Source organism: Ipomoea triloba, chromosome 1, assembly GCF_003576645.1.
Source record: "Ipomoea triloba cultivar NCNSP0323 chromosome 1, ASM357664v1".
Taxonomy (NCBI): Eukaryota; Viridiplantae; Streptophyta; class Magnoliopsida; order Solanales; family Convolvulaceae; genus Ipomoea; species Ipomoea triloba.
The window spans coordinates 5,280,519-5,352,607 of record NC_044916.1 but is presented as its reverse complement, the minus strand read 5'-3'; the positions used below and the strand labels follow the sequence as shown (position 1 = coordinate 5,352,607).

The 72,089-nt window shown below is 33.5% G+C and overlaps 5 protein-coding genes and 3 non-coding genes across 14 annotated transcripts in view; 5 read left to right on the top strand and 3 right to left on the bottom strand.

The window, feature by feature from the left end:
- LOC116025949 overlaps positions 1-4,522 on the top strand; it is a 12,872-nt gene extending 8,350 nt beyond the window's left edge. For all 3 annotated transcript variants that reach the window (XM_031267366.1, XM_031267374.1, XM_031267356.1), the window contains 4 exons: positions 501-581; positions 1,330-1,479; positions 1,854-3,608; positions 4,061-4,522. In XM_031267366.1, the coding sequence (XP_031123226.1) occupies positions 501-581; positions 1,330-1,479; positions 1,854-3,608; positions 4,061-4,183 (2,109 nt within the window). In that variant the 3' untranslated portion in view covers positions 4,184-4,522. The remainder of the gene's footprint in view (positions 1-500; positions 582-1,329; positions 1,480-1,853; positions 3,609-4,060) is intronic.
- A 5,598-nt stretch (positions 4,523-10,120) lies between these two features.
- On the top strand, positions 10,121-14,468 carry LOC115998790 (integrin-linked protein kinase 1-like). Its single transcript, XM_031238451.1, has 12 exons — positions 10,121-10,872; positions 11,554-11,628; positions 11,750-11,845; positions 12,172-12,257; positions 12,333-12,453; positions 12,635-12,714; positions 12,911-12,973; positions 13,077-13,198; positions 13,348-13,433; positions 13,522-13,643; positions 13,784-13,895; positions 14,116-14,468. The coding sequence occupies exons 1-12, from the start codon at positions 10,543-10,545 to the stop codon at positions 14,218-14,220; spliced, it is 1,398 nt and encodes a 465-aa protein (XP_031094311.1). The 5' UTR covers positions 10,121-10,542; the 3' UTR covers positions 14,221-14,468.
- Positions 14,469-16,468: 2,000 nt separating this feature from the next.
- On the top strand, positions 16,469-16,563 carry TRNAY-GUA. Its single transcript has 2 exons — positions 16,469-16,505; positions 16,528-16,563. It is a non-coding gene; the product is annotated as a tRNA-Tyr (tRNA).
- A 4,481-nt stretch (positions 16,564-21,044) lies between these two features.
- TRNAY-GUA lies at positions 21,045-21,139 on the top strand. The gene is made up of 2 exons: positions 21,045-21,081; positions 21,104-21,139. It is a non-coding gene; the product is annotated as a tRNA-Tyr (tRNA).
- A 1,653-nt stretch (positions 21,140-22,792) lies between these two features.
- TRNAY-GUA lies at positions 22,793-22,887 on the top strand. The gene is made up of 2 exons: positions 22,793-22,829; positions 22,852-22,887. It is a non-coding gene; the product is annotated as a tRNA-Tyr (tRNA).
- A 2,080-nt stretch (positions 22,888-24,967) lies between these two features.
- Positions 24,968-31,848, bottom strand: LOC116017202 (GDSL esterase/lipase At1g29670-like). Its single transcript, XM_031257774.1, has 6 exons — positions 31,605-31,848; positions 30,677-30,810; positions 29,393-29,644; positions 26,119-26,368; positions 25,958-26,032; positions 24,968-25,209 (listed from the first exon to the last, which is right to left on the bottom strand). The coding sequence occupies exons 1-6, from the start codon at positions 31,846-31,848 to the stop codon at positions 24,968-24,970; spliced, it is 1,197 nt and encodes a 398-aa protein (XP_031113634.1).
- Positions 31,849-42,661: 10,813 nt separating this feature from the next.
- Positions 42,662-46,883, bottom strand: LOC116021093 (GDSL esterase/lipase At1g29670-like). The gene is made up of 5 exons (XM_031261705.1): positions 46,577-46,883; positions 45,821-45,948; positions 45,060-45,305; positions 44,143-44,389; positions 42,662-43,006 (listed from the first exon to the last, which is right to left on the bottom strand). The coding sequence occupies exons 1-5, from the start codon at positions 46,830-46,832 to the stop codon at positions 42,759-42,761; spliced, it is 1,125 nt and encodes a 374-aa protein (XP_031117565.1). The 5' UTR covers positions 46,833-46,883; the 3' UTR covers positions 42,662-42,758.
- Positions 46,884-58,071: 11,188 nt separating this feature from the next.
- LOC116014849 (cyclin-L1-1) lies at positions 58,072-61,524 on the bottom strand. Of its 5 annotated transcripts, none has more exons than XM_031254808.1 (6): positions 61,394-61,524; positions 59,619-59,802; positions 59,398-59,479; positions 59,140-59,280; positions 58,620-58,789; positions 58,072-58,510 (listed from the first exon to the last, which is right to left on the bottom strand). In XM_031254808.1, exons 2-6 carry the CDS (start codon positions 59,768-59,770, stop codon positions 58,318-58,320), a joined length of 738 nt encoding a protein of 245 aa, XP_031110668.1. In that variant the 5' UTR covers positions 59,771-59,802; positions 61,394-61,524; the 3' UTR covers positions 58,072-58,317. The 5 variants fall into 5 exon arrangements, with proteins under 5 accessions (XP_031110668.1, XP_031110676.1, XP_031110681.1 ...); XM_031254816.1 differs by having other exon boundaries at positions 59,404-59,479; XM_031254821.1 differs by having other exon boundaries at positions 59,398-59,541; positions 59,638-59,802.
- Between the last annotated feature and the right edge of the window lie 10,565 nt (positions 61,525-72,089).

The following is a 72,089-nucleotide window of genomic DNA, read 5'->3' as shown; positions in this document are numbered from 1 at the left end:
GTATTTGTTCTCAACCGCCAGATCGGAGGAGAGACTAGTTAAAAAAGCTACACAATCTAATTGATTTAGCTAGGAGAAGAAAATGCACATAATCTACAATATTCCAATATGCATCTGCTGACAGAAATGATTTGAGATCTTACTTTTGTTAGCTTCCTATACAGTGGATAGCTCAAAAAAAAAAAATCTTTGCAAAATTATTGAGACATTACTGTATCTTATTAAGCTTAGTGGAAGGGTTTGCTGTTTATTTCTGAATTGCAACCATGAAACTGTCACTGGGAAGGCAGATAAATATATCGACATTCATTTAAGTGACACTAAATCTTTTAAGGTAATCAACAGTGTGCCTATCACTTGTGTGTCATGTGTGTGTGTCTTTATAGTTTATATTGGTAGTACTAATTTTATGTGTCAATTCCAACATGCCTTCTTGATACTTTATTTTGCATCCACTAGTTGTTCTGAAACTTTCTTAACTGCCTTCTATTTGCCTCCAGCTCACAGGTGGCGCAGACACTTCTAGAGATGTATTAATAGAAGGAATAAAACAGGTACCTGACAGCAGACTTCTTTACGAGGTATGTTTTTATGGTGTTATGGATGAGTTATTTAGAGAACAGTTCTATTGTATGAAAGGCAAACTAGTGTGCTGGGGTTAAAATTTCAGCTACATGATTATACCTTTTACGGTTATCATAGATTCATAGTTTTAAGGTGGACTCATACTTTAGTATTCTTATTTATTTGGGGTGACAAGGGAAACCCGCAACCACTATTCGAGGATGTGTACTGCGTAAACCCTGCCGTGACCCTAGCCGGCAAAGGATCACAAGAAGGTAAACTAGCCTAGGTTATCCATAGCTGGCTGGCTCAAACCAAGAGGGCTGGGATTCAAACTCGTGACCTTGTGGTTACAAGTTTGTATCCTTAGCCATCTTGGTTGGGGTTACCCCCGTATTCTTATTTGTTTGATTTTTACAATGAAAGTGTCAAACATGATTGAGGCCTTGGTTTTAGGAAATTTTGAGGGCTTGCTTTCATAGTTCGGTTTCTTTTCATTGTTTATGTTTATTGCTGATAGGCAAAGAAAGATCTTTGTTTATTTATTTGGATACATCTGAGGGGGTTGGGAATCAAACTTGTGATCTCTACCTAAAGTCTCCCTTCGACTTATGTCAAAGTTTTGCCAAAGTAGGATCTTTTTAAGGATGTATTCTGTTGAGAGTATGCCATCATAAGAAAAGCTTTTAAAATATAACCATTTCAAAACCTCTTGTTATGGAACCCCGAGGCCTGCAAAACAATTCATGAATTTTACTTTTGCAGGAACTGATTAGACATGCAATGATGCATGGTGGAGCTAAACAACTGAGCATCATAGACTCAATTATAACCACTGCAATCTCTCCATCATTGGATGGACCCCAAGGTTTGGATATAAAAGATAGAGAGTATATATCAACTTTATTTTTGGAGGTTAGAGTTTTCTCTCAAAGTTTGCTTTCTTTTTTGTTTTGCACCAATTGCAGTTTTTGGATGTCTTCGGTTTTCTTTTCTTTTTATGTCTTTACTTTGGAAGGCGAGGAGAGAAAATTTTCTTCATTCTTGGAGTATCATAATAGTATGATTTTCTGGAGGACTATTAACCAATAGCCTGGCCACGAAACCAAATATATATAGAAGAATAAACTTTAGAAACTGATAATATGATGCAGTTACTCATCAATAGTTTTGCTGAAAACACTATTTCAACATTTGACTTATAAATTCTCATACTTGTTCCTTTTTGGGGGGTTGTGTAATTTAGCATTTGGTTTTCCAGAAAATTAACCATCAATCAACTGTTGCAGTTTGTTGATCTTTGCGGAACAGTCCACGATGTAAAGAAGGCATGGAATCTTCACATCAAATTGTTTCCCCAGCTCATAAGGGTCAATCCATTATATAAATACCCCACATCAAAAGAAAGACAAAGCAACTCCCCTGTCCTGCTTAATCTGCCATCTAAAAATCAGAGTTCCGGTGATCTAATCTGGCAGCCAGAGCAGGAGAAGTTACCTTCGCTTCCACTGGTAGATGATAAACAGCCCAGCAATGTATCTGCAGAGCAAATCCCGACACTGGATGATGACGACGTTGCAAATAAAAAGTTGCAGCAACTATCTCCAAAGGTTTCTGTCGACTTTGATGATGAATCAAAAACTGATGCATCGAAACAAATGGAATTAGTTGATGGATTGGATCAGCGACCTAAAGAAGATTGTCCTCAACAAATGGACTGGACGTCTATCTCTGAACGTCAATCCAAAGAAGATGCATCGACATCGAGCCTGCTTGAGCAAGAACAGCCATCGGGACCAAATGTGCCTCCAGAAATCTCTGAGGAAGAAGCTAGGTCAACGAATATTTTATGTCCGCAGGAACTTGAGCTCGAAAAGCAACTGGAATCAGTTTCTTTGGAGAAAATTTCCCCAGATTCTCAACAAGAAGTACCCGAGGGTCAAGTTCTTGTGGCCTCCGATCATCATGGCAGTGAAGAAGTTCCCTCAACTAGCAATTGCAGATCAGCGGAAGGTCACCTTAATGCTGGCCATGGTCGTTCTTTTGTTACCCTAGCTCAGAATGAAGCAGATGAAAATAAATCAGCCGCTGATTCTGCCCAGAGTTGGGATTTCACGGCAGCTAGCCATCAAAATTCTACAGCAACACAGCATCCGAGTTCAAGAGTAACTTCAAGTAGGGCAGAAAATCAATGTGAAACTAAAGACATGGCAACACCTGCTAGAAGCGGAAGTTCAGAATTCACCCATAATCCTGCACTACAGGATCAGCAACTGCATCCACAGCAAGTTGGTTTAGGACCACAGGACTCGACTTTCGAAATCCATCCTATACAGACACAGAATAGTCAAGGTGATCCCGAACTCCCACTAGTTCCAGAGAAGTCTGGTCAAGGAAACATTCAACCTCGGGAAAGTGCTGCTCAGGAGGATATATCAGTTAAACATGGCTTGGAAAACCAACCACAAATGTTTTCCTCACCTGTTTCTTCCGCACAAGGAAATACCGCAGAAAACGCAATGCAAACTAGCCAACAGGTTGGGCACGCACACCATGGCCAAGCGTTTGATCAGATGTGGCAATATCATTCTCAGCAGCAGTACCAACTTCTGCAGCAACAGTATCAGCAGTATCAACAGCAGTTTCTGCAAATGCAGCAGTCCTACCCCCATCAACAACCGTATTTAAATCAACAAACCTATCAGCAGCAAGTGCCGATTTTCCAACAGCAACAACAGCTTCAGTCGCTTCCATATCAACATCAGCAGTTTCAACAACAGATACCGTATCTACAGCAAATGCAGCAACAATATCATCAGCAGCAATATCAACAGATGGTCCAATCAATGCAGCCGTATAATCAATCACCGGCACTTGCTTACCAGTACCAAATGAATCAACAAGGATATGAGCAAGTTTTGCAGCAATACCAACTAAATCAGCAAACATCACATACTTTGCAGCAACAACAAGAACAAGGAGGATATCCCCAGGTTCAGCAACATCAAGAACAGCACCAGCATTTGCAGGAGCAAGTAGATCAGGTGAGCATCAATATCTGCTCAAAATCTTGATCATTTAACGTAACATAGAACAGAAGTCCGCATCAGCACATGCTTGTTGTCTTGAATATATTTATATGATAATTGTTCTCTAGTACCGATTAGGAGTATCCACCTCTAGCTCCAATTTTCCGTAAATCTCAGAAGTCCATGTGCCTTGTTTGGCCCAACAAGAGCTTCTTGATAAAGAGTCCTTTTTAAATGTCTCAAATTGTTTTTTTCTAACCTTTTTGAATAAGTGGGGTTTTGCCTCTCCTTTTAGTGTTTGACACAGATTATGCCTTTTGAAGTATAGATAAGCTCTAAATTAAGTCGGGCCAAACAAGTAATGTATTGTGCATGATAAAAGCTAAAACCTTTTAAGAAATTGGAGATTGTTTATTTCTTGATTGTGTTTATTGTGTGTATTTTGAGACTGACTTGTTATAATGCAGGGCCAACAGATTGTACAACATGGTACCACATCTCTTGAATCCCAACCTGAACGAGTTTCAACGCAATCAAAGACTGCCGAAGAGGGGTCTAGACATCCTAAATCTGCACAGGGCAGCCTCTAGCTCATCGAATCTTATCTTTGCTGTACTTCAGGAACATCATAATCTTGCTGCTTATACAGCTTAAAAGCATGCTTCCTTGATCTATGAGAACGATGCATACTAATGGGGAATGAACTTGTTCTGCTCAGAAATCGGGCAAGTTCACCCTCAAATCACTTGGAAGAAGGAAGTTGGTGAGTTATAAATCTCAATGAAATGAAATTCACTCTTTTGAGTGTATAAATGTTCTCACTGTCTAATCTTAGTAAAAAAACTTCGGTTAATCGACCGGTTAACTGAAAAAAAAACTTCAGTGTGGTTAATTCGGTAATAAAAAGTTTGGTTTGGTTAACGGTTAAAGCTTTAAATTTTTTGGTTAATTTTGTTCAGTTAATTGAATGTACACCTCTAATTGTTGACTTTTAGGCTGTGTGGCAGTGAGGAGGGGCTGGTGGTGGGTAAAATATAACTCTTCCTTCTTTAATCTTAAATTTTATACGAAAAATTTAATCAACATTTGATATTTTATTTTATTTTATTTTTTTTATTTTTTTATTTTTTTTGAAGGTAAATGTAGCTATTCCATTAATTCATAACATAAAACGTTCACGTCAATGATCAATGAAATGGTAAACCATTCCTTACCGTCAGACATAGAAACAACTTTTCTAACTATGCTATAGAAAACTTGAATCGCAGACTGTTTTATAACTATGAAGCTATATTTCTTCAGGGAGCTTAAAGCTTCATCAAAGATCTGGGTCTTCTTCATCATTCTTTTTTGTTCGCCCAGGATAAGATCAACACTTGTCGAAACCAAACTAAACGATTTATGCTAATGAAAATGAAAAGCTCGTGAAAGTAACGAGAGGGAAAAAGCTTGTGAAACTAACGAGAGGAAAACACAAAAATAGAGAAAATAAAAAGTGGGTAAAGTCAAAGTAGGGTTGGGAGTTCAAGACTACCAACACAAACCCGAATACCTACCTACTATTATTTTATTCAAAGGGAGAGTAAACGGAAGAAGAAGATCTGTGGCGGTGGTCGGAGGCGGACGGAGCTGCGACGGTGGTCGGGGCGGAAGAAGAGCGAGAGCAAACATAGAAGGTGACCAAAACCGCTGGCTCAAAGCTCCATCAGAGCTCCGGCCGGAGGCCGGCGGTGGAAGCCGAAGTTGAGCAGCAGAGAAAGGCGTTTGATTTTAGAGAGAAAAGGGAGGCAGCATTAGGGTTTTTCATTTGATATTTTATTTTTAAGATTTGAATTTAAATATGCTCAAGTTAGAATCTTTTTTTTTTTTAAATTCTTTTTAACTTGCAAGTCTTTGGTATCTTAGGTTTATAATAATAACACTAGCCGTATTGCATGGACTAAATCAAGGTTTTACTAAGAGGGTGTTTGGTGCATGGATTTTGGGAATCAAAGTCATTGTTATTGTTTGGTTGGCAGGTTTGTAGAACACTATTATGTGATTTGATTATCTCTTAATTAAAAAAATTCATTCTCTAATAAAATAAAAGTTTCATTTCATTATTCTCCCTCCCAATTGGTAATTTGATTTTTAAGTTTGGATTAATGTTTTTTTTTTTTTGGGTTCATATTGGTGCTTTGGATGTTTTTATATTAGAATAAGGATGTGTTTGATTCGCACATGGGAATCAAAATCGGAATGAGTATCAAATACTTGGTGATGCACTGATGGTAAATGGGTTTTGATAAAAATATTTTGCATGTTTGGTAGTAGGGTGGAATGAGAATGATTATTAATAGTTGGGGACTTGGGGAAATAGGTGAATGAAACCTTTATTTTATTAGGAAATGAGTTTTGCAATTAAGGGGTAATCAAAACCTATAATATTGTTCTAAAAACCTATTAACAAACAATAACAATGACTTTAATACCTACGTAGTATTTCTCATAGTTAAACCTGTTAATCAAACGCACTCTAAATTGTCTTAATTTTTTGTTCTTGTATTTTTAAAACCTTTTTTTCTCTTTTAAAAAAAAAAAACTTTATTTCTATTATAGGATCATACATAACTAAACAACGGTAATCATTCTTTCTAATTCTATTCTACTAATAAACATGTAAAATACTTTCACCAAAACTCATTATATTATTACTGATTTTTGTTCCGATTTTGATGCAAACTAAACACACCCTAAATCTTAGGAGAGCAGCCGCCACGAAACCAGGGAATAATTTACGTTAATTATGTTCTATGATCAAATTAGTGATGTTTTATTTTTTATATCATTCGGCCATATTTGATATTTTCCTCACAAAATTTAGGGAATTTCATAGGCGTTGACTTTGCAATCCTCTCAATCTTATCACAACAATTATCCACATCACAATAAATTTTAAAAATTATTTTAGCATGTTTTTGTTAGGCTAGGAAGAGGTCAATAGTCCCATACTCACTTATTTTTGACTAATTCTTTCTAAAATTTTGTTATCATGATTATACTTATCTTTATGAGCTCAGAAATTTGAACTCGAGCTAAGTTTTTCCCTTCAAATAAGAGTGAAATTTTGTACTCTCATTGCGGTGAAGATGTATGAAATTTATATTTTGCCAAAGACATACATCGGGAATTATTCCTTCTAAACTACAACTGTTAAATTTGTATTTTAATTTTCTTCAAAATTGAAAAAAAAAAACTTATTCATTAAAAAATATAATAAACACCTTCCAACCAGTGACGTTTCGGTTATGAAATTCTATTTAATCGGCTGGCCACTTGACAAGATTTCATTTGACATTTTTAGTACAATTTTGAAGTGTTGAAAATTTTGATGTATTTTGACCTTTTATTATTATTATTATTATTATAATAAATGTATGAGGTAATTGTACATTTGGTGTACTTTGACAGTTTGATTTGTCAGATTCAGATGTAAAATAATGAACGGGCAGCAAAAGTTGGAAAATTCAGAATCTGAGCCAACAACAACAATAGGGCATTCATATGGATCAGAGCTGTATATTTTCCTTCTTAATTTAAGCTGATCAATTATAAATAACTTAAATTAATTTATTTTTAGTCCTTATTATCTGCTAGAATCACGAGACATATTTTATCTATAATGTATATTAAATAGACACTATTTTGGCCTTTTCAAAAAAAAAAGAAAAAAAAAGGATATTCATCATGTGCAAAAAGTCGTCTATCTCCTTCAATATATATCTGTGCCAATGAGATGAATCTTGTGAGAACCTTTCCTGGCTGCGGCTGAGTTGTAAGTTAGCTTTGCTTTCATTAAATATTCAAATATCCAAATTATTTAATTGGTACTTTACTGTTTTACCCTACTAATGCTTATCCCCATTTGTTGATAGCAACTTGTGCCAATAAATATCCATTGCCATTTTGGTCAATTCCTCTTTCCCACATCATCAAATTCCTTAAAAATTTTGCATTCTTAAATTACTTGTGATTATTAAAATCTATTCATACTTTCCTAGCCAATAATTATATAAAAAGTGTTCCACATTTATATAGAATTTATTAATTGTGGTGCAAATTGGTTAGCAATGTATTATAATCTATAATCACGTACTTTACCTAATTTATAAACTTTTGAAAGTCTCAAAGGAGATTAGACCAATAATATATATATATATATATATATATATATATATATATATAATAGAGTTAGATCATATGAGATCACTTGTTTAGGTAAGATCGTGAGATCAGATCTTGTGCATCCATCTAATAATTTAATGATTTAGATTGATTGATTTAAGATGCTAAGTTGAAGTGTGTGCGAACGGTAATAAAATGTGTGCGAATGGTGATTAAGTGTGTGCAGACCGGTGATTAAATGTGTACAAACGGTGATTGATGTACATTGATCTCAAAATTTTTTAATGTTCTATATTGATTAAGATTTCAAGTTGAAGTGTGTGCGAATGTTGATTAAATATGTGCGAACGAAGTGTGTGTGTGTCAATCAATCTAGACCATTAAAAAAAAAGGTGTGTTTGGTTAGTGGCGGATCCGCCAATTTTTGACAGATCCGCTGTTTTCGGCGTTTTGACCAAAAACTATGTTGATCTGCTCCAAACCGCCAATTTGCAACACGCTGCAAATAGCATCGTGTTGCATTGGCGTTTTGGGGAAATCCCCAAATTTCGCCAAAACGCCCTTTACATAAAAAAAAATATATATATAAATTAAACCATGGGGCAAGCTCCAAAATTGGAGCCTGCCACCGTTAAAATGAAATTGGAGCCTTGAGGCTCCTTTCCCCACTTATCCCATCGACGTGGGATAAGTGGGGATTTAGGGGAGCCGCTGTGCGCGGCTCCCCTTTCCTTTTTAATTTTTAATTTTTTAATTTAAAAACATTATTATTATGATTAAATTATTATTAAATATATGTATATCCTTTTGGTCATTTTACATGTTAACCGCTAATCTAAACAGTTAAATTTACCAAACATTTTTTTACAAACCGCTAATACATTTCGCTAGTAGTTACGTTGTACATGGTAATGGCAATTTATGGGTAATTAGCAGGTGGTAAATAGCTAATAAAGGGATAATAATTGAATAATAATTGTGTAATAAATTGTAAGTTATGGAAGGATAGTTAAGGAATCGACGGGTCACGTCCCAAATGCTGACTGCAGAGTTCGAGGTCCAATTGCCTATTGGGTGGTACTGACTGAGTTCCCATGTTGGGTATCTATCAAAGGGCAAACAAGTAAATTCATATATAGGATTTTCTCCTTTTTTTCATCCAATGAATCCCCACCACATGTACACTAAATTTGAAAACATTACTAAATTTTTTTTTTAAATTGTAAAAATTGTAAACCCTAAAACTTGTATATCACTATATGGAAAAGGAATTTGACTTCAGAAACAAAAAATGACAAGTAAAAAATTGCTTAGGATTGATTATTACACATGATTATAAATTCAAATATGTTACTTTTGCTTATGGTCTGGATTCCTCTTCAATAACAATAAACAAGCATTTAGGGTTTCATTTATGTAATTAGGGAAAAAACTTATTAATTCTTGTGGGTTCAACTTATATCTGATGATTCGTTTAGAGGGATATGGAGGAAATTTTGTGAAATTACTTGTGCTTTGACAATTTGTGTAATATAACATTTTTCAACTAATATGATGCATTTCCGTGAATAAATTTACAGGAGCTGGAACCCGGGTTCTCCCGAAATTCCTCCCCACAAAGAGAGCTCACTTGTCACTTGAGCTACCCCACTGGGTTTAAATTTACCATTTCATTAGTTAATTGAAGTCATCATTTTCTCAGAATAAAACTTTATTAGCTACCAGGGAGTCGGGGACAACCCAACCAAAGACTCCAAGTAGAATTGAAGCATCTTATTATTAACTTTATTGATTTGAACCAATTAGAATAATCTCAATAGTTGTAAATTTTGTGATTTTTTTTTTTTTTGCAGGTCATGTAAAAGAGAGAAGCAAGTGAGAAGAGAGATAGGAAAAAAGGAAACAATAAATTCTGACAGAAAAAAAAAACTAAAGGCATTATGCGCCTTTGCACCTTCTGTGCGCCCAGATTGCTGCACAAGCACAACAATCTGTACAAGTTTTTCCCTTTAGAAATGGGACCCCACCTAAAAATCATATTTACAAGAAAAAAATTCTAACCAAAATCTCCATTTTCCATTAGATAAAAATCAATTCCTAGTTTTTTCTTCTTCTTGAATTGAGTAAAAATCAATATTATAATTACTTTTTGACAAAATAAGAATGTGAGCTATTAACTATATTGAAGTTGGTCAGACAAAGAAGTAACGACTTATTGATCTTTTTAATTTGAATTATGACCAAAATAAAATTTAGCTATATGTGAATTTATTACTTACCAAAAAAACAAGAAAGAAAACATATATCTGTTATAAATGCAATGATGCTCACATTTTCTTGGAAATGAAAGATTCGTGGGTACAAAGCTATAGGCTTTTAGCTTCATTGCGTCGTCACCGTGTGCTGTTCTACTGGTCCACTTTCCTCATACCCGCGATTACACGCTCCTTCGTTCCCTAGAAGGTTGGCAATTGTCAACGTTGGGTTTTAAAAGCTCCCAAAACTCAATACCTTTCCTAAAACCCTTCTATATATGCACATAACATTCATAAAGACTATTTCAAGAGATCCACAGCTAGATTAAGTTCTCTGTGTGTATAAATCTTCGTTCTTGATTCTACCCTTTTGTGAATTTCTTTAGAGTAGAAGAAAACACAGATCAGAACTCCGCAGTATTCAAGATCCGAAGTTGGGTACTTGGGTTGACTCTCAACAATTTTTCAATAGTTTACAGATTTCAAAATCTTGAAAGTTTGGGGTTGTGGCCCTATTGCATTTTCTTGAGATGGAGCAGAAGACTCCGGTGAGGTTCACACTGGGGAAGCAGTCATCCCTTGCACCAGAGAGGATTGTGGATGAGTGGTTAGATGGGAAGGAGGATGGTGAGGATGGGGTTTTGGATATTGATCCAAGGGTGAGGTTGATGTACTCGGCAAATGAGGGTGATTTGGAGGGGATTAAGGAGATTTTGGAGTCTGGGATTGATGTGAACTCTCCTGATATAGATTTCAGGACTGCCCTCCATGTGGCTGCTTGCCAGGGATTCACTGATGTTGCCCAGCTGTTGCTAGATAATGGTGCTAAAGTTGATCCCAAGGACCGGTGGGGTAGCACGGTATAATTCTTGGAACTACTCTGTGGTGTTGGTCTAATTTTTTTTTTCTTACTGTTGATTATGTGGAGTAGTTTTGATTTTTGAGCTGTTCTTTATTGTTTATATCAATGCAAGTTTCATGTTGTATGCCACTGCTGTATTGTCTCCATCAATGCTTAGGAGGGGTAGTGCTTAGTCTAGGAGACAACCAGCTTTCTCAGGTTTATACAAGTAAAAACAGATTTTCACCAAATTCACACCTAATGACCAGTCAAGAGTCCCACATTGATAAAATATGAGTTTATAAGACCATGGTTAGACTAGCTAATTGATCGGAATTAATCTTTTAGTATGGTTTGGCTCACTTTCATTATAGCCTAGTTGAGTGACCTTGACCCAATCTTAGCTTTTGTTTCAGGGTAGGACCCGGTTGTCCTCCTTGAACCAATCTTAGATTATAACATGACCTAAGGGTTTGGTTGTTTCTGCCCGTGCGGACAGCTCAGTTGGTTCCTAGGTTGGGCAAAGATTAGGTGTTTCTCCTATAATTATTATAGGAATAGCTTGAAGTATGTGTTTTATGGAGCTTCCGTTTTACTTGTCTCTTTACTATGAAAGAATCTCCTAATCTGTGCTGCTGCTTGTACCCTAGTAGGTGGAGTTGATGTAATTTTTCACCTCATTCTAATTTTGCTTGAACAGCCTCTGGCAGATGCAATACATTATAAAAACCATGACATGATTAAGCTACTGGAGAAACATGGTGCAAGGCCTCCGGTGAGATTACTTTTCTGTTTTTACCAATCAGTGCATTTGGATAATGCATTTGATCATAAGAATGGTTCAACCTGTTGTTACTTTTCTTTTGGGATCTTCTTGAACTGATATTTTCATGCAGGTCGCTCCCACACAAGTAAAAAATGCTCGTCAAGTTCCAGAATATGAGATTCGTCCAGATGAGCTCGACTTCTCAAATAGTATTGAGTTGTCCAAGGTACTACTGCAAACAGATGTAATTTTACCGTTATTTCTTATATTCTGTCTCGGATTTTTGTACCGGATTTGCATATCATAATTTGTTTGTTGATATATTGGAAATGATTTTGTTGTAGTAGTACGATAAGATCATAAATCTATTTCCAGTATGATTCCTATTGTGTGCCCATATAATGAAGTTGTCTCTGTTTTTAGGTGACACAAACTTGTTTAATCTCAATGCAATTGTAAATTTGGAATCACAAAATGTGCGTGTGTTTGTATTTATCTCTACAGCATAAAGTTCTCATTTATTAATGCTAAACAGAATTGATGATGTTGTAGGGAACATTTCACATAGCCTCGTGGCGGGGAACACAAGTTGCCGTCAAAAAGTTTGGAGAGGAAGTGATTACTGATGAGGAGAAAGTGTAAGTCACATTTCGGGGTTTTTCCACCTTCCTGCTATTGGTTAGATTTATATGTTCCGACTTTGATTAATGCAGGAAGGCATTTATAGACGAGCTTACACTTCTCCAGAAAATTAGACATCCAAATGTGGTTCAGTTTCTTGGCGCTGTAACCCAGAGCAGTCCAATGATGATAGTGATGGAATATTTACCAAAGGTATTCACTATTCTCGGCTAGCTTTTGACGCTACCCGAGAGAGCGTTAGAAAAAAAATCATTTCTTAATTGTCATTTCAAAGGGCATTTTCTCTTGGATTGTTTGGCTTAAACTGTAATTTGAACTAATGTTCTTGATATTTGTTTCCCAAACTAAATCAGTTTTAATTTTTTTTTTTCAGGGTGATTTGCGTACCTATCTGGATACTAATGGGCCACTTAAGCCTACAAAAGCTCTTAGATTTGCAATGGACATTGCAAGGTTCGTTATGACTCTGCTATTATCAAATACCAATCTGTGATTATGTATATACATATATAGAAGATTCTCATTTTTATTTTTATTAGATAAGTAAAAGAGGATTCTATTTTATGTATGTTTGAGGGTGGACGAGCATTAGCTATGTTATTCCAGTCTCGTAAATAATATCTTTAATGAGTTATTTTTGGTCTTCCAGGGGGATGAACTATTTGCATGAAAACAAACCCGAGGCAATCATTCATCGTGATCTAGAGCCCTCGTATGGTTTTCCATAATAATTCTGTCCTTGAATTCCAATCTCAAATTTATGTGGTTAGTTTCTAAGTATGTTGTTGTTTGCTTATGTTTGTGCTACATAACAGAAATGTTTTGCGGGATGATACTGGGCATCTGAAAGTCGCCGACTTTGGAGTTAGCAAGCTAGTGAAAGTTACAAACAGGGTTATTAGAGAGGATAGGCCCCTCGCATGTGATGAGACTTCTTGTGAGTGCTATTAGCTTTTCGAGACTTTTTTGTTTAACGCCTTCATTTTTATGACAACGTTGGCGATGTTGAATTGGTTCCGTCTTTCAATTCCAGAATGCCCGTCTTCTGAATTCTTCTCTAACCATTTCCCCGGTTTAAATGACTAGGTCGATATGTAGCTCCGGAGGTTTTCAAAAACGAAGAGTATGATACCAAAGTGGACGTTTTTTCCTTTGCTTTAATCTTACAAGAGGTGAACTTTTGTAATATACTTTGACGAGTTCAGCTTTATATAATAATAACTACGCGGGATGAACTTTTGCCATATTGCTGTGCTTTAGATGATCGAAGGCTGTCCTCCTTTCCGCGCAAAGAAAGACAATGAAGTGCCTAAATCATATGCTGCAAAACAGCGCCCGCCTTTTAAAGCATCTGCAAAGTTTTATGCCCACGGGCTTAAAGAGTGAGTGTGGCATTGTTTTCTTTCGCTTGATATTATATGCTGCTGCCTATATTCAAACCGAACGCTATGGTCATTGTATCACTATCCTCGAGAGGAAAGTTTTAAACTTCGTCACTTGACGCTTATCTGTGACTTTTCAGGTTAATCGAGGAATGTTGGAACGAGAAGCCATCCCAACGCCCTACGTTCAAGCAAATAATACCCAGGCTGGAGTCCATATACAACAAATTTGTCCAGAAGAGGCACTGGAAGGTATCCCCGTGTTCATTCCCGCAATATTGCTATTGCCATAACTCCTCTTTTTGCGCATATCTGCATCCTATGAAATGAGATTAACCGAATTGATTGGTCGGGTGCCACTCGAGAACCCCCGACCTCATACTTAAATGACTAAAATCCTTTCCTCTTGAGTCAACACCTTTCGGTTTGCCATAATGAGTGAATACTTATATTCCTATATATGTATACACAGGTGAGGCCATTGAAATGCTTTCATAACTTTGAGGCTATGTGGAGGAAAGACGGTTCAAGCGTAGGTAGCAGAACTCGATCATCTCGTTCTGGTCGTGGCATTTAGCTCTTAATGGATATTCGATTTTCTTGACTTAAGTGTGTATCAAGCCTTTGTTTTTCATTTTTTTTTTTTCACATTCTTACCCTTGGAATTGTAACTCCTAATATGTCATGTATTTTTATGTAGAATAACCATGTATTCTAACTGTAATGTAGCAAACTATTGGGTTGTTTGCCTACTTGTATAATAAATGTAGATTTTGTTGTATACTTGGGATTTTATGGAGTGCTTACATTTTGTATACCTTCTAATTATTTGTTCTTAAATTTGTCTCTTTCTAGCTTGTATCAATTTTTTAATATTAAATTATATATTTTGTAATAGTCCTATAAGAGCATCCATATGAATGAACTTTTTGGGGGTTTTGGAACAGTATATAGTGAGTTGGAGGAGAGAGAAGGCAAGAGAGAGAATAAATTGCCCTACAAGTGTGGGTTTTGAAACACGCAAAACTGTGCATGTTTCGTGCACAGCAACGCCATTGCACACGCTAGCCTTATCAAGTTTTTTGTTTTTGTTTTTGTTTTGTTTTGTTTTGTTTTTTTTTGTTTTTTTCAAGGTTGAAAAATATGTTAGGCGCCCGATTTCTTTTTATTTTTTATTAGGCCATTAAAGGGAAGTGTGGTGGACGTGGAATCGTGGATCTCGCTAATATTACGAAAAATTAATGAAATCTCAAAAATTAATGGAATCGTGGCCAAAGCTCACAGATCTTAGAAATCAGATCTGAAATAATGAAATCTCAAAGGCCAAAGCTTCATCGCTATCCATCTCAAAGCTCAAGACAGGTGACCTCCAAGGCCCCAACCTCGTTAGCGGCGGCTTCGTAGTAGTTCGACTGGTGGCGGTGGTGGTGGCTGTGGTTACCTCAAACAGAGGCGGTGGCGACCCATCCGACGTCTCTCTCGTCGCATGTAGTACAAAGATTTCTTTCGACGCAGTACATCGCCTCTCGATGTCTTCGTCTCTCTCGTCTCTGCTTTGCTTTTTTTTTTTTTTTTTTTTTTGGCGAAAAAGGGGGGGAAGGGGGGGGGGGGGGGCTGAGACGGGACTACTGAGCGCGATTTTTGCAACCTTGTTTTTTTGTTTTGTTTTGTTTTTTTTTTAAACCTGTTTTGTGGGTATGAATGTCAGCTGCAATTACTTTTTGTTTTCTTTTTCTTCCTTTTTTCCCTCATCTCTCCCTCCTATTTGTAACATAAAAAACTATATGAATTGATTGCTTTTATTACTAACTTAAAATTTTGATTATTTGATTATAATGACATTTTTGTTCTGCCTATTTATAGGGAATATTCTCTGATTTTGACTTCCCTACAAGTGTGGGGTTTTTTTTTTTTTTTTTTTCGAATACAACTAACTCTATTACAATGCAGTACTTTCTCAGCCTATTTTTTTTTTTTCGAATACAACTAACTCTATTACAATGCAGTACTTTCTCAACCTATTGAAGCACATGAGTCAGTATTGCCTCCACTGAGGCTCAAACCCACCACCTCCCTTATAAAGGGAAGTGTTTGATGCCACTGGACTACAAGTGTGGGTTTTTGAAACAGTGCAAATTGAAAAACACACGCAAAATTGTGCGCGTTTCGTGCAAAACAACGCCCAGCCGGGCGCGTGCCAGCATTATCAATTTTTTTTTGAATACTATTAATTCTGTTAATTTCAATGGCTTTGCAGATAGGGTCAAATGCCGGTGAGCACAAGGAATTTGCTCATTTCGGACATAATGAGCACGCTAAAAAAAATGCTTTCCATTAATTTCAATGGCTTAGCAGATAAGGTCAAATGCCAGTGAACACAAAGGATTTGCTCATTTTGGACATAATCTTCACATTGCCGCTGTCGAATTTCGAACCCTAATTTCTTCTCCCAAATACTGTCTGCTGAACTTCGACACCTTAATTCCTTCTCCCAAATACTATCCTACTGAACCAGTGAACTAAACCCGTGCGAACAATTTCAACAAAGTCTCAATTGATGAACAACATGAAAAATATATTAATTTTCCTCACTACAAATATAATACGGAGTAATTTGTTGCCGTGCCGACTCTCCTCTTCACCAATAAATAATCAATTTTCAGTTTTCACTCTCCACAAAAACACCTTTACATTTATTTGGAATCTTCATCTTCTAATATGTTCTCCAGGTTGGCTATTAGTAATTTAGCATTTTTCAACTGGTGTTCAAATTTGACGTGCTATGAAATACTATAATATAATTTTATATTGATAATTGGCATCATCCGACCTTAGCTCAGTTGGTAGAGCGGAGGACTGTAGTTGGTTGCTTACCGAACAGGTGATCCTGAGGTCGCTGGTTCGAATCCGGCAGGTCCGATTTTGATTACTGGGATGCAAAGAACCAAACGCCCTTTTCTTCTATCTCACTTTCTCACCCTGGGAATATACAAAAAAAAAAAAAAAAAAAAAAAAAAAAAAAAAGAGTTGGCCCTATCCCACTTTCTCTCACCCTTGGAATATACAAAGAAAAAAAGAGAGTGGTCATTTAACTCTCTATCCCACTTTCTCTCACCCTTGGAATATACAAAGAAAAAAAGAGAGTGGTCATTTAACTCTTATTAGACGAATATTTGATTTTCTTGACTTGAGTGTGTATTACATTATTTTTTATTTATGTTGATGATATAAACATTGTTGGGACACACAACGATCTTGTGGAAGCATGTTCATGCTTACATTTGAAATTCAAAATGAATGATTTAGAGAAATCAAGTTTTGTCTTGACCGACAGATCGAGCATCTCCTGACTGGTTATACAAATAAACTTTTGAAGAAATTTTAATTTATATGGACGAATCACATCACTTAGTAGTCCGATGGTGTTTCAGTCCCTTGAAGTGAACAAAGACCCATTTTTGCCTAAAGGGAATGGTTAGGATGTGCTAAGACCTAAAGTCCCATACTTAAATGTTATTGGTGCTTTACTCTATTAGACTAACTGCACTAGACCAGATATTGTTTTTGTAGTAAATTTACTTGCTAGATTTAGTGTCTCCCCAACTCGAAGACATTGGAAGGGGATAAAGCGTATCCTTAGATATTTCCAACGTACAAAAGACTTCAGTCTTTATTTTGAAAGTAACAAGGACACCTCATTGATCGGTTACTCATATGCTTGCTATATGCCCGATCTCCATAAGCCATAATGTCAAACCACAGATTCACAGCTGGTTATATTTTCCTTTGTGGATGTACAACTATATCTTCGAGGCCCGTTAAACAGATCTTAGTTGCTACCTCATCTAATCACTAAGAAATCATTGCTTTATATGAAACCTCACAAGAATGTGTATGGTTGAGGTTATTGATACATCATATCCAAAGCTCGTGTGGTATAACGAGCGGAGTTGACGCTCCCATTGTCTTGTATGAGGACAATGCTGCATGTGTTGCACAAATGAGTAGTGAGTATGTTAAGGGCAATATAATCTTACAAAACACATTGCGCCTAAGTTCGTTAACCCACATGAACTCCAAAAGAGCGCTACTGACCATCTGGCAGATTTGTTCACTAAATTCATGCCTACGTCAACTTTTGAAAAATATGTTAACAAAATTGGAATGCATAGGCTTGGAAGCTAAGGTTATTGTCTTCACGGGGAGTAACAATGTCTAGGCACTCTTGAATATACATACCTGAAAATCTTGAAGATCATGCCCTGAAAGCTTATAGTTGTATTCTTTTAATTTCCTTAGCTAAATTTTCTCCAATTGAGTTTATCTTAAGCTAAGGCTTTTAACGAGATAACCAGTATAACACATGGTTTTACATATGATGTAGCAAAAATGACTGATGATGAGTATACAGGTGTGAAATATCGTCCTTAGGGGATTGTGGGTTATGGCACGTAATATGCAATCACAAGCAATTAGGCATTAGTATAAGGAAATCAATAAGAAGCTAAGAAAAGCATAATGAGGTTGAGGCTACGGTAACTAAATAAAATAACACAAACACATATTAACAAGAGATAAACACGAAATAAAGAGCTAGGACTCAAGCAAGAGAGCATTATCATCTAGATGATTTAACAACCTATGGGATTATAGAAAACAAATAACCAATGAATCAAGCGAGAATGTAAGTAGGAATCATAGTCTATAAGTCACTCACGTGAGCAAATTAACAAGGATTAGAACAAGGAATTGCCCCACTTTCTTGGTAAATCAACTCTAAGTTCTTCAAGCACAATTAGCATCTTCGACCCCCAATTTATCTTATTTTCATAGAAGTAAATTGGGTTTATGCAAGGGGTGGCTCGAATTCATCACCCAACTCTCGTTGAGGCAAGAAATCCTCCAAATACATGCCAATGAATGTGTACATCAATCATAAGCAAGATATAACACAAAACTTTCACAAACACATGAACCCTAAGTTGGAGTTCTTCTCCTTTTTGCAATAATCACAAATTAAGCATCAAGATAGATAATACAACCATAACTCAAGTCCAAAAACTAACTACTCATGATTAAATAGCATAAAGAACACAAAAGCACAAGTAATAAACATAAATCTTGCAAAAGAAAGAGATAAGGAAAAAAAAGCTTCTCTATTGAAATGGATAGTAGAATTTTGAAATTCAAGTGTTGAGTCATTCATTACAAGCTTCAAATATGTTTAGTAACCTAAATCTAAGCCCAATCTAACTTAAAAATATGAAAGGAAGTGAAAGAAAATGACTAGGGTTCGAATGAGGTTGAAAATCGAGTTAAAAATGCTCAAAATGAGCTTAAATATGAACAGAGCGGGGGTGGCATGGCCATAGGCGCGATTGTGCCAAAATAGGCCCAAAAATGCAGTGCACACTCCTCGGGTTGGCACGGCCGTGCCCCCGGCTGTGTACCTCCAGCAAGCTGAATCATGTGTAGCTACTTTGGTTTCTACGCTATTTTTCACCTTCAAAATCATTTCATTGGCCTTTATGATCTTCAACAAAGTTGTAGCCCTTCAAGTTGGGTTTTCAATGGCTCAAGAATAACTTTATTTTAACATTCCTAGACTAAGATACGATCGAAATACCAAACAATGGTCGAAATGAGTGAAAATTGTGATGTCTTGATCTTTTGCTCCTCTTTTGTTTTGGTTTGCCCAAATGACTAAGACCATTGAAAACACCACTCTTAGCCTCTCTTGGAAGTGTTGCATCCATCTCCATAGCTACATATTTGGCCTTCATTTGACTCTAATGCCCACCAAAATGCATGAAAATACTCATCTTTGCTTCCTAAGCTTTCTAACTCATTCTCCTTGCAAAATAACACAAATAAGCACTAATCCTTATGAAAATTGGAATGATTAGCAAACAAATGATCTAATACAAGGGGAAAATGTAGACAAATAAACACTTATAAACATACAACGTGTACTATTTTCTTCGACTAGATTTTTCTTACAGACTTTTCTAGTGAGGTTTTTTAACGAGGCATAAGTATGAGTTGATAATGTCCAAGGGGGAATGTTGTAAATACTTATTTTGTGGCCATTATCCCACTACCCCTTTCTAGCGTTAGTTATATGCAGTTACAGTTTGATGTATAAATATTGACAGTTATCAATAAAAATGTGGTTCTGAGTTTTACCTCGTCTTTACTTTCTCCATATTCTCTCTGTATTCTTTTGCTTTACATAACTATTGTGATCACTGCGTTACCATCCGAAAGTCAAAGCAAAATATGCCGAACTTAAACAATTATAATGCAATTTTTATTTTGCCTATAAATTTAATTTGTTTCATTTTCATTTCTATGTCAAAATGTCGTTAGGTTCAATAATAACTGTTGTACAAAATCAAAAATTCTAAAAGCTACTCAAAATCGTTTTTTCTATCAGTCTTTTGAGAAAATAAATTATTTTTTCAAAAATACCATCAATAATTAAAAAAAAAAAGAGACTATACAGACATGTTTAGGAGTCCTGCCTTTCAGTCCGATTACTCTCATTGTTTTTTCACGGTACTAGGCAACAGGGTACTTGAGCCTGTCGACGGGTACTAGTACACTCATAGTCTCATATCCTTAAAAAGATCATTTTACATTCTATTAGTTAAGCTAATTTACCAAATACCTTTTTATAACCAGCTAATGCTATCAATTGGTCAAATCCGTGCTAACACAATCTGCTAACAACTATCAGCTAAGTCAATTTGCTATCAACTATCAATTAACAACTATTTGCTAAACACTCACTTAGTACTATATATTGTAACAATGTATAGTTTGTTGTTGTTGTTGTTGTTGTTGTTGTTATTGTGTGTATCATTGTAATTTTTATTTTTTTTTTGCTAAAGAAATAATGAATTGTATTAGAAAGAAAAAGATAAATTCTGTAGAAACCATCCAACTGGCCTAAAGGTAGAAAAATAAGATAACAAAATTACCAGCCATCAAATCAATAGAAAACATTTACACTTACTAACAAGCCAAAGACCTTGTGGTCTAGTGGTACCCGGTGTTCGGATTTACACTCCCACATGGATAATGGGAGTGGGTTCAAGCCTTAGTGGAGGGAATTGTTGACTCTTTGTGCTTCAGTAGGTTGAGAAAATAGTTATGAATAGTTACTACATTGTAACAGAGTCAGTAGTTCTTAATTATTGCCCCGCCGACTCTCCTCTTCACCAATAAATCATCAATTTTCAGTCTCCACAAGAACACCTTATATTATTTGGGATCTTCACCTTCTACTATGTTGTCCATGTTGGATATTACGGAGTAGTAATTTAGCATTTTGCAACAGGTGTTCAATTTTAACGTGTTACAAAAATAGTATAATCGTATATCGAAAGTAGACACCATCCGACCTTAGCTCAGTTGGTAGAGCGGAGGACTGTAGTTTGTTGGTTACTGAACAGGTGATCCTTAGGTCGCTGGTTCGAATCCGGCAGGTCGGATTTTGATTTTTAAGCATGCAAAGTGCGAAGGGTGTGTTTGGTTCGCACATGAAAATTTTCTTATATCTCACTTTCTCACCCTGGAATATACGTAGGGTGTGTTTGGTTCGCACATAAAAATTTTAGTAGTAGAGTGAAATGAGAATAATTATTAATAATTAATTAGGGAAGAAATGAGGAAGTGAAATGAAATAAGTGTTTGAGTTTTCAATTAATGGGATATTTCAAACCCATAGTAGTATTCTAAAAACATGTCAACCAAACAATAAAGATTACTTTGATATCCATACTTTATACCATAACCCTTTAACTAAACACACCCGTAAGTCGGTACTATGGTGCATGCTACTTTTTTTTCTTTGGGACAAAAGATAGATTATTTTATTCCAGTTAAGTCGATAAAAACAAAAGGATACGAACTGGACGGACATCGTTCCAACCTTGAGAGCCAGACTAAGGGTCAGGTACTCTAGTTAGTGTGTGGACGATCTGGTTCGTTGACCAGACGCATACAATCGAATCAAAGGTGGCTATAAGACTATTACAAGTGTAAAATGATTCCTAAAGGGGAGCGATTGACCGTAGAATTATTCAGTTGATGTACCAACTCTTGACAATCCCATAATTAGGCTGAGAACATGCAATAATGATGCAAATATGCCATGTATGTTTCTTTTTTTTTTTTTTTTTTGTGAGAATAATGCCATGTATGTTGTATGTAGTTTTGTTAGGCAAATCTAGCCGAAAAGTTAACTAAAAGAAATTCTAAAATAAATTTTACCGAACAAAATTATAGAAGAATCACATGTTTTCTAATTGTAATATAGAAAATTATTGGGCTGATTGTCTGGTTGTATATTTTATATAAAATATTGTATCAAATTTTTTATAATAAATGTTGTATTATGTGTCCACCTATATAACAAGTGTTATATAATCCTACGTATTTATTAATTATTTATAAATTGATTGATTTTTATTATTAACTTAAAAAGTTTATTTCACTTTTGATTATTTGACACATTTTCATTTTGTCTTTTGAATTTAATTTGTTTCACTTTTAAGATTTTTTTTAAATTTAAGAATATTTTTAGTTTATTTCAAGATAATATATATATTTTTATTAAAATTGAGAACTAAAAATAGAATTGCAAATAAAGTCGAGAATTAAATGTTAAAATGACACTATAATTGAAAGAAATTCTAACTTGAATACATCCATATGAAATAATACAACATTTAGTATACCTAACATTGCACAAATTAAAACAATGGCCTCATTTAGGCTATTTAATCCCATTTTGTAACAATATATAGTCATTTTGGTTAAATGTTGTTATGTTTGACTAGCTGTTGGCTATTGCTCTTTGTGCCCCATTTTACTTGTTCTATTAATATTAATTAGTTAAACCAATTCTTTTTTTTTTCTTTATTATTTTTTGTGTTCAATAATACTTTTAATGTAGTTTCTAAATATATAAATTTTATATACTAATGCTAAACTTAATTTTACAAATTTTTTTAGTTAAACCTCGTTAACTGAACTAGATATATAAAAAAATGTGATGGAGGGAGTAGTAATTTAGTATATGCTGATTTGTTTTCGAATTTAAATTTATTTAATATAACTTACAATGAGAGAAATTAACAATTCCGACCTTAGCTCAGTTGGTAGAGCGGAGGACTGTAGTGGGTACGAAAGCTTGTAGATGATCCTTAGGTCGCTGGTTCGAATCCGGCAGGTCGGATTTTCCTTCTTCAAATTTTTTGCCGTTTTCCCTTTTTGTTCATATCTATGCTTTGTTTATCATACTATTTTGGGGATTACTGTTTTAGGTATGCTTAAAAACTATACTTTTATTGTATTTGTAAATAAAATTAATTCCATTTTTGATTGTAGATTCATAAGTTTCATTCCATTTATATTTTTTATTTTATTTTTTCAGAGAAATCTCTATTGGTTCTAGTATTATTGTGATATGATCATTTTTTGTCTTCCATCAACATATTTGTTTAAATGACGTTAAACATTAGAGAATTTCAGTCTATTTAGTCTACCATATTCTCTACTCTTCTTTGTTGTAATGAGTTAATTATATTTCTTTTTTGGTTTTAAATTTATATGTGTTATTTAACTTTTAGTCATTCTTTCATAAATCACTAAAATTCCCTAGACACACACCTTGTGGCAACCTTCTCAATTTCATATATTTTCTTCATTATGTTAGGGCATAATGGTTAAAATGATTATGCATTGAAGACTACTACAATAACACACACACCAATTTTTAATTCAATACACACACACACACATATTACAGAGTCAAACATGCATTATAAAAGCTAAGATTGCATAATAGTGTGCTCACATAACCATATTAATTACATATTCAACTTTTGGCAGCTTAATTTAATTGAAGAAGTGCTACATTTCTAGTTTTCATGCTATGCATTTTGTACAAAAATTGAAACAAAATGGCTGCCACCACCAAATCGCATGCAATCCATTTGTAATTGGAACTTATTAGCACCTCTAGTTTGTTTTTGAAACTTCATTTCCATGACCTCCAAGCTAATTAAGTTTTGGATTTCAATTTTTTTTTTCCAGTTATATTGTGTACGTCAATGTTTGAATCTTCGTGTCATTCTTGTCTATATGTTTCAATAACCGTCGAATGACTATCGCAACATGGTTAGACACATCCATATCAATTCATCTAAAGACTTCACAACTCTCATTTCTCTAAAAAAAAATAAATTCAAATTTTAATCTTTCAATTCTATTTATAAAATACCACTTAATTACAATTTTAAGAAAAATAATAAATTTACTCCATAACATGGGCAAACTTGGTATATTTTACCCGGATTTATGTATAACTCCATGAGGTAATAGGTCACCACATTTATATTGAAAACTATCTCAAAATTTGGTTGAAAATGAAGTACCAAAACTAAGAGATGACATTCTATAAATAATTGCTAAATTAGTTCATAAGTATGGAGAAAAATAATTATGTACTTGGACATATAAAATACAAAAACTTACCTTATGTACTTGGTGAAGTGTAAATGCTTTTGAAGTTGAAGAACCTTGAAATATGCATGCTGAAAATGGAAAATAATGTTGCATGAAGTGAAAAATAATGCTTCTAGAATCAATTATTAACCAAGAATTCAAATACCAAAACACAAATGAAAAAGAGAAATTATCTGGAACTTAGAGAGCCACAAATTAATTTTAACAAATCTCACAAGAAAAATTCATACAATATTTAGAGATTTATGGAATTAGAAATTTGGGGTTAATGATTTGATCATCATTCGAACACGAAGATTGAAGATTGAAGTTGCGATTGCAAAAGGATGAAGAAGACAGAGAGGAGTTGATGAGCACCTATAAATCTAGGGATTTTGAGCGGTTTAGGAAAGAAAAACTAAAAGTGGAATGACACTTGTATAAATCTAGATCAAAAAAAAATTAAAGAAGGAATTAACTCATTAGTACAGAGGAGAGCTAAGAAAATGGTAGACTGAATATACCAAAATACCCTCATGTTTAACGCCATTTAAACATATTTGTTGACAGATGACAAAAATGATCATGCCACAATAATGCTAAGACATACCAATGGAGATGCTTTGAAAAAAATGATTAAGAGTGAAATGACACCTATAAATCTCGGACAAAAAATAAAATGAACTAACTCTTGGTAAATATTTATAGAATTACATAACATCAAACATTGATTGAATACAAAAATAAAAGGATGAACCTATATGAAGTCTCATTTGTGCTCACACACACACATATATAATATACAATTGTCACATCTTTTGTACATTAAGCTGAATCAAGGACCTAATATCCATAGGGTATGCATCAGTTACAAGAGAAGAAGTGTATGATCTTCTGGCTATGGCCATACTTGAAATCTGAGAAGGATGATAATTGTCCCAGAACATGTATGCCCCTCTATTGCTGCATGGCTCTACATTTGGCTCACATTGCCCCTTCAATACTACTGTTGTTGAAACTTTGCAGCATGGCTTGTCTACAATGCTTATACCTGCAATCAAATGTTAGCAGCTCCTATCAATAACCATTGATAATGTTATAGTCTAGTGGTAATGAAAAATGCCAATTTTCGCTCATGTCTTTCCTAATGCATAATCTTCTGATGTGACAATAAAACTCCAAAATATAATGATTAGTACGCACTGCTGCCATACTATAAGGTAATGAAAAATGCCAATTTTCGCTCATGTCCTTCCTAATGCATATCTTCTGATGTAACAATAAAACTCTTTACATTTATTACTACTTATGAATTGGCCAACCCCAATGCAATAATTATACGTACCCATGGACTCGCGTCTACCTTGTAAGGTGGACCCGTTACAATTTATATACTGAATGTTCACAATTATATTCAAATTGTTAATATGGAAATTGTTAACATTCAATATATAAATAATTGTGAACATTTAATATGTAAATTGTGTGTTTTGGACCCAAATTTACCTGGATCCACGGAATAATTTGCCCATTTTATTTTACTTGATAAACTAGAACATGTCACAAAAAGCGCAAGTCTACTTTTAAAATGGTGACCAATTAATGTGGGATTGTGAGTTTAGCATCTAATTAAGTGATACATATACCACATATATCCCCATCATAATATTCATCCCTTTAAGTGTGGTAATATATGATTAGTTTTTTTTTTTTGTATTCAATTATTAAGTGTGGATCCAGGTAAATTGCCAAAGATCTTGTGGTCTAGTTGCACTCGGTGTCCCGATTTATACTTCTACATGGATGACGGGAGTGGGTTCGAGCCTCAGTAAAGGCAACAGTTGAATCTTTGTGCTTCATTGTCACATCAAAAGCTGAACATTATTAGGAGAAAATTAAAAATTCGACTTATTAAACCGGTTTGTTTGAGTTGTTATAAGAATGAAAAGTTTGGACATACCCAAGGCTGGGAGATCTTGATGAGAAATGCTGGTCATGTTCAAAAAAATGAATTTTGCACCGGATAGGTTTCTATTGAGCTTATGTATCAGAATTTTGAGCTTATTGTCAAACTTCTCAACCGCATCATTCACTGAATCAGCACATGATATTGATGATCCATTTTCGTCATGCTTTATCATTCCAGGAATGCACCCTAATTTTCCAATCCCAAACACTGCTACTTTCCTTGCTCCCAAACCGTACAAAGTCTAGTTAACCCCAAAAAAAAAAAAAAAATCTTTTAGAGCATGTTACATTTAATATATATATATATATATGTCAAAAATGCTATGGTATTGGAAGCAACCCCAATCAAGTCGGTTAAATGGTTGACTTAGTAATCACAAGGTTATAAGTTCGACTCATGACGGAAGCGGCCTATTGGCCGGCCTCTTTGGTCTCAGCCGGTATTAATCACCATTGTTGTCTTCCTCTTACATTCGCAACAGATAGCACACTACTTACACTACTGGGCTCACTTCATTCTCAATTAGCGGTAGAATTTACACAATGCACACTTTCAAATAGTGATACTAGTGACTGGGCCTTTTCCTTATCACTAAGGTGATGAGACAGGTAGTCGGTGGCTTAAGACTCTTGAGCTTTTGGAAGGAATGTATATCTTTTGGAAGGAATGTATATAAGTAGTGATGCATATGTATGTATACATTATGTGCACAAGTTGTGTTAGAATAACTCAAAAAACTTATGGGTAACACTTGTGTGAGATTGTTTCAAGGGTTTCAATCCGTGAGACAGATTGGATATTTGATTAATGGGTTGAATCTTTGATCTTATTAATGAAATATCCAACCTGTCTCACGAATGGACTCACACAAGTTTTTGGTAAAAATTATTGGCTTTATGAAATTAAACTTGACTTGGGTCCATATTCACAATTTTAGAACTCTATGTTCACAATTTTATAACTCTATGTTCATAATTTTAGAACTTTATGTTCACAATTTTAGAACTCTATGTTCACAATTACAGAACTCTATATTCAACAATATAACACAATTTTTGAATCTATACAACAAAATTGTGAATAAAGAGTTCAAAAATTGTGAATATTGAGTAATGTAATTTTGTATATTGAGATCTAAAATTGTGAATATAGAATTCTAAAATTGTGAACATACAGTTCTACAATTGTGAACATAGAGTTCTAAAATTGTGAATATGGACCCAGGTCCACCTTGCAAGATTGGGTTGGTTGGTCCAAACTCATCCGTTTGACACTTTTACATATGAGACGATCATGACTATAAAAAATGGAAATCTGGTCAAATAGGTTCTCGAACCTTAACTGAAAAGCCAATTGATGCTCTAAACTTTTTAAAGGTGTAATTATTCTATCAATAATTTATTTTGAGGTAATGAATCTCAAAAATCGTTTAATGACCTGCTATCACAGGTCATTAAGGTTTCGACAACCCACCAACGTAATTTCGACAAAATTTTAGACAATAAAATGACCGACAAACGTTCGTTGACCACCGAGAACGAAACCAAAGTCACCTTCTCCTTCTCTACGGAGAAGGCGACCTAGATGGTTGCCTTCTTTGCTTGAGAAGGCTACCACTGGGTCGCTTTCTCGCCGGAGAAGGCGGCCACTGTGGTTGCCTTATTCAGCGAGAAGGTGACCTAGATGGTTGCCTTCTGCTACCACTGGGTTGTCCTTTCACGAGAGAAGGCGACCATGACAAGCAACTATCTTGGTCGCCTTCTCTAGAAGAAGGCAACCACAATGGTCACCTTTTGCTGGGGAAGCCTAAAATCGTTTAATGACCTGCTATCACAGGTCATTAAGGTTTCGACAACCCACCAACGTAATTCGACAAATTTTAGACAAAAACCGACAAACGTTCGTTGACCACCGAGAACGAAACCAAAGTCACCTTCTCCTTCTCTACGGAGAAGGCGACCTAGATGGTTGCCTTCTTTGCTTGAGAAGGCTACCACTGGGTCGCTTTCTCGCCGGAGAAGGCGGCCACTGTGGTTGCCTTATTCAGCGAGAAGGTGACCTAGATGGTTGCCTTCTGCTACCACTGGGTTGTCCTTTCACGAGAGAAGGCGACCATGACAAGCAACTATCTTGGTCGCCTTCTCTAGAAGAAGGCAACCACAATGGTCACCTTTTGCTGGGGAAGCCTTCTCATAGTCGCCTTCTCTGGTGATAAGGCAACCCAGTGGTAGCAGAAGGTAACCATCTAGGTCTCCTTCTCCTTCTGTGTTTGAGAAGGCTACCAATGGGTCTCTTTCTCGCCGGAGAAGGCGACCACTGTGGTTGCCTTTTTCGGCGAGAAGGCGACCTAGATAGTTGCCTTCTGCTACATTGGGTTGCCTTCTCACTAGAGAAAGGCAACCATCTTGGTCGCCTTCTCCAGCAGAAGGCGATCACAATGGTCACCATTGGTTGGAGAAGGCAACCACAATAGTCACCTTCTCCGGCGTGAAGCCGACCCAGATGGTCGCTTTCTCAAACAGAGAAGGCGATTATTGCAGTCGTCTTCTCAAGTCGGAGAAGGCGACCTTGGTCCCGTTCTAGGTGATCGGCGATCGTTTGTCGGTCATTTTGTTGCTTGAAAGTTCTTCAGAATCTTGCTGGCAGGTTGCCAAAACCCTAAGGACTTGTGATAGCATGTCATTAACCAGTTTTTGAGTTTCATTGCATCAAAATAAATTGTTGATGGATGTAATTACACCTTTAAAAAGTTTAAGGGGCTAATTTACTTTTCAGCTAAAGTTCAATGATCTATTTATACTTTTCCCTAAAAAATAACTGTAATTTTTAAAGACTGTCATGACCATCTTCATTAGAAGTCATGCTTAACCATGATTAGGCCGGGGCGAGCATTAGTCGGTTATGGTCAATAATCGACCGATAACCGAATAACTGATAGTTATTTTAAAATATTCATAACCGACCAAAACTAATCGATAATATAAATGTCAATTTTTTCGGTTTGTTTGGCTCTTGGTTATTGATTTTGTCAGTTTTTTTTTCGCAATTATGCTCACCCCAAACCAAGATGGATTAGAATACCTTAGCCACATCAAAGCGTTTGAATAAAGTTTTATTTTATTTTTCTTTGATAGTTTTTCCTATAAGTTAATATAAATCAAATTTTGGCAACAAATTCCAAATGCATCTGTACGTAGTCTTCCAATAATAATCATTATGAAATGAAGTAATTAACATAGATATGGAAAAATCAAACAATACCAACCCTTAGATGCTTAGCGTATTGCTTGATAAGAATAGACGCAAATCGTTGTGGAGTGTACAAAGGTTGACGAATTGCTGGGAATTTCGCAGCCCCAAGAAACTCGTGCAAGTAATCATTGCTTCCCAATCCAACACTGTACAGACATTTCCTAAGATGGGTTCTAGCCAGGCTCAAATTCTGCACATGAAGTCCGATTCTTGACACTGTCGCATTATGAAACCGTAGCTGTCTCTCAAAACTGTGCCGATCGCCCTGCACAACAACCAAAACATATATAATAATCAGACTTCATGGAGCAACCCCGTCTAAATTGGTCATGATATTAATTTGGTAATCATAAAGTTACAAATTCGAGTATTAGTTAGGAAAGTCAAAGTGGGTTTGAAGCCCGCAGATTAACCCCTAAACTGCCTTACGGGGGGGCTGGTTAGGGCATGGTCGGAATGCAGGCTTGGACCGTGTGGGTTGGCGGGCTAAGTAGGTTAGCCTGCGGACCAACTTGCGACCATGCGGTCACTCACCATTATTAATGATCAAATGAGAACCATCCTTCTAGGAGAACTTGCCAACCAGCATGGAATGCACACAAACTATTATATTCCAGAGTAGATTGTGTGCATTGTGCACTGAAATATTAGATTGTGTGCATTTATGTAGACGATTGCATACATTCATCTACAATTTCGTAGGTTCACACACACACACACACACACACATATATATATATAAAATCTTAAATCATATGAGAACTACTCCCTAGCTGAGAACTTGTGCACAAATCCAAGCCATTACTCTACAAGATTTGATGGATAAGAAATCAAGTAAAAATTGAGCGGGGTCATTTTTATAAATATAACAAAGCTTTGTTTATATATATGTGTGTGTGAGAGAGAGAGAGTTCAAATGCGGCAATGTCTTAACGTGCGGTTAGTGCGCCTCACCATTAGTTATGCAAAAAAGCATCAATAGTACAGTGTTAGAAACACACAACAAAGAAATGCACCATTAGGTATGGTGAGTTATGGTGCATTTTTTTGTTGTGTATTTCCTAACACTATTGGTACTCTTTTGCACACTTGCCTCACGTTAAGAATGATGGCACTCGAACTTTTTTTATATATATAAATATAAATTCAATATAAATATATATATATATCATTAAACACTAAACATAGAACAATCTAATATTATTTAGGTTAAATTATTAGAATATAAAATAACATCGTTTCTGGGTGCATGAAATCTACTAGAGATATGCACGGTTACGTATACCTACAAGTTTACCAGATATTTTCCAGTTCGTTCCAGGACTCCGCCCGCACCAGACGCATAATTCACACCTTTCATGATCTCCTCCTCCGACGTCGTCGCCGCTGCCGCAAATGGTGGTCTAGAGTTGGTGAAGCCAAGTAATTCAACTGCATGGAAGAAAAACAAGTTTTTTTTATTAGAACAGTCTGGATGGCCAAGCACCTTGTGCGCAATTAGCACCTCTGTGGTCTTGTTGAGAAAAGGTCACAGGATTGAACCCTGATGGTGGAGTATTAACTCTATTACCTTACAATAGAGTCGACAATACTCAACCAAAAAAAAAAAAAAACAGTGTGTTTTAGATTCCCATATATAATTGACCGGGTCAATAACAATAAGAAAATGTGATATTGCTGGAATAACATGTAACTTTTTTAAAAAATAAATAACATATATACATCAATTTCTTAAGAAAATCGTCAATATACATAATTTTTATTTCATAAATAAAGAAGTATATACCATAGTTTTGTAAGAAACCAACTTATTTTAATTACTAAGTCACTCCTATATACCAGTATACTACACTTCAAAAAAATTAATATATATTGTTAAAAATAATTGGCTTAGTATCTAGTACTTGTGGTAGAGCTTTATTTAAAAAAAATATTTTCAACTAAGGGTAGTTGGAAATCTAGCTAGCTACCCATTTCGTGATCACTTTTAGATAATACCTATAGGTATTTTTCTATATCACCTATTCCGGTGAAATTCTAGGTTTTCAACAACTTTTGTGTGGTTGAAAATCTTATGTTTTTCGATAGTATATATCAATCCTCCCAAAAAACTAGGCAGATGATCAATAGACAAGAGGGTGTTGCATGGCACGAGGATCATGCGTGCTCCACCCACTCAGCCATACTTTTTTTAAATATATAGGCGAATGAGATTAAGAGATGACCTAAGAAGTCTGCAATATTCCGACCATTGGTGAATCTACCCGTTGGACCATCAGGAAAATCAATTCCATAAGGGGGATAGTTTGCCTTTGCTTTAGTGGAAAGGTTATTGTTGTTGCCATTATCTACTAAAGAATCACCAAAGATGAAGTAACAAGGGACTTGAGGTTCTCCCTCAGCTAAGCTAGAAAACATTATTAGCATTACAATGGTGAAGGCAAGCCATATGTGAAGCCCAGAAGCCATTAATGGAAGATGGGGGAGGTAAGAAGATGTATGGGGTTGAGACATTGCAAAAGATACGAGATTCAAGTATTTTGTGTATATATAGATGGAGATTATAGTTGGGTATATTCTTGTGATTATAAAGACGTTGTAATAGACATTCAATTTGGACCATGTATTTACGAGTTCTACTCTTTGGCTTGCCTTCAATTTTGTCCCTCAGTCTAAGGGGTTGGTGTTTATTATGAAGTGAAAAGATTATTTTGTTTTTGTATAAAGTGCGGTTGAAGTGTTGAAAATGCTTTGGTTAAATTAGGCTACATAGATATTGGACACGTCCCTCACGTACATGTATGTAATAATAGTTGGACTGCATATTTATATTTATATATATTGTATGCTCAACAGTATTGATAATATTACTTATTATTTTATTAAGCCATTAATAAAGATAGATATAACTATTGGTAAATGACTAAAAAGGGAGATGTAATACTTCTTAACAATCTTCTTTTTTTTTTTTTTTTTTTTTTTTTTTTTTTTTTTTTGGGGGATCAGAAGGAAGTGTGACAATGCAACTATATAGAAAACCTCAAAGCTTCTTCTACGCACATCTTCATTGGCCCATTGACATGTACATCAATTACTATATCATGGACCAGGGTTTATATTGCATTATGAATTCTTATGCAAAAATTTTGTACCTTCAATTAACTCATTTTGTACCTACAATTAACGATTTTTGTTCATGTAAATAAATAACTTGATAATTATATTGCTGATACATAATATGATAGCTACAAATTAAATACGTAAACTCTCAACTGCATGTACATGATGGGTCACCTACATATATAAAATCTGATCTGAAGATTAATTTTGAACCAAGATCTACATTCAAGGTAGACCTTGGTCCATGGTATAATTTGTCCATGTACACCCATTCAATCATCATCGAAGTAGCGTTAGACCCCATATTGAGCACGATCAAGAACCCAAATTAAGGAAGACGTAACACTTTTTTTTAATCGCTTCTCTTTTAAAAACATTCACAACTTTATTCAACTCATGATAGATATGTCTAACATGAATCTTACATTGATGCCCTGCGTATGCTTGCATTCCTCCACCAAATTAAGCATCAAATCTCGAGACATCTTACCAATCATAAGCCACTTCACCACTGCTTGAGGGCTTGGCACTTTCAACGTGACCTACTAAATTTTTTAAAAATAATTTTCCTCATTTTGAGCAGTTGATCTAGATAAGATCAATGAATCTCACCTCATTTTTCACCCCGCACTGCAACTACTATATGATTGCACCGCAAGGTTCCCCAGGCATGTCTAGAAGCTGTTGTGGTGCAATCATGTAGTACTTACAGTATAATCCGTCAGTAGTTCGTAAGTTAAGTCTGGTTCACATTTGAACGATTGTCTACACACACAGACACAATCAATTCCATAATCAGGTGATATCTATGTCTCAGAACCTGCGGATAAATCCAAACCATTGATCTAGTAAATTTAACGGTTGAAAATAAATAAAACTTTGTAATATTTATGAAAATGACTCGTTCATTTTAAAATTTTGTAATATTTATAAAAATTACCCCGCTCATTTTTTATTTAATTTTCGTTCATCAGATCTTACAAATCAATGGTTTGAATTTGTCTAGAAGTTCTAACTTGAGAAATGGTTCTCACATGGTTTGGATTTGTCCCGTTATTCTATACCCCATTATTAATTAAGTTCATCAGTAGAAAAAACCAGGTTGGGTGTACGCATCATTTTCCATTTAAATGGACTGAAATATCGCGATTTTGAAATCAAAGTCTTAGCATCAATCATTATATGGTGAATTATGATCTACTATACATATCGTGGATCCTATTCAAATTATGTACTTATGGTTACCATGTATCTTTATTTAATGGATTATGTACTTGTTACTAACATATAGTGCACTTGCAAATAAAATATTATGTACATAGGTACATAATATATTAATTAGATGTACATAATATGTCAACTGTAAACACATATATAATCTAGACAAGTTTTCAAAATGTAAGATATGTCCTGGTCCACGATATAATTTGCGGTCTTCACATAAGGACATAGAAGGCAATTTATATAGTGGAGCAGTGATTAAAATGACATCTTGTGTTATAAATTTATGTACCTTAAGGACATTGTAGACCCTGGATCAAAATGACGTCGTTTAGATCTTTAAATTTTAACGGACTCTCATTTTCACATTACTCGTGTTTATACACAGTTAATAATATATTCAAGGTATATAATTCACTCGATCTTAAGCATGGTTACAGTAAGCGCTAGTCAGGTGGTAGACTAGCGCTTAGATAGCGCCTAAGCAGTCTAGGCGGCGCCTAGCTGGTGCCTAAGCGACGACCTATAAAAACAAAAAAATAGTGCATGTGTGTGGGTGTATGTCATATATATATATATATATATATATATATATATATATATATATATATATATTTATATATATATATATATATATTACTTCTCTTATTTATATAAATAAATAAATTTAAATATATATAAATATAATACAAAATTAACAAGGTCAACTTGCCCGAGTTAACTCGGCCTGTCGGCCGCCAACTCGGCCCAGTCGGCTAAGTTAGGCGCTAGGCGGCCGCCTAGGGAGCAATTCGTCTCGACCTAAGCGGGCGATTTTTGCAACAGTGCTCTTAAGGTACATAATTACCTAACATAAGATTCAAAAACTGACAATGCAAGACACATACACATGTTATATATTTAATTTTTCAAATCTAATTTATATAGATAATTATGTTCTATAGGCATAGAATTTCACAGCACACTACATAAATTCATAACATAAGACAGAACATGTAATGTGAATTTTGAACAACAAATGTTCATCGTCAAGATTAAAATTCAAAATTACGTCATTTAGGACCAAAGTCCACAGTGTAGTGTAGACCCTGTTTCACGGTATAACGATTGGACATATTACACCACTTGATATTTTGGTGGATGGCAGGTAGTAGTCATAGCACATCACTTTAATTAAATTGGGCCCCCTATCTAAGCTACCATTTTGCTATACTACCCAGAAATTTGAATATGATGTCTAACAAATAACAAAAACGTTGTTGATAGTGACAATCTGGTGCAAAAGAAACTTGCACTCAAAAATCTTCCAATTCAGGTATGTTAATTATTGGAGTCCCACCACAAGCTGGTTAGTTTTTTGGCCGTTTGTTGCTCGGCTTGTTCGGCTAGAGTTGTGTTCTAACTAGGTGTACATTGAAACTCTTTTAATTTATAGTGTACACATAAGAAAACTTCATTCTCTATTTCACACAAATTCAATTGAGAATTTTTAGATTAACAAAAAATAGTAATTGGATCATAATTTTAATTACATATTCAGCTAAGCTACCAATATTATGAAATAGATGGGGTATTCTAAGAACATCCTTATCAATGGGGTTATTTCACGGTTATTGAGGAATTTTTGTAAGTGTGATTAGGAAAGAGAAAATGAGAGGGGAGAAAAAAAATAATAAATAAATCTAATTTAAAATTTAAAAAAAAAACTAAAAAAACTATAAAAAAAATGTCCGTCAGGCGCAACAAGCAAATCTATTTTTGTGTACAGATTACTATACCAATATCTTGGTTATTGTAGATGCTTCATTTCTTTCTCTTTCCTTGAGTCTCTCTTCCAACGTCATGGCAGTGGTTGTACTAATATCTTCATATTATTCACTGATATGGATGGCCTAATACTTACATGGGTCCTAATGTATTATTGTGAAAATGGCTATGACTACCTTCATCACCCACTAAGACAAAGGTGGACAATATGTCAATATATAATGGTAGCATTCTTCACAAAGGTCTTGATATAACCATCTTCGTTTACTTTTTGAATAATCATGGTATCGCAATTGTCAAACATACATTAAATTAATATAATGATTGTTATTGTGTTGTAAAGTGAGTACTATTACTTTTCAACTCTGCAATAATTACTACATTAATGATTGTTATTGTGTTGTAAAGTGAGTACTATTACTTTTTCCATGTTATTATATGGTACATTTTTATTAGAATAGACTAAGAGAGTCATAAAATGTTGTGGAGCTTAGCAGATAGTGACATAACGTGCGGTAGGGGGTGTTAATTAATGTGTTATAAAACAACGAAGTTAATTAAATCTTCAGATACAAAAACACATTGGCGTGGAGCGAGCATATCAATATATCATGTCGGCCACATGCACATTCTATTCACCTACGTACTACACTACATGTCTGCATCACACATATCAAACTTCGACCAGACAATCTCACAGATCCTTATCCGTGAAATGTGTTGAGTTAAGATGAAATGTAATCTTTATACTATCAAATGTAATACTTTTGAAGTAAAATGTAATATTTTTACATTTTGATGTAAAAGTATTACATTTTTTTATTTTTTTTTATAAGTGCAACATTACTTATAAGAAAAAGTATAATACTTTTGATAAAAAAAGTACTTCATCTGTCACATTTTATCTGCGATTGGTCAAATCAACTCTTTCTTTTTCGTTTATTTTTTTTAGTATTTGTTACTTATTTTTAAAATTAATTTTTTGTGTTTAATAGTATTTTTAGTNAAGCTTCTTCTACGCACATCTTCATTGGCCCATTGACATGTACATCAATTACTATATCATGGACCAGGGTTTATATTGCATTATGAATTCTTATGCAAAAATTTTGTACCTTCAATTAACTCATTTTGTACCTACAATTAACGATTTTTGTTCATGTAAATAAATAACTTGATAATTATATTGCTGATACATAATATGATAGCTACAAATTAAATACGTAAACTCTCAACTGCATGTACATGATGGGTCACCTACATATATAAAATCTGATCTGAAGATTAATTTTGAACCAAGATCTACATTCAAGGTAGACCTTGGTCCATGGTATAATTTGTCCATGTACACCCATTCAATCATCATCGAAGTAGCGTTAGACCCCATATTGAGCACGATCAAGAACCCAAATTAAGGAAGACGTAACACTTTTTTTTAATCGCTTCTCTTTTAAAAACATTCACAACTTTATTCAACTCATGATAGATATGTCTAACATGAATCTTACATTGATGCCCTGCGTATGCTTGCATTCCTCCACCAAATTAAGCATCAAATCTCGAGACATCTTACCAATCATAAGCCACTTCACCACTGCTTGAGGGCTTGGCACTTTCAACGTGACCTACTAAATTTTTTAAAAATAATTTTCCTCATTTTGAGCAGTTGATCTAGATAAGATCAATGAATCTCACCTCATTTTTCACCCCGCACTGCAACTACTATATGATTGCACCGCAAGGTTCCCCAGGCATGTCTAGAAGCTGTTGTGGTGCAATCATGTAGTACTTACAGTATAATCCGTCAGTAGTTCGTAAGTTAAGTCTGGTTCACATTTGAACGATTGTCTACACACACAGACACAATCAATTCCATAATCAGGTGATATCTATGTCTCAGAACCTGCGGATAAATCCAAACCATTGATCTAGTAAATTTAACGGTTGAAAATAAATAAAACTTTGTAATATTTATGAAAATGACTCGTTCATTTTAAAATTTTGTAATATTTATAAAAATTACCCCGCTCATTTTTTATTTAATTTTCGTTCATCAGATCTTACAAATCAATGGTTTGAATTTGTCTAGAAGTTCTAACTTGAGAAATGGTTCTCACATGGTTTGGATTTGTCCCGTTATTCTATACCCCATTATTAATTAAGTTCATCAGTAGAAAAAACCAGGTTGGGTGTACGCATCATTTTCCATTTAAATGGACTGAAATATCGCGATTTTGAAATCAAAGTCTTAGCATCAATCATTATATGGTGAATTATGATCTACTATACATATCGTGGATCCTATTCAAATTATGTACTTATGGTTACCATGTATCTTTATTTAATGGATTATGTACTTGTTACTAACATATAGTGCACTTGCAAATAAAATATTATGTACATAGGTACATAATATATTAATTAGATGTACATAATATGTCAACTGTAAACACATATATAATCTAGACAAGTTTTCAAAATGTAAGATATGTCCTGGTCCACGATATAATTTGCGGTCTTCACATAAGGACATAGAAGGCAATTTATATAGTGGAGCAGTGATTAAAATGACATCTTGTGTTATAAATTTATGTACCTTAAGGACATTGTAGACCCTGGATCAAAATGACGTCGTTTAGATCTTTAAATTTTAACGGACTCTCATTTTCACATTACTCGTGTTTATACACAGTTAATAATATATTCAAGGTATATAATTCACTCGATCTTAAGCATGGTTACAGTAAGCGCTAGTCAGGTGGTAGACTAGCGCTTAGATAGCGCCTAAGCAGTCTAGGCGGCGCCTAGCTGGTGCCTAAGCGACGACCTATAAAAACAAAAAAATAGTGCATGTGTGTGGGTGTATGTCATATATATATATATATATATATATATATATATATATATATATATATATATTACTTCTCTTATATATATAAATAAATATATATATATATATATCTTACTTCTCTTACTTATATAAATAAATAAATATATATATATATATATCTTACTTCTCTTACTTATATAAATAAATAAATATATATATATATATATCTTACTTCTCTTACTTATATAAATAAATAAATATATATATATATATATCTTACTTCTCTTACTTATATAAATAAATAAATATATATATATATATATATATATATATATATATATATATATATATATATTTATATATATATATATATATATTACTTCTCTTATTTATATAAATAAATAAATTTAAATATATATAAATATAATACAAAATTAACAAGGTCAACTTGCCCGAGTTAACTCGGCCTGTCGGCCGCCAACTCGGCCCAGTCGGCTAAGTTAGGCGCTAGGCGGCCGCCTAGGGAGCAATTCGTCTCGACCTAAGCGGGCGATTTTTGCAACAGTGCTCTTAAGGTACATAATTACCTAACATAAGATTCAAAAACTGACAATGCAAGACACATACACATGTTATATATTTAATTTTTCAAATCTAATTTATATAGATAATTATGTTCTATAGGCATAGAATTTCACAGCACACTACATAAATTCATAACATAAGACAGAACATGTAATGTGAATTTTGAACAACAAATGTTCATCGTCAAGATTAAAATTCAAAATTACGTCATTTAGGACCAAAGTCCACAGTGTAGTGTAGACCCTGTTTCACGGTATAACGATTGGACATATTACACCACTTGATATTTTGGTGGATGGCAGGTAGTAGTCATAGCACATCACTTTAATTAAATTGGGCCCCCTATCTAAGCTACCATTTTGCTATACTACCCAGAAATTTGAATATGATGTCTAACAAATAACAAAAACGTTGTTGATAGTGACAATCTGGTGCAAAAGAAACTTGCACTCAAAAATCTTCCAATTCAGGTATGTTAATTATTGGAGTCCCACCACAAGCTGGTTAGTTTTTTGGCCGTTTGTTGCTCGGCTTGTTCGGCTAGAGTTGTGTTCTAACTAGGTGTACATTGAAACTCTTTTAATTTATAGTGTACACATAAGAAAACTTCATTCTCTATTTCACACAAATTCAATTGAGAATTTTTAGATTAACAAAAAATAGTAATTGGATCATAATTTTAATTACATATTCAGCTAAGCTACCAATATTATGAAATAGATGGGGTATTCTAAGAACATCCTTATCAATGGGGTTATTTCACGGTTATTGAGGAATTTTTGTAAGTGTGATTAGGAAAGAGAAAATGAGAGGGGAGAAAAAAAATAATAAATAAATCTAATTTAAAATTTAAAAAAAAAACTAAAAAAACTATAAAAAAAATGTCCGTCAGGCGCAACAAGCAAATCTATTTTTGTGTACAGATTACTATACCAATATCTTGGTTATTGTAGATGCTTCATTTCTTTCTCTTTCCTTGAGTCTCTCTTCCAACGTCATGGCAGTGGTTGTACTAATATCTTCATATTATTCACTGATATGGATGGCCTAATACTTACATGGGTCCTAATGTATTATTGTGAAAATGGCTATGACTACCTTCATCACCCACTAAGACAAAGGTGGACAATATGTCAATATATAATGGTAGCATTCTTCACAAAGGTCTTGATATAACCATCTTCGTTTACTTTTTGAATAATCATGGTATCGCAATTGTCAAACATACATTAAATTAATATAATGATTGTTATTGTGTTGTAAAGTGAGTACTATTACTTTTCAACTCTGCAATAATTACTACATTAATGATTGTTATTGTGTTGTAAAGTGAGTACTATTACTTTTTCCATGTTATTATATGGTACATTTTTATTAGAATAGACTAAGAGAGTCATAAAATGTTGTGGAGCTTAGCAGATAGTGACATAACGTGCGGTAGGGGGTGTTAATTAATGTGTTATAAAACAACGAAGTTAATTAAATCTTCAGATACAAAAACACATTGGCGTGGAGCGAGCATATCAATATATCATGTCGGCCACATGCACATTCTATTCACCTACGTACTACACTACATGTCTGCATCACACATATCAAACTTCGACCAGACAATCTCACAGATCCTTATCCGTGAAATGTGTTGAGTTAAGATGAAATGTAATCTTTATACTATCAAATGTAATACTTTTGAAGTAAAATGTAATATTTTTACATTTTGATGTAAAAGTATTACATTTTTTTATTTTTTTTTATAAGTGCAACATTACTTATAAGAAAAAGTATAATACTTTTGATAAAAAAAGTACTTCATCTGTCACATTTTATCTGCGATTGGTCAAATCAACTCTTTCTTTTTCGTTTATTTTTTTTAGTATTTGTTACTTATTTTTAAAATTAATTTTTTGTGTTTAATAGTATTTTTAGTATAGTTTATATATATATATATATATATATATATATATATATATATATATATATAAACTATACTAAAAATACTATTAAACACAAAAAATTAATTTTAAAAATAAGTAACAAATACTAAAAAAAATAAACGAAAAAGAAAGAGTTGATTTGACCAATCGCAGATAAAATGTGACAGATGAAGTACTTTTTTTATCAAAAGTATTATACTTTTTCTTATAAGTAATGTTGCACTTATAAAAAAAAATAAAAAAATGTAATACTTTTACATCAAAATGTAAAAATATTACATTTTACTTCAAAAGTATTACATTTGATAGTATAAAGATTACATTTCATCTTAACTCAACACATTTCACGGATAAGGATCTGTGAGATTGTCTGGTCGAAGTTTGATATGTGTGATGCAGACATGTAGTGTAGTACGTAGGTGAATAGAATGTGCATGTGGCCGACATGATATATTGATATGCTCGCTCCACGCCAATGTGTTTTTGTATCTGAAGATTTAATTAACTTCGTTGTTTTATAACACATTAATTAACACCCCCTACCGCACGTTATGTCACTATCTGCTAAGCTCCACAACATTTTATGACTCTCTTAGTCTATTCTAATAAAAATGTACCATATAATAACATGGAAAAAGTAATAGTACTCACTTTACAACACAATAACAATCATTAATGTAGTAATTATTGCAGAGTTGAAAAGTAATAGTACTCACTTTACAACACAATAACAATCATTATATTAATTTAATGTATGTTTGACAATTGCGATACCATGATTATTCAAAAAGTAAACGAAGATGGTTATATCAAGACCTTTGTGAAGAATGCTACCATTATATATTGACATATTGTCCACCTTTGTCTTAGTGGGTGATGAAGGTAGTCATAGCCATTTTCACAATAATACATTAGGACCCATGTAAGTATTAGGCCATCCATATCAGTGAATAATATGAAGATATTAGTACAACCACTGCCATGACGTTGGAAGAGAGACTCAAGGAAAGAGAAAGAAATGAAGCATCTACAATAACCAAGATATTGGTATAGTAATCTGTACACAAAAATAGATTTGCTTGTTGCGCCTGACGGACATTTTTTTTATAGTTTTTTTAGTTTTTTTTTTANCACAAAAAATTAATTTCAGGTGCAGCCGTGCTCTCCCGTGCGGTCGTGCAGTCACACACCACTCAATGTTACGAAATACACCACTCAATGTTAAGAAACACACTACAATGAAACACAGTGAAACACACCACAATGTTAAGAAACACACCACACAGTGCATATTTGTGTGGTGTGTTTCTTAACATTGAGTGGTGTATTTCATAACATTGAGTGGTGTATTTCGTAACATTGAGTGGTGTGAACCGCACGGCCACACGGGAGAGCGCGGTCGCACCTGATCATGACTCTCTCTCTCTCTCTCTCTCTCTCTCTATATATATATATATATATATATATATATATATATAGTATATTAATACTAAACTTAATATTATGAAAAATTGAATAAAAAATGATTTCAGTCAAGCTTCGTTAATCGAATCAAACACATAAAATAGGACGAATAGAATAATACTTTTACACTAAAATATAAAAGTATTATATTTGTCCTTAAAAGTATTATAAGTAACAAACATTTTATTCCTGATTTAATATTACATTTGCATATTGGCATTATCCGATCCGACCCGTCTTACAGATAAGGATCCGTAAGACGGTTTCACACAAGTGTGACCCTCTCTCTATTACGGAGTATTATTTGTCAATTAAATTTTTTTTTTAATGGCTAGTACACCACAAAAATCACTAAAATACATACCGAACATGAAGGATTATTTGTCATTATTTTAAATACCCACTGCAAGGATTTGCGATGAAGAAATAAAAATGGCCGGGTGGCTGTAATAATTCCGTCATATATCTGATTTTCCTTGCAGATTAAGTTGAACCAAGGAGCTAATATCCATGGGATAGGCATCAGTGGGAAGGGTAGCGGTGTATGATCTTGTGGCCGTGCCCAAATTTCCAATATCTGTGAGATGAAAATTATCCCAAAACATGTATGCATTTCTATTGCTACATGGCACTTGCCCTGGCTCGCACTGCCCCTTTGCTTTCGTTGTTGAAACTTGGCAACATGCTTGGTTTATGTTGTTGATGCCTGTCATGCATTACAAAACCAAATCATAATGTAATTGGGTCAAATCGACTCTAAAACGTTGAAACAAATTAAAATTAAAAAATCCTTACAAATTTATAAACAAATATATTTAATTCATAGTTTCACACTACAAAATAGTTATTACATAAATATACAAATGATTAAAAAAAAAAACTACACTAATAATATGATTTATGAATTATAAGAAAAATTAAAGCGCACACATATATAATTCAGTTACCAGACACTCAAATTAACAAATAATAAAAAAAGTTAAAAATTATTGACCATTAATCTAATTTAATATTTAATTTAATTTAAAATAATTAATTAGAATTTGTCAATTTGTGTGATTATCAGTCTTTTTTCACCAAATTGTGCACACTTTTAATTTTGTATGGAGCCCACCAGAGTTGTTGGAACAACATTATATTAAATGTGCAGTGCCTCTAGGCAACCATAATAATAATACTACTGTACTAGGTTTGTTTGACCTCTGCGAAATTTTTTATTTTCCTTAATATTGTCGAACCAATACATTAAGCTCGTGCAGGTAATTTCTAAGAAATTTTTAAAGTTGCATGAAAAGTATTCTAGTAATAATGTTGTTTGTCCTATAATATATAAATAATGACAAATGTTCACACATTAAATTGCACACAAAAGTATAATTAGGTTATCCAACTCTAAAAAAAGTGTAATAAAATTCATTAATTATCTAAAATTATACAATTTAATTAAATTTGACATATTATCCAGGTCATTACTATTGTGACTGTTATCCTATTGAAAATTATTATTTTTTTAAAGTTTATTTTAATAATTATAAATAAAATAAAATAAAAAAAACTCACCCCTTCCATTTTTATCTCTGGTCTAGAGACGTAATAATTTTTAATAAGACGATTGTCACATTAAATTTAGTCGGATTGCATAATTTTAGATGATTAATGGATCTAATTGCACTTTTATTAAGTGAATGACCCAATTGCACTTTTGAATGTAGTTTTCACTAATTTGGTTGCTAATTTAAATCTTTATCCTCTAAATAATACATTGTAAATGTATAATTTAACTATTAGTTTAAACTTTTAATTGAAACCAAAGAAATTTGAGGTAAGTGCATATATACGTACCGATGACTGATGGATCTCCCAGGGCAAGGCTAGTCATGTTTATAAGGATGAATTTTGCGCCTGATAAGTTGGCATTCAGATCGTCTATGAGTGGTTTCATCCTGTCGTTGAACTTCTGAACCACAGTATTGACTGAGTCAACGCAGGAGAGCGATCCGTTGCCATGCGTCTCCATCTCCTCCGGAATGCATCCTAACACTCCTGCCCCAAACACGGCTACTTTCCTAGCTCCCAGTGCATACAATGTCTAATCAAACATGTCAAAAAAAAAGAAAAAAAAAAGCTTAAAAATGACCACAAACAAATGAGTAATTGTTATAATTACGTCAAAACCTATAGCTACTAGTGAAGACGTAACTTTATTTTCTTATACCACTACACATTTTTGAGACCCTAACTGCTGGTCTTGGTCTTGCTAGATTTGACATTTACCAGTCTTGGCCCAACAATTCTCCCATCCCAGCACCAATCAGCCTTAAATATTATTCATGGGACTAGAACCTAAACATGTGAGGTGGCTAGTAGCGGAAACGTAACTTTATTTCCTTATACCGCCACACATTTTCAAGAGGATGTTGGACTTGACCTTTCAAGTCTTTTACCGGCCTCCACCCAACAATAACATTATTGTATTGTACTGTGGATCTTTAAAATGTATAGAAATACCATTTTCGTCTCTAAACCCCTTATTTTAGAGCGCTTAGCTTAGAAAAATCCATAATCACTACTCAATGATGTAAATTGGATAAACCCCGTCTTATAGTTGTCCATAGCTGATTAACTGAAACTACGATGGCTAACAAGCTACTTGGTAATTGATTTGATGAACTTATAACTTTGTGGTTATCAAGTCAACAACTTGATCAACTGTTAGGTAGATGAATTCCGTCATGGATGAAGAAGAAGAAGATACTAACCCTTAGCTGCACAGAGTATTTTTTGACAAGAAGTTCTGCAAATTGGTCTGGAGTGTATAAACTGCTTGAAGTGTAATTCTGAGGCATGAGGTAATTGTTTATGTAGTCATTGTTACCCATTCCAACACTGTAAAAGCACTTGTTTAGATAGTCTCGAGCAGAGCGGATACTCTTCAGATACAGTGCGATTCTTGCCACTGTCGCGCCATGGTTCACCAGTTGTTTGTTCATACTGATAACTTCCCCCTGGAGATGAAAAGGAAAATATGATAAGTTTTCAAAACTCACAATTATTCATGCAAATTAAACATGGTTTTGAGTAATAGAAAAATCCAAAACTATCAATATGAAGGCGTGGATTGGGTAAATTCTGGTTTGGTACTCTAAAATTATAATAAGGTGTTTGATTGGAAGGAATGAATTAGGAAGAAAGGAACTGTAATTCGATGTTAAAATAATAAGGTGGAATAAAGTGGAATTCAAATTACATTGTTCCATGGGGAGGAATAGAATTATTGGGAATGATGAGGGAAGGAGTGGCATAAAGATTAAAATATCGTCGTTTAATACTAATAATAATAATCAAGGGTAAAAAAGTCTTTTTCTCCACTTTTCCATTTCCTTTCCCATTAAATTGCAATTCAACAAAATGAGGGAATTTCCTTGTAACTACATCAAACCAAATAACCCATAAAAGGTAAATCAAATTGTGTAATAACTGATTGGTTCAAACTAAGAATGTCAAGTAAATATGATTTTACCATATGGGTTCCTGACTCTTCAAGGATTCCACCGGCACCAGATGCATAATTCACACCCTTAAGCATTCCCGCCGTCGTGGTTGCGGCGGCCAACGGCGGAATGGAGTTGTTGAAGCCAAGGAATTCCGCTGCAACGAATTAATAAATAACTTTTAATGATGACTTTTCCAATTGATTAAGACATGCATAACAGTATACAAATAATGGAGATATTTATTAGTTGCTAAATCAGCTTGTATCTCCAAATGTGTGGATACTACGGATTGCTATAAAATACATACTTTAATTTAGTATTAATGTCAGACATATGTAAAAGATCATAATAAAATATAATAATATGTGCAGACTGATACTTAGTTTACATTTTTTGAATGAACACATCTTTTAATTTATTTTACGTGTGAGCGGAGTACTATGCATGCACTATTAAAATGTATTTGTTTGGTGTACCAAAGTGACAGACAGTTGCCCGTCACTTGCATTACATGTAGTTAAAAAAAAGGGAACAAAAGCTCTTGGGGTATGATTTGGTGGATAGAAGACTGAATTTGAGAAAATATCCAGTGAGTACCCCTAATCGAATCCCGCAAGGGATGGGACATCAGGGTCGGGGTGCAAATGTGTAATTACTCAGAATTCTACACCACCAAACCACATCCCGCAATTTGTTTCCACTCATAAGTCTCCAAGACAGGAGACGTGAAGGATCCTTAGATTCGGCGGGGTTCAAACGTAAAAGAGGGAAGAGATGATGACCTAAGTAGTCTGCCAAATTCTTGCCATTGCTGAATCTGCCAGTAGGGCCATCAGGAAAATCAATTCCATAAGGAAGATAGTTTGCCTTTGCTTCAGTGGCAAGGTTATTGTTGTTGCCATTGTCAACTAAAGAGTCACCAAAGATGAAGTAACAAGGGACTTGGGGCTGTTCCCCCTCTGCTAGCTGAGGCTTTAAGCTCAACAACATTACCAGTAAAGTTGCAATGGCAAACCACACCTTAACCCTAGAAGCCATTAATATAATGGAGGTGTATGTAGCTGAAAATAAAGCTTATAAGAGTGAACCAAAGAGGGGAATGAAAGATGAAATTGAAAAGAAAAAAGCCAAATGTATATATAGAGGGCGATTGCAGAAAGGATAGTACAGTCCACATGGATTACAGTCTTTTTTTCTCAAATAGTTGAAAGGTCAATGAGTCAATCTCCTTTAATTTGCCATGAATTTTATATATATATATATATATATATATATATATATATATATATATATATATATATGATGTAGTAGCACTGAATTTCACACGGAGTACAGTTAAAGTTGAAACATCACTGTTAGTTGGCACTATAAGGCGATTTGATATTTGGATCACGACTCATCTCCAATCAGTTTTAATTAATTATTATTTGGTTCCAAAGGGCGATCGAATGGATAAAGTATAATTTTTGTATCACAAGTTCATGAATTAACATCCATTGTTTGGTTTTTTTTTTTTCATTATTACGTACAAGAACAGTGTTTACTAATTCCATATCATGGGATAGAGGCGCATCATTGCTCTTGTCATAACAAATATATATATATATATATATAGAGAGAGAGAGAGGGGTTGTGTATCTATGAATTTGATAGTGTCTTTCTAATGTTTTTTATGTCTCTTGTTTGTTTTGAAGACTATATTATTAAACAAAAGTAAAATTTATTTAATGCATTTCTTCGAATAATAGATTTGAGCTTCATTAGTTATGGAAAATAAAAATTATAGTTTGGGTTGGGAAAGTTGTACTTTTAACTTATTTAAATATAAATGTATTTTTAAATTGTCAATTTGAGTCTCTACCAAATAGTACATGTTAAATATAATCGAAAGATGGCTCTATTTATTGTTGGTTGGAGACTTGGATTGTATTTTACGTATATATATATATAATGAGACTATCTCTTTTGGTGTGTTCTTTGAGACCCTTCATAAATGCACATACATAAACTATTACATAGATGCACGCAAATTAGATTGTGTGCAATTCGTCCAGCATAAATGCACACAAGATCTGACGGGACTCACGGGAATAGATGGATGAACTTGAATATTATATATACTAATCACGGGCACGTGTTTTGCGCGAAATCTATACCCAATGATAAATTAATATGTTCTAGTTTTTAAATATAATATATAAAATTTTAATTTTCAACATGATACATTATAATTACAAAATGATAATGACAAATTATACATTAATAGTATATTATTGATAACAAAATGTCATATACATTGCATTAGAAAGAAAAAAGGGGAAAAGAAGGGAAACGAAGAAGAAATGTCTGAGTTTGGTTTTGGAGAGAGAAAAACAAACAAATAAATAAAATAAATAAATAAGGAAAATGGTAATAGCCATGGGGTTGTCCTAAAAACAGGACAACAAGATAAAATAAAAGTGAGCTATAGAATGGCAAAGTTGTAATTCCATTAAAAATTGAGGAAATTTGAAAAAAAAAATAAATCTAAATGTTAGATCAAAATATTTAAATTGTAGGATTTGAGATCAAAGGTAAATAAGAGGTGCCTGTTTTAGGGTATATATATATACTACTTATCACAAGCGCGTTGCGCGATTAAATCAATGCACAATGCGTATAAATGTTCTTAATTGGTTAAAGTAGTCATATAATAATGAGAAAGAAAAAATGCTAAACTAATAATTATCAAAGAAATAGTCTCGATACTTATATATTTTAATAAAACATAACGAAATTGTAAATAGCTAAGTTACAGCTAAAGTAAGTAGAAACAAATAAATCACTTAATTACACGGGAGCAAATGGTGTGTCTTCATTGTCACTTGTTTGGACACCGGTCCGACTATTTAAAATCCATGTTTAATTGTATTTGTGATCAAGTACTTTATAGTTCGTCCGGACAGGTTTGACAATGACATTTGAGATGATGTACCATTTGTTGGTTTGTCAAGTGATATCATACATTCCAATGTCATTATCAAACACTATTGATTGAACCCGAGTTCCTTGCATTTAGATGCAGCATTTATAATGATGTTGGTGGTGAATGAAAGCATCTTCATAATAATAATAATACTAATAATGATAAAAATAAAATAACAATAATAATAATAATAGGAGAAATTTTTTACTATTTAATTACAGTTTCATCCTCAAGGACTATGAGCATATACTTTTTCTCAAGCGTTTCAATAGCATTTTTGGTTCGTTTTTTTTAATGACATGAACTGTACAACTCCAACCAACAGTTTGTATGTTAATATCAATTAACTCTACTGCATTTGTCATGACTAATATCCTTGTGCCATGGGAAATATGTTCATAAAGGATGTTATAAAATAATATAATGGGAACCACAACATAAATTCAAAAACCATAGATTAAGGGGTATAGATTACGGAGTTAGGAGTAACTAAAATGTGTAGATTATAGAGGAATATAATGAGAACCATAACTTTACATACAAGGATGCAAGTATAGATGAACAGATTATACAATAGATATATTTACATAACGATATTGAAGTTATACTAATTAATGAGTATGCCATCATTGATTTAAAAAAAAATTGTAATCATTATGAGTACAAAATTCAAATAATAGAATTAGCATGATAATATTTTGACAATCATACCTATAGAATGTCAAGTAGATGATGTGTTGCAGAATATGTTAGGTTTAGTTTTGAGTGAATACCAGTGAGAAGGTGATGGGTTTATATACTGTTGTTTTGGGTAGAATAATTATTTAGTTTGGAATCTATACAAAATTGTATTATAGAATCCTATTAATACTTCAATATTCTAATTTTAAGTTAGGAATCTATACAGAATTGTATTATAGAATATTGCCAATTTGTTTGAAAACTGAAATAAAGAAACAAATTGCCTAAAGAATTTAATGTTAAACTTCCGTTATATTTAACGGAAAGACGAATTTGGTAAAATTATAAAGGATTAGGATATATTAGGGGTGTGTTTGGTTCGCACATGGGAATCGGAATCGGAATGGGTATCAAATAATTGGTAATGGTAATGGATTTTGGTGAAAGTATTTAGCATGTTTGGTAGTTGGGTGAAATGGGAATGATTATTAATAGTTGAGGAAGAAATGAGGAATGGAGAGGAATCCCTTATATAATAAGGGTATGGGTTTTCTCATTAATGGGGTATTCCAAACCCATAGTAGCATTCACAAAACCTATCAATCAAACACAAACAATCACTTTCATACCCATTCCTTATGCCTAAACCCACCAACCAAACACACCCTAGGAATTTAATTAGAGGTTACACAATAAGAAGAACACAAAGTACAATTTGTTATAGCAGACTATTACACCAACATTTTTTTAGTTCCAGTTAGGGGTCTAATATTATTGGCTCTTATTATAAGTGTAGATAAAGGTGAGTAAGTTTATAATTTAAGGTGCGTATGTTTAAAGTTTAAGGTGCATCACTTTCTAGTTTAAGGTGCATTAGTTTAACTCTGTGCGTAAATTTATAACTTAAGTGTGTAAGTTTGTAACTTATGGTACGTATATTTAAAGCTTAAGTTGCGTAGGTTTATAGCTTAAGGTGTGTAAGTTTATGGCTTAAAGCCAATTTAAGGTACTTATGTTTAAAGTTTAAGATACATAAATTTATAGCTTAAGGTGCATATGTTTAAAGCTAAATGTGCATCACTTTCTAAGCTAGTTTAATGTGTATGTTTAAAACTAATGCGTTTGGTTCGCACATGGAAATCGGAATCGGAATGGGTATCAAATACTTGGTAATAGTAATGGGTTTTGGTAAAAGTATTTAGCATGTTTGGTAGTTGGGTGGAATGGGAATGGTTATTAATAGTTGGGGAAGAAAGGAGGAAGTGAGATGAAACCCTTATTTAATAAGGGTATGTGTTTTCTCATTAATGGGGTATTCCAAACCCATAGTAGCATTCACAAAACCTATCAACCAAACACAAGCAATCACTTTTATACCCATTCCTTATGCATAAACCCACCAACCAAACACACCCTAAATGTGTGTCACTTTCTAGTTTAATGTTGATAAGAGTATATTTGGTCATATTTTTACCCCATATTTAAATCCATTTCTACCACTAAATATTAATATTATGTTCTTAATAATATTGAATTTCTTCATTGTGATAAATAATTATTATTTGACCAAAGATGATGAAGATTTGATAATTGAGCATAATATTAATATTTTGTAGTGGCATTTATAATCTTGTTTTGTATGTGTATATTTAATTGCACCAAGTAGGTGGAAGACATGATTTGGTGGAATGATGTGATGAGTGGGAAGCAAAAGACAAATGAAAGAAGGCAAAAAGAGGCATAAAACATGGAGCGAAAAGCAAAAAGAGAAAGTGGAAGACCCTGCTGAAATTCTGGAGGAGGACAATAGGCGTCTGTCTGCGTCCTGAAACAGACGCCTATTGTCCATTTTCACACTGCCCGGATTTTTGGACTTTCGCCGCGGCGAAAATCGTTGACCATGCGCGAGAATTCTGCAGTCCAAATTCCAATTTTGCCCCTGCCTTTACCCAACTATAAATACCCCTCATTTCTCCATTCTTCAATATCCAATTTTCAGATTAGATTAGTCCCTTCCCCTCTTCTCTTTTCCTTTTCTTCTCCTTAAAAATGTAGACCTCCAAGTGAGGCTTGTTTAGTAGTGTAGGAGTAGATTAGGATTTATTTTGTAATAAGAAGAGGGATGATACAAGGTTATGAGCTTCAACCGATGGATCGAGGGGAATTTCTTCCCTTTCTTTCCTTAATTTACCTTGAGCTAACCTTGTATCAAGATGCTTGTTCTTAAATTTATTTATATTTGGATTATGGATTGTGTTTATGTCTAGATTGTTGTTCGTTCTTCAATTATTATGAATTGTTAGTTTAGCTTCTATGAGTTGTTGTGTGCAAGACTTGTTATTGAAAGTGTGTGATTAATGGATCCAATTACATGCTTGTTTGTTGTTGTGTCACGGTGAGAATCGGGCATGGCTAGAACACTCTTGACACACCTATTGATTTATACAATGCGAGAGCTTGATAAATTATAGGGGGATTTCTCGGCTAATCTTCGGTTCCTTCACCGCAAGAGCAGGTTGGAATTTAGAAGTTAGCCAAAACGGTTCCTTCACGGGTGACAGCGTGTTGGAATCTAGAGGTTAGTTTAGGCTACCTCCTCACAACTTGTAGGATTAACTTGAGTTTGGGCATGTTGATTTGCTTAGGATCTTTAAGACGAGCCTCGCTTGTAGACTACGAGAGTAGATAACTTGCGGTTTGGCACATTCGGGTAGATCACGAGAGTGGCACCGAGGACTTTAGTGCATTTCCTCCATTCACAAGGGATAAAACTTCTTTTCTACATTTGTTTGACTCATGATGGGCATTGACCCGATCCATATCCTTACCTATGTTGCATCTTATATATCTCTCTTCATTTGTTACTTTTATTTTTGTTATTTACTTTTGTTGTCTTAATCCCGTTATTATCGAACTAGCTTCACAAGAATCAATCCGAGTTAGTGCTTGACCAACCATTCCCTGTGGATCGATAACCCCGGAATACTCCGGGTATTTGCGTGTACCTAAAAGCTACAACCAAATGTGCATGAGTTTAACTCTTAGGGGCCGTTTGGTTCACGGAATGTCACATTACCTTAGGAAATGTTAGATTGCTGGGAATGTTAGATTACTGGGAATGTTAGATTCATGTGTTTGGTTAAAACTGAATGTAATATAAACTTGTTTGGTTTATTGGTTATCTTTTATGTATACATTTTTTTTTAATTTAATACTTTTAACATATTTATTACATGATTAAAAATATTAACTAATTAAAATCTTGAACATGAGAAATAAAATTATTTTATAAGCTAACATGGTGTAATAAAAATAAAATAAAATATATAATTACAAAAATAATTAAATATAATATATATATATAATAAACTAACATAAAAATATATTATATATTATAATAATTATAATTAAAATGGTACAATTTGTAAATATCCAAGGTTATCTTACATAACCTAAAAAGGGTAAGGGAATCATCACATTCCCTTCAAAATCCTATGTGGAGGGTAAGTTGCATTACTTAGGGAATGTTATATTCCCTCGTGAAGATGAACCAAATATAGGAATGTTAACTTTGGAATGTCACATACCCTTGGTTATATTGTATAACTTGAACCAAACACCCCGTTAAGGTGTTAATGTTTAAAGCTTAAGGTGCATAAGTTTGAATTTTAAGGTGGGTCAATTCGAAACACTTGATCATTTGCATCCATGTTACTAAAGAATTTTTTTTTTTTTTTAATTTTCATTCAGTTTGAACCGTTGATCTAGATTAGATCAACGACTTAAATCTCACTCCATTTTTCACACCGGAGATGTTTCACATTTTTCACAAAGGAGATGTTTCGCATGGTACACAAATTTTCAACCACCCATTAAAGGTAGTCAATATTTTCCACCAATGATGATGGGAAGACAGAAAATTCACAAAATTTCCCCCCTATCTTTTAGATTATTGAAAATTGGCGTCAAGATCAAACGTTTGTCATCCAAAAGTTATAGCTAGTAATGTTAGCGCGATGCCAACATGCCTACAATGAGATTCGAACCAATAACCTACTTTCATACGAATTGTCATGATCAAATAATTATTGCTACAAAAGGTATAGCTAATAGTGAAGTTACAACATCATTTATTTATTTCTTTTAATACTTACATAACAGTCAAAACTCCGTTCTAGTTGCAGGATGCTAAACTCGACTTTCCAATGATTGCAATTCATCCCTTTGAGTATTGTTTAATGTTATGTAATTTCATCAGTATGAGTAATAGGTCTTTTTGGCAGTGCATGCAACACTTCCATTCAGGTATATTATTGTTATAACATTAGATACAAGTTATAATAATTAAGGTATTTGTTATTTGGTGCATACAACACTTCCATAATTCCATTGAGGCGTTAAGATGCTACTTAAGATAAGACTTTAATTAGAGTAAGAAGTTTTTTTTCTTTTTGAGTACTATTGACTCTATTACAATGTACTATCTGTTCATAGCTACTTTTTTAACCAAATGAAGCACAATGCAAAGAACCAATATCGCCACCACTGAGGCTCGAACCCACCCTCTCCCATGTGGAGTGCAACCGGGTGCCATTAGACTAAGAAGTTTGGGAATGACATACGTACAACTACCATATTGATGGCATGCGGTTATTTAAAGGTCCCTCTATCCTCTCACTACTTACTTTAATTCCTCGTACACCATCTAGAGAAAGTTGAGCAGAAGTGATAGAAAACTCACAAGTAATATTCTGCCACAGTCCCATGACTACACAACCTACATTCGCGTGCAAAAAGCTATGGCTAGAGGTTAGTATGATTTTATCATGTATTTATGTGTCTACGTGATTTATATATATGTTTACAGAAGTGGTTTTCAATTCATATATTAATTTGGTGCCAATGAAATGGCTAACTCACAACTAAGTAATAATAAATAAATTTAATTACCAATCACATGAAAACACCACAATTTGTAGGGAAAATACAAGAGAAGTTTGTATCATTGATCATTTTTAAAATATCCATACGCAAGAATTTGATTGAATATGAAACGTCAAGGATTAATGATCATATCATTACATTGAGTGCAATGTAAGGGATAACAATCAAATAATTATTAGTGACAGGTTTATCCCGTGCACACCTTCAAAAATAATTAAATAGAATATCAAACTTTTACGTAAGAAAAAAAAAATTTAAACTGTTAATTCATATTTTATTTGGCAGCACTATAACGTCAATATAAGAGATTTAAAAAATAATATAATTCATTTTCATTATTTTACTTTTTATAATTAAATAAAAACAAAGAAATTTGTTGATTATAAGCATATTATAATATAACATCTAAAACACATCAACAACATATATAACAGATTTCAGCCGCACAAATACTGAAACACATGAACTCTTATCTTCTCGGAGATTGTTGAGTCGTTAGAGTTTGTTTGGAAGTTATTTTTACATTTGTATATCTTATCAATAGGTTGTTCATTAATTATATTCTAAGGCATGGTCCATATACACACCATGCTAGATCATGTCACATTGCCTCAACCCAGTAGCTTTGGTCAGTATTAGTGGCAATAATGCAAAGTAAAAGGACAAGAAATTATTTATTTTTACCGAGCAGCATATATAATATATAATAAACATAAATGTACAATCCAACTATCAGTTTAGACTTTTAGTTGAAATGAAGCTAATGCTTCAATTTAGTTGAGATCTCACTTAACTGAACCCAAATATACTTTAAACCGACTAGAATCCAAAATAGATCTCACTGAAAATTATATTACAAAATGATTGATCAATTTAAATGTTAACGTTAGCGATTTTTCCGAACACATGGCTGATGTGGAAAGCCAGCCAGGCTGGCTGTACGCAACAATATTTTTTAGCATGCATTAGGTTATGTTGAGCAACGAATTTCACGTGGATTGAAAACTAAAGTCTTCGCATAAGGACATACAAGACTACCAATCATTATTACGTGGACCATAGTTCATACAGTTGTGTATATATAGTAGATTATACTATCATATATGTATATACAGTGCACAAATAAAATATTTTAGTGTATTAAAATATATATTATATTCAGAAAAAATACATTATTTAAGTACTGAAAGTACATTGTTTTATATAATATGCATTCAGTACACAAATAATATAATACACTTTAAGTATATTAAAAATATATTTTTTGTTATGGCCCACGTAACATTGATCCACACAATAATTTGCCAAGTTGTACAACACCACTTGATATTTTGATGGATTGCAAGTAGGCATAGCACATCACTTTAATTAAATTGGGGCCCCAACCTAAGCTACCATTTTGCTCTAGTACGCACAGATTTACACACCAAAAACATGATTTTTACACATGGAAAGTTGTGAGTTTGGTTTTTATTAATACTATTTTAAGATTTCTTCAATTTATACCATCGAATAGTGACTTCAAATTTTTCTAATAGCACTAACATTGTTGATAGTCACAACTGGCAAGTTGGTATTAAAGAAATTTGATAATTATCGGAGCATTTTTTTTTTTTTTGTGTCTTCAGTTGCTTGGTTGTTGTCGGTCTGATCGGCTGGAGGTTTGTTTTGTTGGAAAATTTATAAAGAAAATAATATTCATAATTTATATGTAATTTAACATTTGTGTGATTTTTTAGAGTTGTAGAGTGTGTAAATATTCTTATGTAAAGTTAGATAATAGATAAGAATCTATAACTGTGAGGTAATTATTTTATCATGATTGAGCTTGTGAAATTATGAGTGGATTGGTTTCTTTGAATAAGTCGTTGGACGATTTATTGCGAGAATATTGGAGTAAAGGAATGCTAATGATGTATGGATGTACAATTTTTTTAAGTTAATGCACAACAGAAAATAGACTTAAAAGCACACTTCAGCACAAATTGTAGTTTGTGAAGATGTTAATTAAGAAAAAATATGAGTTGTGCAAGAAATTAAAATGTGTAAAGTAAAGAGTTTTATAATGATTCGAAAATTGTGTAAACTTATAACTATTCTAAAATCTTACTGTGTCGAAAAATCATCTGATCTTGTGTTTTTACTCACAATCTACCCCTACTAACTCGGAAAAATCACAAGGTCAATGCGAGGATGTTTGTTTGTCCAATATATGTATACTATGGTACAAATCCATACTTAACTCACTGTTTCCCTACCACCGACAATACCCAGGCCAGAATCACTGATGAAGTGATAAATTGAGCTCCTTAAGGAGTCTGGCCTTTTGGCGTTTTAAATGTCTCATTTACTTGGGAAAACGTAGGTAGGTATGCTATGATAATATTACTGTCACATCTGTATTATTGTTATTATGTATATTTGAACTTCTATACTGATTATTCTTTAACAATTTCAAAGCAACCCAGAAAATGAAATATAAAATTTGTATTTATACTTATTCCATAGAATTTAAATTTCAGTACTTACAAATTATTTTCCGTGGCCCGGCCAAAATGATTGTTATTGCAGTTCTTAGGGAGTTTTTTTTAAATAATGTTTAGCAATTATGTGAAGTTGTGAATGTTGGGAGGTGGCTTAGATTGGAATGTCCAGAGTACTTCTATTGAAACATGACCCTAATTGTCATATAAGATGATGCATTTAATTAATTCGTGGATCCGAATTAATAAATTTGATAATTAAGAACAATGATAAATGAATATAAAAATGGGTAATGTAATTGGAAAACAAGGGACGTGGGTCCCGGAGAACAAATGTTATATTGATTCGTAGTTGCAAAGCTATTACAAAGGGAGTGTAATGCTATTATAATGATTATGTAGACAAGAGTAGATGAAGATGTAGATGTCCTAATGAGACAATTACAAGGGTTTATACACTAGGCAACTCCCCTAACCGCCCCCTAAATAGGCGGGAGCGGTTATAAAAATATTTGACCGTGCCCGCTCTCGCGACCGGGCCCTCGATCTATCTGGCCGAGACCCTGGCCGAGGTGACCCGGGTCAAGCACGAGGCTTGGCCCCAGGTCCCCCGGTCTACCCGAGTCCTCCTTGCTCCGCTTCTTCGGGTCGGTTTGCTCTACTTCCAATATATATATCCATCGCATAAGAAAATAAAATTTCACATTTGCTATTAGTTATAATTTTTGACGTAGTGGTAAACATTTGATCCTAGTAATTCGTATCAAAACAAGTCATGAATAAAGTAGCGCTTACTAAGTATACATTTTAACGTACACTAGTACAAAAATAACCATAAAAATCTAACAATTTGCATCTTACCTTTCATTATTATTATTATTATTACTATATATTACTACTACAACATAAGGGCATTTTAGTCATTCTGTCGCTTCTTACCTTTCAATTCCCTGTACTCCTATTCCTACATACCAAATACTGTAATTTCAATTCCTACATTATTCATTGAATTACAATTCTACCGAATTACAATTCTTTTCCCCCCTAATTCCCTCCTCCCAACCAAACGCCCTATAAATGAAGGAAAATGTATATTGGTTCTTGACTCTTGGCCTCAGTATATAAATTGCACCTCAATTAATACCTGCATGAGTTGGCGTTTATGCATTGCTATTATTATTTCTCATTTAAGCCTAAGATCTGGTTGGAGACAGGCAAATCAAAACCCTTGATAAGAATGCATTGAGCTTTCACACAATTGCTGTTTCTGGACCCACCATGTTTAGCTATGTCATTAACAATGCTGTCTAAATTCTAAAACTGGGCAGTATACCAAAATGGTTCAGGCTCTAAAAGAGATTCGACAAAATTAAGTTTGATCCTCTATGAATATACATGCTAAAAGTAGTGCTTTTCTCAATATACAGATGAATAATCCGGTGTAATACAATTATTTATTTGGAAGATTGTAAAGTTGGGCCAGAACTCGGCAAACCTCGTCAATCCCAGCCTTATCTGCATCAAATGCTTTCCACCATGGAGGATTCTCAGGCAAGGGTATATGAAATCTCCGGGCTGCAGCATACACAACTCCACAAGCCACAACTTCACTCTTAAATCTAAGACAGAGAGTTGTGCGTAAACTGCACAATAAATGGGGAAATGTCAGCAGAATGGAAGAAAGAAACATTCACATGAAAAAGAGCATGTGTACTATGTAAGAGCTGGTTGTTTGGATTATACGGAGTGTACCTGTCATTTGCAAGATTCCATGCTTCCTGTATCAGTTCATCAGGCATTCCAAGAATTGCAATATAATTTGATATAAATTTGTGGGGGAGTTCAACATGGCAGATGAAACCCATCTCTTTCAGGAGGTGCCTTTCCGTTCTGATCAAATCTGCCTTCAGATCAACATATTCCTGTCCAGAGAATGAATAACAGGGTTTTAATCTAAAATCAACTTACTTTCCGTTGAAAATACATAAAACCAAAAGGCAATACAAATAACAAGCATCTTCTTTTCCTTTTGTCACTTTGAATCTCTTTCTGGAGAGGATTCCTAAATGTGGAAAAGAACTATAACAACAAAAAGGGACAAACAACTAAACAAATACAGGGCATAGCCTCATCCCCCAGGCTGCTTAAGAAAATTAATGATAAAAACAAACCAATATCCACAATGATAAATTTAATATCTCCCAAATGGTAAAAAAAAAATAAAAAAAATTGTTCCCTGACTCCTACTTTGAAAAGATTATCAAAATCTAACCTTTGAAGAAGTATCCAAATGTTCTATGGGTAAATTCTCCCGCCGACATTCCATTCTGTGGAAAACAATGAGGACCTGCCTGGCTTTTCTAGGACACTCTTCAAGTTTTGAGGCAAGCCACACACAACTAGCAGCAACCATCTGTACATAGTAAATGCCAAGTCAGAATGAAAATCACAACTTGTGCAACTATTAAACTTGCATAGGTAACTGCTTGCTTTCATATTTGGGAGGAGCAAGGGGGGAAATGAGATATACCTTCACCTTAAAACGAGCAAATGACTTCTTGCAGTAAAAGCGGTGGAATAGTACTTGACCAGTGGCCATAACAGCTTGAGGTCTGCAGATAACCACATTAAGGAGATACATAAGCCATGTGTTGATCCATAAAGAAAATAGCATCTGTTACAATAGAAACAACTTAATTGAAGATGCATCATTATCAACAACTGCATAACATAAACAAATATAAAGGATACAGTTTCAACAAAATCTCACTTTCTTGAATAAGATCACATCCAAAGATTTGAAGGGTAGTCTCAGTAGCTTCATCTATTCCATCTCTCCGAGAAGGGGAGTTCTTAAGTTGTTCATCTGTTAGGTAAAAAGTGTCGATTGCTGTGTAAATCATAGTTGTTCTGGAGTTCAAGAAGTCTCTATCAGCTGCAAACAAGAAAGAAAACAAGCTTTAGATTCCCTTGTTCAACAACATTACAACTATTGTTGAAAAAAAAAAACAAAAAGAAGAAGAAGAAGAAGAAGAAGCACATAGAGAATTTAGTGTATCAAACAAACCCAAACAACGATTAAGTTGTTTGGATTTGAAGGTGGTCATAGTCTATTAGTCTTCACAGTTGGAAGAACACATTCAAATGATATAGTTTCTACATTTATGTCATGCATTTTTATCAAGCATCAGGTCTTCAAAGAGGAATTCTTTTAGACAAATTTTCAAACATTTAGTGTGCAGTATTAGAAGAGTGAGCACTTATATCAAGTTTTCTAAAACATTCCCGACAGCATCTCCTGTGGCCTACATTGCCAACGGAGGAAAGAACATTAGAAACTGACAAAATTAATCCAAATACAACTGATTTAAAAACAAACCAAAAAAAAATGTAAACATAGCTGAGATTATTCCTTGTATAGTTGTGCAGTGTGCCTACCACTCCGGACTTAGCTTAATTTGGGGAGAAAGGGAATTATTTACTAAAAACAGAAGTAAAGTGAGCATTGATGAAACACTGATTGGACCATGATTTTAGAAGTTAGGGTCTTTCTCTCTTTGAAGAAGAGTTCATTGACTGGTCTATTTGTAACTTGTTATTAATAGATGTGTCCTTATTGAGAATCAAAATTTCACAATTTGGTAAAGCCTATCTCACAATCTAGGAAGTCTCATCTGCACTTGTGATGGAATTGATACTGCATACAATGGATACTTTGTATTCATATTCACTTTATTTATCACTCCATTTGTTTTTCTGGATTTCAATTTGTGTGAATCCTTAGTTGAATGATTTCAAGGTATAATTAATAAGGTGTTCTCCTTTTTCTGATAAATATAATACATATTGGACTATGTGTGTCTGGAAAATCATCTAAATCCCGTTGTGGTAGTTTATTATTTATAAGCTTTCGTTATTGCATATATCTTTTCCCACTGGCTTTGTTTATTATTCTACATTGCTCTACTGAAGCTACCTATATATCAATCTAAATCCACAGCAGCCCCCTCCCCTAGAACACACACAAAAGAAAGCCTAAAAGAGCAGAAACTCGGAATATTCGTTGAGTCCGGATTAAAAAGCAGTTTTAGACCTTCAATTTCACAACCTCACAAACAATTAAACCCAAATAACTGAATCAATCAGGGAAAAAACTGCGTCAAATAAACACAAAGCTACCCGTTACATATACGAAGCAGTTTTATTCCACTTACTATTTTAAAAAAAAAAATAGAGAGAGAATAGCGGCTTTAAGATCAGATCGAAAACGAAAAGAAGAAATATTTAAACATCGATGTATCAAAACTGAAATCCAGTTAGGAAATTGAATTTACATAACAATTAGAGGCAATAAACCCAAATCAAAACCGACGGCAAACAAAATCATGAAAACTATCAGACAAAACAAATCATTAACACGCAGAAGAAATTGAAATTACATCCGATATCTAAAGCTTATAACCGACCGTTCTAAGAAATTAATGAAATTAACAGACATGTAAAGCTTAATCCATCCGTATGCGTACCTGATCGGGACGTAGGGTGCCGTGGGGAGGGAGAGATGGAGGAGAGTGGCGATGGAGCAGAGCCTATATCCGTATAAGGCTGAGAGAGAAAAGTAGTGTGAAATGCTACAGGTTGCTAGGATGAGAACTGTAAATTCTATTATAAATACAGACATAGGGATATATATACAAGAGGCCATCACCAATAGACAAAATTTTAGCACACATTTTTATGTTGCCAAATAGGAGAGAGGAGAGAGAAAAAAGTGGAAAAAAGAAAAAAAGAAAAAAAGTCTGAAATTAAAAAAAAAAACAAAAAAAAATTAAAAAATATACATTTACGCGCCTAGCCAGGCGCGTGACGTAATGTGATTTAAATAAGAGTTAATACCACAAATGATCCTCCGACTATTGGGGTAGTACTCCTTTTAGTCCTTGACTTTCAATTCGACCACAAATAGTCCTCTTACTATCATTTTTTATCACAAATAGTCCTCCATTAAAATTTCTGTTAAATAGGTGTTAAATCTAGGGGTATTATCGTCAAATTGATATATATAATGGTCATAAAATAAAAATGTTTAGAATTTTTCACCAACAAGCATAATTGAAACAAGTAACAAATATAAATACTCATAAATAAAAAATAATACACCTTATATCTTGTAATTATGCGTACAAAATGAAGATTTAATACTAGAGCTATTTGTTTTAATTTAACCAACAGATTAAAATGGAAAAAAAAATTTTCAAAAACCTTGCTTCCATCATTTCCATGGTTGTTTATACATGGTCGATTAATAGTTTTCACTCTTCATTAATCGATCAAACATTTTGTTTGGGACATAACTGAAGGCCGTCACCGTTGAATTAATATTATTAATCAATTACAAATTGCGAACATTAATCATGGAGTTTTATTTAATTTGTTCATTTATGTAATTTGTCACGTCCATTTTTGAAATTAATTATGTTGTCATATAATTATCAAAAAGAAGTAATCATAATAATATTAATCAATTTGACGATATTACCCCTAGATTTAACACCTATTTAACAGAAATTTTAACAGATGACTATTTGTGATCAAAAATAAAAGTCAGATGACCATTTGTGGTCGAATTGAAAGTCGAGGACTAAAAGGGGTACCAGCCCAATAGTCAGAGGACCATTTGTGGTATTAACTCTTTAAATAATACTCCCCTCAAGTATAGGGCATACTAATAACATGTAGTTTGTCTTTAAAAAAAGAAAAATTTGAGTAAAATTTGTGTAAATATGTCAGCAAATTGATCCTTTGTTAAAAATTTAGTACTGTCAAAGCAGGTCGGCTCGCCCCATTAAGCCCGACACAGCATTTGGCGAGTTTTTGTGAGTCGGACCACGGGCTAGGGTTTAAACAACCCTAGGCCCTAGCCCGCCTCACAGGTTTTTTTAAATATAAATAAAAATTTAAAATAAAAAAAAAAAACACTTGTTGAATTCAAAGTTCAAAATAATAATTAGAGTCTATAAATACTAACATTACAAATTTACAATCCAACTTTATAATCTAACAAAAATTAATATTAATTCAAAGTTCAAAAAACTAAGTAAAGTCTAAAAATAATATTAATTTTTCGTGTTTACAAATTTTAAAAATTATACTTAGTATTTTATAAAATATTATATATATAATGTTACACAGCCAGGCAGCATAATGCCTTGCTGTATAGCATATGTATATTTATTTATTTTTTTAATTAGGGGTTTAGTCCGCAGCTCGTGCGGGTTAGCTTATGCGAGCTGTTGGCCTTAGCGGGCCAAGCCCGTTAGGCCCGCTATTTCGCGGGCCATTTTTATTGTGGCCCTAACCTGCCCTACCACGGAGCAGGTGTGAGTCAGTCCACGGGCTTCAACCCACTTTGACAGTCCTAGTTGAAATAAAGTTTACTTGAATTTTCTCCTTAGAAACTCTATCTCCGACAAAATAATAGTCAATTTCCACGTGCTTGGTTCTTACATGAAAGATGGGATTTGCACACATTTATGTAGCACCACGATTATCACACCAGAGTTTAGGAACTAAGATACCAGGCACACTAATCTCTTTTAATAAAGACAGAACCCAAATTACCTCAGCACAGACATTTGCTAGAGCCTTATATTCAGCCTCAGTGGAGGACCTGGCAACAACTCTTTGTTTCTTGTAGACCCAAGACACAAGATTTGACCCAAATAACACAGCATAGCCACTAGTAGACTTACGACCTTGGGGACAGTCAACCTAGTCAGAATCAGAGAAAGCATGAATCTCTCTTGATGATGACTTTCTTATACGTAAATCAAAATTAACTGTTCATTTGACATACCTCAAGACTCTTTTTAGTTGCCCCCAAACTAAGGTTGTAAGAGCATACATGTGTTGACATAACTAATTTACTGCAAAAAGATAAATCTGAACGCGTGATAGTCAGCTGCAGTGCTCATGCCAGACTTCTATATTGAGTATGAACTTCATATAGATCTGTACTAAATGGAATAGATTTCGAAATAGGAATAGGAGTAGATAAAGCTTTACATACATTCTGCCATGCCAACCCTTTTTAGAATATCAGTCATGTATCGATCATTGTTGTGATAACACTATAGCATCATCATTTTTAATTATCTCAATACTAAGAAAGAAACCAGGTTCACCAAGATCCCTAATCTTAAATGCAACAGATAATTGACTTGGATAATAAATAAGTTATAAGATCGGGATCCCTCCCCATGACAAAGCATATCATCCACATACACCAAAAGGTACACATAGGCAGAATCTCGAAAGAAATAAAATAGAGACACATCCATTTTTTATGATTGAAAGCCAACAGAGAGCAAAAACAAGTGCAAACGGTTAAACATGCTCTAGGAGCCTGCTTTAAACTATAAAAAGATCGTTTAAGTAGGCAAACATGATCTGGATACTGAGCATCAATATAACTAGGAGGTTGCTTCATGTAGACAGTTTCAGACAGATTACCATTTAGAAAATCATTATAAACATCAAGTTATCTAATCACACAACCAGGGGATATAGCTAAGGTGAGAAGTAATCTGACAGTAGTAGGTTTTACCACAAGACTAAAAGCATCAAAGAAATCTTGACCAAGCACCTAATTAAAATGTTTTACTACTAACCTTGCTTTGTGTCTTTCAATAGAGTCATCAGCCTTTTGTTTGGTACAAAAAATCCACTTACACCCAATGATGTTCATATTTGTCTTAGAAGGTACAAGAAACCATGTCTGATTATGTAGAAGGGCATTAAATTCCTGATCCATGGCCTCACGCCATTTTGGGTGTTTAACTACTTGAGTGTAACAAGTGGGATCTGTAGGACACACCTGAACTGACCGGGTGACCGGCCAAGGTAAGATCCTCCATTGCTACACGGGCACGACCAAGATAATCGGTCACAGAAGAATTACCTTGTTGAAGAAATTGAAGTTGGCCAAGAAGATGAAACGTCCTGGCATGAGATGAGGATGTGAGAGACTGTTCTATCGACTCCCAAATTTGTTGTGATGTCCTGTGGGCAACGACAAGGTTCATAACCTCTTCTAATAGAGAGGAAATCAACATGGACATCAAAGCTTGGTCATGACGAAACCAAGCTGCATGAGTTGGATTGGATTGTGGCACTACATTAGTGTCAGTCGTTGGGCGAAAAGCATCCGGACATGGGTCATGGGTGAGTACCATCAATAAATCCCATCAACTCATGTCTCTGGAGGAAAGGCACAACTTGTGTCCTCCAAAACAATTTTTTTTGTGAGACAACTTAATACTAATAAAGTGGTGAGCAGTAGAAAGCGAATTAACACCATAGAGGCAGAGGATGTAACAGCGGCATCTGAGATGGTCCGTTCAGAAAATGAATGAACAGATTCGTCGGCCATAGGGACAAAAGGAAACGAAAGAAACAGAAGAGGAAAGATGAACCCTAGCTAACCAACGATTCCAATTTAAACCATCGGGAAACATTGGTTCTAACTGGATTTATTTTTATTTTTATTTTTATTTTTTTGTAAATTATATATTCAATTTTTAAATAAAAGTAATCCAAATACAACAATTCTTTTTAAAAAATCATTCTAAAATTTTAAAGCATTGGTTATATCAAATATTTAAACTTTAAAGTTAAACTAAAAAATAAAAATAATTTGGGTTTGCACTTAATTTTACCAAGATTAAGCTAACTAACGACGTATCTTCTCAAAATTTAAATAAGAATCAAAGCTCATGTAGTTGTCAAGCACCTTGTGCTCAGATGGCATGTAGTGACTCTCCCACATGGGAGCTCATGAGATTGAGCCTCAGTGGAGGCGATGTTGACTCTTTGTATTTCAATAGGTTGAGAAAGTATAGATGAACAGATAGGTTTTCCCTTAGTAGCATTGTTCTTTTATTTTTATTCTTCTTCTCTATTTTTTTTTCTAGTTTGGAACCAGAACCTTTTAATTTTTCGGTTTGGTTTCTATAGTGCACGATTCAAATCGAACTGTGGTCATATAAAGGCATGACCCGGGGATATGATCCAAATGAACAAATGAAATGAAAAATATGCATTTTGAAGTGAAGATCAATGTTGACACTGACACTCACGATATTTTAACCATATATTTGTAGGAATGTCCAAATCAATTGATTCAAATGGCATTGGAAAAATAATTTAAAGAGTTACAACTTTTATGAAGACCACAAAGTCTAATTCGAACGTGTACAAGGTACAAAAATGGTATTTATATGACTTAGAAACCAGAACTGTTTCAAAAAGTTCGGCGAATAATCTTCTAAATCTATAGTATTAACACATGCATTATCGCTTTTTGCCTCGGACGTGTACAAGGTACAAAAATGACTTAGAAAACAGAACTATTGCACAAAGTTTGGCTAATAATCTTCTGAATCTAGCTATAGGATTAACCATGGTTGAAAAAATTGTTAGGCGTTCCTCAGGCGCCTAAGCACCCGTGTATTTTTTTTTTTTAATTTTGTTAAGACTTGACAATTATAAACTCTTTAATACTTTAATAGTTAATACTAAAATATTAAACATTAACCTAAAAAACATCTAGAGTTTGAATAATTTAGGTTATTTCGCTCAAAATGATGTCATTTAAGTTAAATAACCCAATAAACAAAATGAACAATAGCTAATCGGATGCCTAGACCACCGATTATGGGTGATGCTAAGCGGCTAGTCGGTGCCTAGGCGCGATTTTTGCAACATTAGGATTGGCACGTGCATTATTGCTTTTCGCCTCCGATCACTTCTCGGATGACTCTTCGAGTCACTTTTCGTTTGCCGAACTGTTGCTTGTCTCTCCAAGAACAATGTTGGCCATATTGATTTTTTCGTACAGAGGGGATCCGAAGTGCACGGTCACTCATGCCAACCAAGCTGGTTGTTAGCCAAAAAATTTGATTAAAATTTTCATCCACTTTTCACATGAGAACTAAGGACTAATTGTTATTCAAATTTATATTTTATGAACATCACTACTATTATTTGTTTGTTTTGGAAATTATTATTCATTTTTAAAATATTTGTATAGTAGTAGTAGTAGTAGTAATAATAATAATAATAATAATAATAATAATATTATTATTATTATTATTATTATTATTATTAAATTTTTATTATCCCAATTCAAGGATCAACATATTTATTGGACAAATACAATTAATAAGTTAGAGTGTACTAAAAAAACAAAACAAAAAAAACAAAAAAAAAAACAAAAAAAAAACAAACAAACAACAAGTGGTTGTACTAAAAAAAAAACAGTAAGTGATTTGATGGCATATATCGTTGTGGCTATATTACGAATACGTTAGATTATAGTCACAAATAAAAAATTCATTTTTATTTTTTAAACTAACCAAACTCTGTAATAACATTCTTAAAGTTTATTACTTCAACTAACTAAATAATACAATACAATTCATATATTTTACTCTTTACCTATTTCATTCTTTATGGTGTAGCATTTATATTCCTTTAAAATTTATTCCGTGAATTAATTAAATGTCGTAAAAGTTGAATGATTCATTGCATCATCTTATTTTAATGAGTATTGGATACGTAAGTAGTGTACCATACATATCATCAATATCATACTAAGTTTTTCTTTTCAATTGTGTGCTTATATTACATTAACAATAACCTGTGAAATTAAAGTTAAATAATATTATACATTTTATACTCTTCAAAAGAAGAAAAAACAAACCACCTTTGACCTACCCGTAAAATGATGTTGGAATCAGCACTTACGTACTTGAGAAAATGAAAGATCAAAGATATATATTGCGTCTGGCCAGTTATCCATTAAAACGTGCCCAACTTAATTGTAATCATCTTCTCTAATGTAACAAGGACATTTTAGAATATTGGGTGAGTCTAATGTGAACCCATCTAATAAATTCCTTTTGTGAAATAAATCGGGTTTAGATAGAAATGCAATATTACTTATTATATATAAGAAAAATATAATATTTTTAATGAAAAATGTATATAATATTTAAGGAGGATAAAGAATGTGCCGTATACATACTTTTGATAGAAGGAAGATAACATGACAAACTTTTCCAATACCATGAGGCATTCCCATACACTTTCACGACGAAGAAATTGCCCCCATGCACATACTTACTCCGCATCACTTGCACTCACAACTTGTCACGACGCGTGGCCATTTAAATTACAGTTTTTAGTAGGGGTGTCAAGGTAGATTGAAGCCTACGGACCAACCCTAGTCCGCCCCGCGGTGAAGCGAGTTAGAGCCTAGAAACTTTGACCCACGAAAATGAGGGCCTCACGGCCTTTGGCCCGCGCGGATTGACAGGATAGGCGAGTTAGCGAGCAGGCTTCTCAAGAAAATATGTATACACACACGTTTACGAACTATATATATATATATATATATATATATATATATATATATATATATATATATATATATATATATATATATATATATATATATATTCTAAACATTAAAAACATAAAAAAAAATATATTATTATTTTAATTTATAAATATGAAAAAAATCTAATATTATTTTTGTTAAATTATTAGAATATAAAATAATAGTATAATAATTTTTTAAAAATTTGAAAATTGGCCCACGGGCTGGTCCATGGAGCCTGCGAGCCCTATGAGCGCGGGTTAAACTTGCACAATTCTAGCATGCGGCCTTTATGGGCCAGCCAACAAAAGTCCGCAAATAAGAAAGTCTACAGTGGGACGAACCTAATGGTACGGACCGACTCGTAGACACCCCTAATTTTTGGTCATCCTTGACCCTAAATCCCTTATCTTGTCCTTTATTGTATTGCAAATCATACAAAATATGATACGATTGCTCGAAAATGGAAATGACAATAACTTAATTACTTATCAATTTAGAGGAGATTAGGTGGGAATATTATGGAGTATTATTGTATATACAATATATGTTTTGGATATACCATGTTGACTAAGTCAAACTTATTAAGCTGTCACATGAACCAAGCAAGCATGATTCACGATGAGACCCCTAAGATTTGAATTGTCATTATCTCGTACAGTATGATTTCCAATGCTCAATCATTAATCACAGCTAATTTTGTCACGCGGCCATCCACGTTCTCTTTTATCTTTTCTATAACAAATTATATCATGTAAAATAGCTGAAATGCATGCCAAGTATTATAGTAATCTGCCTAATTATTATTCGAAATTGTTAAATTTTGTGTGATTTTTATAATTATTTTATTTAATTTTATTGTAAAATCATATCAAGTATTATTAATATATTACATGTGGAATTGAACCTATAATTAAAAATTTTACAATATTGTTTGTAAAATGGTTGGTTGTTAGAAATTGGAAGTAGTATATAGAAGATGCTTTATACTTTTTCTTTTTTAAGTTATGCAATTAATTTAGTATATATAGGGGGTGTTTGTTAAATAGATGCTAGCTGATTGAGTTAGTGAGTTTGACTAGTTGAAGCATTAGTTGATTTTAGAAAAAATGTTTAGTAAATTAGTTGTTAGCTTAATCTTATTACATGCAAAATGACTTTCTTAAAAAGCTTATCAAAAGCTGTTTTGAACAACTTTTTGAATTTTAATATTTTGGAGCAATAAGGTGTTACAAAAAAAATTAATTAATCAAACATTTATATTGAATAAAGTTTAACCAAGTCAAACAACTAATAGTGGTTAAATAAGCTAAAATTAACTAATAAGCTAACTATATTATCAAGCATGGTGCTAAAGACCTTGTGGTCAAGCGACACCCAGTGTACACTCTCATGTGGAAGGGAGTGGATTCGAGCCTCAGTGGAACATTTGTTGACTCTTTGTGTTTCAGTAGAATTCAAAAAAATATTACCAAGCATGGCTATATTACAATTTGTAGTATCATTTTTATCATAAATGTTGTAAAATTTCTCAATAATAAGTAAATAGATTATTAATTTTCATGTTTATCAGTGCCCATAAATGGCTGTGAATTAATTGGTTACGAATACCCATTTCCCTAATTTAGAAAATTTAAAAATATCTGTTTCTAAGAAGAATCTAATAAATAATTACTGTAATATTTATGCATATTTAAAGAAAAAATTATTTACCAATAGTATTCTTTCACAAATTTATAGAAATTATTATTATTTTGAAATAATTTATATAAATTATATAAAAGAGTTAATTCTATTTTTTGTCATAGATTAATAGGTGGCAGTCCACTCTCAATTTTAACATCCGACCACTAAACACAAAGGCTAGACCTCCTTTGCAAGGTTGCTCCCACAATGTTGATGGTAAGACTTTATCCCTGGTCTCTTCTCCCAAACTTCACCCTCTTGACCAGTTGAGCTGTCCATGTGGGCATGACATTTTAATCATTTTTATATAGATTGTGCTAACCCGCTATATTTTTTATGTTTTTTTTTTGAAAAAAATTCATGATTGAATATCGAAATATCCTTGTATTTAACAAAATTTAAACTGTTTTATTGATAGAAGATTAAAAAAAAAAGAGTCATATCACAATAATATTAGAACCAAAAGTAAATGTTTTTAAAAAATGAGTAAAAGTGAAATCTCACTTATAAATCTATGACCAAAAATGAAATTAATTCTATATAAAACGTTATAAAGTTTTTTTTTTTTTTGAAAACAAACGTTATAAAGTTGTTTCCTTAAATTTAAAAAATACTTTTTATATATATATAAAAATTAATCAATAATTAACATCATTATCCATGATATAAAATGAAATAATAAGCGGCACGTGGTGAACACATCACAAACATCCTTTGAGGATACGGACNTATATATATATATATATATATATATATTCTAAACATTAAAAACATAAAAAAAAATATATTATTATTTTAATTTATAAATATGAAAAAAATCTAATATTATTTTTGTTAAATTATTAGAATATAAAATAATAGTATAATAATTTTTTAAAAATTTGAAAATTGGCCCACGGGCTGGTCCATGGAGCCTGCGAGCCCTATGAGCGCGGGTTAAACTTGCACAATTCTAGCATGCGGCCTTTATGGGCCAGCCAACAAAAGTCCGCAAATAAGAAAGTCTACAGTGGGACGAACCTAATGGTACGGACCGACTCGTAGACACCCCTAATTTTTGGTCATCCTTGACCCTAAATCCCTTATCTTGTCCTTTATTGTATTGCAAATCATACAAAATATGATACGATTGCTCGAAAATGGAAATGACAATAACTTAATTACTTATCAATTTAGAGGAGATTAGGTGGGAATATTATGGAGTATTATTGTATATACAATATATGTTTTGGATATACCATGTTGACTAAGTCAAACTTATTAAGCTGTCACATGAACCAAGCAAGCATGATTCACGATGAGACCCCTAAGATTTGAATTGTCATTATCTCGTACAGTATGATTTCCAATGCTCAATCATTAATCACAGCTAATTTTGTCACGCGGCCATCCACGTTCTCTTTTATCTTTTCTATAACAAATTATATCATGTAAAATAGCTGAAATGCATGCCAAGTATTATAGTAATCTGCCTAATTATTATTCGAAATTGTTAAATTTTGTGTGATTTTTATAATTATTTTATTTAATTTTATTGTAAAATCATATCAAGTATTATTAATATATTACATGTGGAATTGAACCTATAATTAAAAATTTTACAATATTGTTTGTAAAATGGTTGGTTGTTAGAAATTGGAAGTAGTATATAGAAGATGCTTTATACTTTTTCTTTTTTAAGTTATGCAATTAATTTAGTATATATAGGGGGTGTTTGTTAAATAGATGCTAGCTGATTGAGTTAGTGAGTTTGACTAGTTGAAGCATTAGTTGATTTTAGAAAAAATGTTTAGTAAATTAGTTGTTAGCTTAATCTTATTACATGCAAAATGACTTTCTTAAAAAGCTTATCAAAAGCTGTTTTGAACAACTTTTTGAATTTTAATATTTTGGAGCAATAAGGTGTTACAAAAAAAATTAATTAATCAAACATTTATATTGAATAAAGTTTAACCAAGTCAAACAACTAATAGTGGTTAAATAAGCTAAAATTAACTAATAAGCTAACTATATTATCAAGCATGGTGCTAAAGACCTTGTGGTCAAGCGACACCCAGTGTACACTCTCATGTGGAAGGGAGTGGATTCGAGCCTCA

Excerpts from the sequence above, each read along its gene's own strand:
- LOC116014849 (XM_031254808.1), bottom strand. The coding sequence starts at position 59,770 with ATGATTTACACAGCAATCGACACTTTTTACCTAACAGATGAACAACTT. Across the intron at positions 59,281-59,397 it reads TTGCTCGTTTTAAGGTGAAG|ATGGTTGCTGCTAGTTGTGT; the intron begins GTATATCTCATT and ends TACTATGTACAG. Across the intron at positions 58,511-58,619 it reads TGGAATCTTGCAAATGACAG|TTTACGCACAACTCTCTGTC; the intron begins GTACACTCCGTA and ends TTTATTGTGCAG.
- LOC116021093 (XM_031261705.1), bottom strand. The coding sequence starts at position 46,832 with ATGGCTTCTAGGGTTAAGGTGTGGTTTGCCATTGCAACTTTACTGGTA. Across the intron at positions 44,390-45,059 it reads AATACTCTGTGCAGCTAAGG|ACATTGTATGCACTGGGAGC; the intron begins GTTAGTATCTTC and ends ATGTTTGATTAG. Across the intron at positions 43,007-44,142 it reads GGGAGATCCATCAGTCATCG|GCATCAACAACATAAACCAA; the intron begins GTACGTATATAT and ends AATGCATGACAG.
- LOC116017202 (XM_031257774.1), bottom strand. The coding sequence starts at position 31,848 with ATGGCTTCTGGGCTTCACATATGGCTTGCCTTCACCATTGTAATGCTA. Across the intron at positions 26,369-29,392 it reads AATACGCTAAGCATCTAAGG|ACTTTGTACGGTTTGGGAGC; the intron begins GTTGGTATTGTT and ends GGGGTTAACTAG. Across the intron at positions 26,033-26,118 it reads TCAAGATCTCCCAGCCTTGG|CTTTTGATGTGACAATGAAG; the intron begins GTATGTCCAAAC and ends AATAATGTTCAG.
- LOC115998790 (XM_031238451.1), top strand. The coding sequence starts at position 10,543 with ATGGAGCAGAAGACTCCGGTGAGGTTCACACTGGGGAAGCAGTCATCC. Across the intron at positions 10,873-11,553 it reads AGGACCGGTGGGGTAGCACG|CCTCTGGCAGATGCAATACA; the intron begins GTATAATTCTTG and ends TTGCTTGAACAG. Across the intron at positions 12,715-12,910 it reads TTTGCAATGGACATTGCAAG|GGGGATGAACTATTTGCATG; the intron begins GTTCGTTATGAC and ends TTGGTCTTCCAG.